General features: G+C 43.6%; 2 protein-coding genes across 2 annotated transcripts; both read right to left on the bottom strand.

Annotated features, from left to right (window-relative positions):
* Positions 1–22,606: 22,606 nt before the first annotated feature.
* LOC141965665 (immunoglobulin delta heavy chain-like) lies at positions 22,607–39,938 on the bottom strand. Its single transcript, XM_074917517.1, has 6 exons — positions 39,893–39,938; positions 36,940–37,309; positions 26,875–26,934; positions 23,957–24,237; positions 23,197–23,259; positions 22,607–22,722 (listed from the first exon to the last, which is right to left on the bottom strand). The coding sequence occupies exons 1-6, from the start codon at positions 39,936–39,938 to the stop codon at positions 22,607–22,609; spliced, it is 936 nt and encodes a 311-aa protein (XP_074773618.1).
* An 11,229-nt stretch (positions 39,939–51,167) lies between these two features.
* Positions 51,168–52,107, bottom strand: LOC141965664 (olfactory receptor 11L1-like). Its single transcript, XM_074917516.1, is given in 3 exon segments — positions 51,168–51,209; positions 51,212–51,261; positions 51,264–52,107. Coding segments are annotated over 3 exon segments (936 nt in total).
* Between the last annotated feature and the right edge of the window lie 19,982 nt (positions 52,108–72,089).

The raw sequence follows: 72,089 nt of genomic DNA, 5'->3' as shown, positions 1-72,089 counted from the left end.
AGATGGAAAATTCTGCGCTATTGTTCCACCTGTCGTCCCATTCAATACAGCCACCTCTGCCTGTGCTTTGCTAGTCTTTAATACCATTTGCTTTTCTGTATCATCCAACAAATTATCTAGAATTACTTGTAAATCACTCCAATCTGGGTTCTGTGTTCTGATTATAGTATCTACCACTCTGCTTACTCTCTCAGGATCCTCTCTATACACTCCTGCTGCCTGCTTCCAAGCCATCAAATCCGTCACTGAAAAAGGTACTTTCACATACACCAGCCCATCATTGCCAACTCCTTGCCTCAGGGGAGCTATTGTTTGTACCTGCTGCCGAGTTCTTCGAGAAACAGGGGTATGAATTATGACTTCAGACGGCCCTTCCTCCGCATCCTCTATTCCACTACTCTCAGATTCCTCTACCTGCTCTCTATGTTCCCGCCTCTGATGCCGTTCTCTCTGTGGAGGGGATATATCTAATTCAGGCCCTTCATCCTTTTCAGCAGAAGAAATTCTTTTTTTTAAACAATCTTTTCCAAGCTCACATGCTGAACAACACTTTTTCACCGTTCTACCGTCCGTAGTCATAGCCATCACTAAATTATCTCTACTGATTAACTTACATTCCTTCTGCCAATCCTTCCTCTGCCTTAAATAAAAGAATAAATCAACATATGGCACCTCACTCCATTTTCCTTCCCTTCTGCAAAATAACATTAACTGAAAAATGGTATTATAATTTAATGTCCCATTCATGGGCCATTTTTCCTGATCATCTAGAGTATACAGAGGCCACCAATGATTACAATATTCAATCATCTGACTTTTTCGCAAATCATCCTGCAAATCTCCCCAATGTGCTAACAAACATCCTAACGGAGAGGTTTTCGGAACTTTGTCATTTGCAGCAAGATTACCCATACTTTTACTTTTAAACAAATGAGTCAGCTTAGATACCATGGTTCGGTTCCTTTGTTAACACAATATACAATTAATCACTCGCTCAAGTCTATCGCTTCGTCCTTCTCCGGCTGCACCCCTCGCGGGATAACAGAACCGCGGATCCGAACTCCACACTCACTTCATGCTCAATTGCACGTCTCACACTTATAAACACACTCACACCTTTTTTACGATTACTATTACAAACAAAGGTATATAACACAATACAACACAGTTATTAATTACTATACAATATTCAATCGACAAAACAACCAATCCCACAATAGAGTGCATAAAAACTTCTAACTCTCCGTCAGAGGCACTACCTTTGAGAACTCTATAGCATATAGGTTCTCTTGTTTCCAAATCCAAATGTCCAACCCTGCAATAGCTTTCGCTTATGTCTTACGGGCAGACGCCTAGGCTTCCAACAAACGAGGATCCTCTAGCCCAACCCTGCGCAGCTTTCGCCGCATCTGACAGGCAGGCTTATACAGTGGGACTCTAACCCACTGTGTGGGACTCTAACCCACTTTCCACGGGTGGGACTCTAACCCACTCCTACTAGTGGGACTCTAACCCACTCCTTCTGGTGGGACTCTAACCCACTTATCCCAATACAAAAGAGAAGTGTCTTACCAAAATCCAGGGGACGTCGCGAAGAGTCTTATGGATCGGGGATCGATGGGTATCCCCGAGAAATCCTCGGTGCCGGCTGGAACCGATCAGGTCCCCGACTCCTCCGGTCTCTCTCAGCGAGGTCCCATCTGGGTCGCCAGAAACTGTCACCGAAATCCGGGATAAAAATAACTTATCGACACCAATTTGATGTAGATAAGCAGACACTCCTTTATTGTCGGCCAGACGTGTAGGGGAGTATCCTCACCAACAACACGTACCAGGCACCAAGATCATACATCTTATATAGAACTTACTCATACATATTCATTAAGTATACATACATAATTATACAATTTCTAAGTAACCATTAACATATTCTCCTCCCACTTCCGATTCTGCGTAGTAAAGGTTAGAAATGTCCAGAAATGGGTCTGGGGTGTAATGTGAGTAGGTGGCCCATGAGTCGGTGGTTGCGATCTCCCCCTGCCAGAATTACCTTTTGCTTAAGGACACGGTTTTCTTGGCAGGTACCTGCAAGCTGTTACGGTCACTTCCCTCAGTTCCCATTAATCCTAGACCTTGACAACTACTTGCATTCTTCCAGTCCTATGTATGTATTATAAATCAGCTTACAAATCATCTTGTGTTTTGGTTACCTATGTTTTAAGTGTTTCTACTAGATAATTGTGGCCAATCCCTTCGGCCTTGGTATGGGGCTGTACAGGGAACATTTAGAGTAGCAGCTGGTTGTAGGTTCAAAATATAATAAATGTAAAATGATTTTTACTAAAATATCTTTTAGTTCCTCACTTATACTAAAATTAAAACACAATCAATCTCAATTTGATCAATTAATAATAAAATCAGTAACACCTGGGGAGCCAAGAAAGAGCCATGCCCCCTGGCCCACCTCACACCCTCGAGGCACAAGCATAGAGTGGAGCAGGACATGATCCCAGGGCTTCTGCAATCATCAGATCTGTCCCTGGCCAGAGCACTATTGTTATAATCACACAAAGCCAATTTTTATAAAAATATATAATTTTATTTGGGTTCAATCAATTTAAGGTGGGAAGCAATAGGCAAAGCAGCGCTGGGTGCATGGAGAGCCGCAGCTCTGCCACACGCACCCCGAGTTCCAAAAAGCAGCGTTTTTTATACTCTTGTGCCATCATCTTTAACCAATCTCCTCCTGTCAGATAGTTGTCCTGCTCTTTTCCATTGGGTCATTTGGGTTGCTGGGGTGCATGTCCGCCTCCTATTGGGTCTTTTGAAAGTCTCGAAGCCTTGGTCTCTTGGCGCGCTTTTCTCCTACTGGATCTTTTAAAAGCCTCATGATTTCATCCTTTTGGCGGGCTTTTCTTCAAAGAGCAGTTACATGTCAGCTCTAGGTGGGGTTTCTGAGACAGGGTTACATTGTTCCAATCCGAATGGCACACTTTACATTTAATTGTTTAACATTTACAGATCATTCAAGTGTACCTACCCACCTTGCCCAGCCTAGCAAATTAGTTACAATAGTTTATTACAGCACCCGCCTTGCTTAACTTAGTAAATTAGTTACCATAATTTATTACAGTCCCCCCCTTTTTTTTTTTTTTTTTTTTTTTAATACCCTAATTTGCTAGTTAAGCTTAAAAATAGCTTCTCTATCAGCCCCTAAAAAGGTGGGTATCTTCTAATTCAGTCTCTAGTCGGTGTTCCTCTTGTCACCGAAATCCGGGATAAAAATAACTTATCGACACCAATTTGATGTAGATAAGCAGACACTTCTTTATTGATGGCCGGACGTGTAGGGGAGTGCTCTCACCAACAACACGTGCCAGGCACCAGAATCATACACCTTATATAGAACTCACTCATACATATTCATTGTCTTCATACATAAACATACAACTTCCAAGAAATCATTAACATATTATCTTCCTACTTCCGATTTTGCGCAGTAGAGGTTAGAAATGTCCAGAAATGGGTCTGGGGTGTAATGTGAGTAGGTGGTCCATGAGTCGGTGGTCGCGATCTCCCCCTGCCAGAATTACCTTCTGCTTAAGGACACGGTTTTCTTGGCAGGTACCTGCAAGCTGTTACAGTTCCTTCCCGCAGTTCCCCTTAATCCTGGACCTTGACAACTACTTGCATTCTTCTAGTCCTATGTATGTATTATAAATCAGCTTACAAATCATCTTGTGTTTTGGTTACCTATGTTTTAACTGTTTCTACTAGACAATTGTGGCCAATCCCTTCGGCCTTGGTATGGGGCTGTACAGGGAATTTTAGAGTAGCAGTTGGTTGCTAGATTCAAAATACAATAAAATTAATTATTTTTACTAAAATATCCCTTAATTCTATACTTATATTAAAATCAAATACAATTTAATTTCACTTGATAATAAAATCAGTAACATTTCCCCCCTTTGAAAGTGTTGAAAATTATTTCAATACTTTCACACTTTTATTCTTTTTCATTTTTGAGGCCAAAGTTTGTCTTGCTAGATGATGGTGGTGGTGGGCTGTAGTCTGGTGGCATAGTGGGTACTTCTCTTATAATTCTACGATGTATTACAAGTTTATTAGTAAACTGTCTTTTAAGGCACGCATACACTAGCATAATCATTAAAAGGACGATCAGTAATAAAAACAGATTCTTGATTAGGGATTTCAGCTAAGAGCTCAAATTCTAACCTAATCCACTAAAAATTTTTCCTAGCCAATCTTCTGATATGTCTTCTCGAATGGTTTCTGTTTCTTTTTCGATTTTGCCTAACAGACCTAAATCATGTTCTAAATCTTGTTTAACATTTGGAATATGAATGCAGCAATGATCCAATCTATCTTTGAGATATCCACATATCCATGTTCCTTTAACAGAAGCATATCTAATGCCATCCTGTTTTGAAGTGTCATTCGGGAAATTGCCTGTAACTGTATGCTTAATTCTTTAAATCCTTTTCTTGTAACATTGGCCAATTTTTTACTTGTCCTGTTAAGTGATAAAGCTATTCTCTATTCCTATAGGACGCTACTGGGTTCAGAAGAGAGTCTAAAGCCTGGCCAGTTTTTACTCCTGTTGATGGTTCATTCCAAGTGTCATCATCTGTTTCAGACCTTTTGATTCGTTGTAATTTAATTTTTCTAGGGATCCCTTGAATGGTGATTTCTTTCAAATTGGACACAATGTTGGCAGGCCTAAAGTAATTTGTTTCACCTTCCCATCTACTGGTAAGTGTGTTGTCCAGGTGCCATCACTTAATGCCCAAACTAAATGCCCTGGACTCTGAATGGTAGATTTCTTACAACTAAAAAAAGTATCTGCTTCGGGGTGTAAAGATGCTAGTCATGGTGAGGTTATCATAAAAACCTCGAAAATAACAACCAAATTTCAAAGCAGCTGCCAAATGAGGAATTCTTCTATTTATTAAGTCTGCATTGCTGCAATCATACACCTTTTTACATTTTTACTATGGTACTACATGTTCCTTTTCTAATCGGGTAGTGCCTTTATCTACATCGAGGGAAGGATTGCAAACACTATTAATCCAGGTACTCTCCTAAGTAAAACACTAAGGGGTTCTGGCCATGTAGTGAAATTGGAAGAATATGGACATAGACCATTACAGAGTCTCACCTTGTCTGGTTTTGGGTACTTTGCCCAGTTTTGTTACACTGCCATTCCATGATGCTCCTGCTCACATTGTTTTTAATTTATTCATCATATGAACACTATCTTAGATTAGGGTTTGGGCCTCCTGGAAGGAGAACTCGAGCCGAAGCACTAGGTTGAGACCCTGTTACAAAGTCATAATTTAGTATTTTTTGCAGTCTGATTTTTTTTCCGGTGATTTCCATCGTTTCTTAATAATCTTCACTTGTGTATACTATTGAATCACTGACCTTTGTTTGCAATAAATAGTCTCATCTTCCTGTTCCAAATTGGTCAAATTCATAGTTAAGATTCCCCAAGGAATAGATTTACCTACTGCTCTTGGAATTGGTAAACAAGCTGTGATCTGGGTGACATTTTGTAAGTTGGCGAATCCTTTAGTCAGTCCTAAGATCAAATCTTTCTTAGGCATTTATTTGGGAATTTGGATTAATTGTTTTGTATCTGATTGCCTTCTGTTCCTTGCCACCAGATCAATCTATGATTCCACCAGTGTCACCTTCCAAGCCAATATAACAATCACGAAGTGATACGAAATATTAAACGTGTTTTAAAGTCTTTGGGTCACAGCTTATAATTTTCCATGGAGCAGGTGCTTTCTTCACTCGGGTATAGTGTATCTAAGCATCTGATTCTGCAATCTTGATGGCTGTGAAGGTTGTTAACAGTATCTGGAAAGGTCCTTTCCAACGCTCCTGTAAAGGTTCAGAAGTCCACGTTTTCACATAGACATAATCTCCTGGTTGAAAGTCATGCACTGGAGTTTCTAGGGATAATGGTCTATTCCACAGCACTGCACTCCGAATTGCAGTCAGTATTTTTCCTAAAGTAAATAGTTATACACATCCTGTTTTCCTTTTACATGCATGTTTGGATTTGGTTCTGGGGACTCATAAGGTTTTCCATGCAGCAATTCATAAGGACTGACTGAGGTTCCACTCTTTGGTTGTACTCTGATTTGTAATAATGCCAATGGAAATGCTTGAGGCCATTTTAAATTGGTCTCTTGACAGATTTTACTTATTTGCCTTTTTAAAGTTTGGTTCATTCTTTCTACTTTTTTTTTACTGGATTGTGGCCTCCATGGAGCATGCAAATCCTAAGTGATACCCAGAATTTTGATGACATTTTGAACTATTTCTGCAACAAAGTGTGGACCTCTGTCAGACGAAATTCCAATAGGAACTCCAAATCTTGGAATTATTTCTCGCAGTAACCACTTTACTACTTCATTGGCTTGTGTGGTGCGACAGGGAAAAGCTTCTGGCCATCCTGTAAAAGTATCAACCCCCACCAGAATATATCGGTACCCATTTTGTCTAGGTAATTCTGAAAAATCTACTTGCCAATAATCTCCAGGCTCTGTACCAGATTTTAATCTACCCATTTGAACTCTTTTCTTGGTTACTGGATGGTTTTTCAAACATACTTCACATTTTGCAGTTATTAATTTAGCCATGTCTATCATCTTGACAGATATAACTTGTTTTTGTAATGAAGTTACTAAAGCTTCTGCTCCCCAATGACATCCTTGATGTTTGGTCTGCATTATTTCTCTCATTAATAAAGGTGGAACTACTACTCGTCCATGAGGAGTTATTCACCATCCCGCTAAATTTTTCTTAGTATTCAAAAATTGACCTAATTTTCATCTTCTACTGAATATTTTGGCCTTTCCCTCGGAAGAGTTACTGTTTGGAGGGAATTAATGCCATTTGGAATGCTTGTTCCTTTGCTATTTTTCTTGCTGTTCAGACAACCAAAATGTTTCCAATAATTTTTTTTTTTTTTTTTATTTCTAATTTGGTGTGATTTACAGTGCATGATTTCTACCTGATTTGGTTTTTGAACTGCTTGTAATAATTGTAAAATTTAATTTTGATGCTTAATACTTGATCCCTGAGAGGACAATAATCCTCTTTTTTTTTCCACAAAGCTCCATGGACTTGTACCACCCCAAGAGCATACTTTGAGTCTGTCCAAATCTTTACTTTCTTCGTTTCACTTAGTTCTAAGGTTCGAATCAAAGTAATGAGTTCTGATTTCTAAGCTGATGTGGTATTCGTCAGTGCCTTTGCTTCTATAACTGTGGTGTCTGTTGTTACCGCATATCCAACATATTAAACTCCTCGCTCCATAAAGCTGCTACCATCTGTATACAATTCCTAGTCTGTTTGCTCCAATGGTGCATCCTTCAAATCTTCTCGACTGGAATAAACATACTCGATAGTAGCCAAGCAGTCCTGCTTCAGTGGCTCTTCTTCCTGTGTGGAACTTAAAAACACTGCAGGATTTACCAGGTTAGTTGTTTTTAGAATCACACCATCTTGTTCAGTCAGTACTACCTGGTACTTCATCATTCAGCTCAGAGATAGCCAATGTCCCCCCTTTTGTTCTAAAACAGTTATCACCATCTGTGGGACATAGACTGTTATTGTGCTTCCCAAAGTTAACTTCCGAGCTTCCTGTGTGAGCATCACTGTTGCAGCCACAGCTCGAAGGCAGTTTGGCCACCCTTTACTCACCGTGTCCAGTTGTTTAGAGAAGTATCCGACAGGTCGTTTCCAGCTTCCCATCTTCTGAGTCAGCACACCCAGTGCCAGGCGTTGTCTTTCGTGAACAAACAGCTGAAAGTCTTTGGTTATGTCCAGAAGTCCTAAGGCAGGCGCAGACATTAAAGCGTTTCAATTCTGCGACAGCCCGTTGTTGCTGTGGGCCCCATGTCAAAGGAGAGTTCTTTGGGCCTCATATAGCAGTTTAGCTGTTAGACCATAACTCATGATCCAGAGGTGGCACCACCCTGTCATTCCTAAGAATACTCAGAGTTCATGAATATTTTTCGGCTTACATGGCTTCTCAGTGTTCTGTTCCTAATTGCCGCTGCCCTTTTGAAATCTTAAAGTCCAAATATATCACAGTCTGACACGCTATTTGGGCGCTTTTTTTTTTCTTCTTTTTTTTTTTTTTTTCTTCTTCTTTTTTTTTTTTTTTTTCCTGGCTACCTTATACCCATTCAGTGCCAGAAAATTAAAAAGATCTATTGTTACCTGTATGTAGGTAAATCTTTCTTCTGTAGCAATCAGTGTGTCATCCACATATTGTAAAAGCAAATGTCCAGGTTTTGGTTTGTCCTGTTTCCGTGTTTCAAGCTCCTTTGCCAGCTGATTTTCAAAAATTATCGGGCTATTTTTAAATCCTTGGGGTAGTCTTGTCCATGTCAGCTGCATCTTTCATCCTGTTTGTGGATTTTTCCATTCAAAGCAAACTATTTTCTGTTTTCCTTCTCCAAGGTATACGAAAGAAAGCATCTTTTAAATCAAGCACTGTAAACCACTGATAAGTCTCCTTTAAAGCTGTTAACAGCGTGTAAGGATTTGCTGCTACAGGATATATACCCTTAACTATTTGATTCACTGCTCTGAAGTCTTGCACTAACTTATATTCACCTGATGGTTTTCTGACTGGTAAAATGAGAGTTTTATATTTAGATTCACACTCCTCCAAGATTTTATACTTCAAAAATTTATCAATCAGTTTCTTTCTTATATCTGGTACCAATTGTCCTATAAAAATCAAAGCCAATTATATCTGAGCTGCCTCAGTTTCTACTTTCAAATCAGTATTTATTTTTCTGGCAGCTTCTTTTAGTCTTTCTAGAAATGCTGAGGGAGATTCATTCTTATCTTGTCCCACCTCATACAATTTAGACCAGTTCAGAAACCTAGGCATGGCATGTTTAACTCCATATAAAATCCATTTCTGATACCGACTCAGTCTTTCTCTGTGTTCCACATTATTTGGATCCCCACTGCGGATCCCCAGATGAAGTATTCTGCTCTAATATTCTAGCTGTTGTCCTACTCAATACAGTCACTTCTGCCTGTGCTTTGCCAGCCTTTAATACCATCTGTTTTTCTGTATCATGTAACACATTAGCTAAAATCACCTGTAAATCACTCCAATCCAGATTCTGTGTTCTGATTATATTATCTACTACTCTGCCTGTTTTCTCAGGATCCTTTTTATAGACTTCTACTGCCTGCTTCTAAGCCATCAAATCCGTCACTGAAAAAGGCACTTTCACATACACTGGCCCATCACTGCCAACTCCCTGCCGCAGGGAAACTATTGTTTGTACCTGCTGCCGAGTTCTTTCGAGATACAGGGGTATGAATTACAACCTCAGACGGCCCTTCATCCACATCTTCTATTCCACTACTCTCAGGTTCCTCTACCTGTTCTCTATATTCTCACCCCTGATGCCATTCTCTCTGCGGAGGGCATATATCTAATTCCGGCCCTTCATCCTTTTCAGTAGAAGCAATTCTTTCCTTCAGTCTTTCTAAGTTCATATGTTGAACAACACTTTTTCACCTTTTTATCATCAGAAATTATAGCCATTACTAAATTATCTTTACTAATCAACTGACATTCTTTCTGCCAATCCTTCCTTTTAAATAAAAAAATAAATCAACATATGGCACTTCATTTCCCTTCTCTTCTACAAAACAGCATTAATTGCAAAATAGTATTATAATTCAGTGTCCCATTCATGAGCCATTTTCCCTGATCATCCAAAGTATACAGAGGCCACCAGTGATTACAATATTCAATCATCTGACTCTTTCGCAAATCATCATGCAAATCTCCCCAATGTGCTAACAAACATCCTAACGGAGAGGTTTTCGGAACTTTGTCATTTGCAGCCAGATTACCCATACTTCTACTTTTAAACAAATGAGTCAGCTTAGATGCCATGGTTTGGTTCCTTTGTTAACACAATATACAATTAATCACTCGCTCAAGTCTATCGCTTCGTCCTTCTCCGGCTGCACCCCTCGCGGGATGACAGAACCCCAGATCCGAACTCCACACTCGCTTCATGCTCAATTGCACGTCTCACACTTACAAACACACTCACACCTTTTTTTACAATTACTATTACAAACAAAGGTATATAACACAATACAACACAGTTATTAATTACTATACAATATTCAATTGACGAAACAACCAATACCACAACTGAGTGCATAAAAAGGTTTAACTTCCAATTAAATGCACTACTTCTGAGAACTCTATAGCATATAGGTTCTCTTATTCACAATTCCACAATTGTCCAACCCTGCAATAGCTTTCGCTTATGTCTTACGGGCAGACGCCTAGGCTTCCAACAAACGAGGATCCTCTAGCCCAACCCTGCGCAGCTTTCGCCGCATCTGACAGGCAGGCTTATACAGTGGGACTCTAACCCACTGTGTGGGACTCTAACCCACTTTCCACGGGTGGGACTCTAACCCACTCCTACTAGTGGGACTCTAACCCACTCCTTCTGGTGGGACTCTAACCCACTTATCCCAATACAAAAGAGAAGTGTCTTACCAAAATCCAGGGGACGTCGCGAAGAGCCTTATGGATCGGGGATCGATGGGTATCCCCGAGAAATCCTCGGTGCCGGCAGGAACCGATCAGGTCCCCGACTCCTCCGGTCTCTCTCAGCGAGGGCCCATCTGGGTCGCCAGAAACTGTCACCGAAATCCGGGATAAAAATAACTTATCGACACCAATTTGATGTAGATAAGCAGACACTTCTTTATTGACGGCCGGACGTGTAGGGGAGTGCTCTCACCAACAACACGTGCCAGGCACCAGAATTGTGCACCTTATATTGAACTCATACATATTCATTAAGTCTTCATACATAAGCATACAACTTCCAAGAAATCATTAACATATTATCTTCCTACTTCCGATTCTGCGCAGTAGAGGTTAGAAATGTCTAGAAATGGGTCTGGGATGTAATGTGAGTAGGTGGTCCATGAGTCGGTGGTCGCGATCTCCCCCTGCCGGAATTACCTTCTGCTTAAGGACACGGTTTTCTTGGCAGGTAACCTGCAAGCTGTTACGGTTACTTCCCTCAGTTCCCATTAATCCTGGACCTTGACAACTACTTGCATTCTTCTAGTCCTATGTATGTATTATAAATCAGCTTACAAATCATCTTGTGTTTTGGTTACCTATGTTTTAACTGTTTCTACTAGACAATTGTGGCCAATCCCTTCGGCCTTGGTACGGGGCTGTACAGGGAATTTTAGAGTAGCAGTTGGTTGCTAGATTCAAAATACAATAAAATTAAGTATTTTTACTAAAATATCCCTTAATTCTATACTTATATTAAAATCAAATACAATTTAATTTCAGTTGATAATAAAATCAGTAACACTCTTGTTGGGTTAAATCAGTATATTGTTGCCTTAACATCCCGAGTTGGACAGCTTCAATCCTGTTCTTAACAAGGTTAATTAATTTGTTCAAGATACAAAGTGCAAAAGTGAGAATTAATAACAAAATAATCAGGGATCCAATTAAGGTTGTTTTTATCTCCTAAAGGACTGAAAACTTCATTCAAAATTATCATTTATCTGTATATTGCAATACCAGGATCCCATATCATTTTTCCATACACAGGTTTGATTATAAAAGCTGTTTCCATATAATTTAGCATATTCAGTTTTATTTTTATCTGACTAAAATCCTTTGAACCATTTGCTATGTCCCTGTTCATTAAGCCATAACCATACATAAATACCTCTATCTTTGTTGATCGATTTATGTGTAAGTGTCCACTGGCATTTACTCTCCCCTACATCAGTTCCTCCTTTCTGAGTTCAGTTCACACAAAATCTGCCCTGATTTGGAAACTGGATTGGCCATGTTCCGTTTTCTTCCCAGGTAGTGTTGTTAATATCACTGTAATTACTCACAATCTGCGATGGAGTAAGGGGTACAGAGACCCACGGCCAGCTGAACAGTCCTACAGGTCCTCCACAGACCCAACAGTGGCTTAGATTGAAAGTTCTGCTTATTGTCTTGGCTAATAAAACAAATTTATTATCTTCAAGGGGACCATATGGAGTACTTCGACTTTCTGTATTCATTACAGGGCTGATACATATAATTAGGAGAAAAAGGAAACCACTATAGTGAGGTCCGGTATGGCACATTTTTCTGTTTGTCCCTAGACCCATGGGGTTGCTGCCAACGGTCAGGTGTTTTGTCTTCTTAACAGCAAAAATGGAGGACAACCCAGTCTTGCCCTCACTTTGAATTTATTTTTAGTCTTCTTCTCCTTTTTGTAACTCTTATTCAATTTCTTGTTCAACTATATACAGCGGCTTATACACTTATTTATAAAGCAGACACCACAACTTATTATAACAAACATTCAGGATTTTACAAAACTTCATAACAAATACCTTAATTTTTCTTGTTACCAATATAGAGTCCTTCTAATTATTCAGTTAGTCTTAATGAGTCCATCCCTTTGTTGATTCCACTGCATTTGAAGCTTTAGGTCTCCCGGCGTTGATTCAATCTTCTACTGAGGCTTTTCTGTAACCGGTCCTTTTACCCTGAAACTTGAGTCCACCCTCTCTCAGCAGTTCTTACAGCAGTTTTTGTGGTTAACAGTACTCGGAATGGTCCTTCTTATCCATGAGATAAGCTTTCCTCCTTCCAGGTTTTAATCATTACTTCACGTCCAGGTTGTATTTTGTGTACTGCAAATCCTAAAGGAGGTGTCTGGGCTAATATGATCCGAATTAAATGCTCTTAGAATTCCAAATCGTGGTAGAATTTGTTCCAGTACTATTTTAGTTACTGACTGAGCAGTCGCTCTGGTGGTAGGAAAGGCTTCTACCCAGTGAGTTAATTGATCTACCATTACCAGCAAATATTTATATCTCCCAGCTTCTAGTGGTTCTGTGAGATCTATCTGGACCCTCTCAAAAGGTTGATAAGCTGTTTTCCTTCCACCAGCTGCGGTCTGTCTCATAGTTCTTTTATTAATCTTTTAACATGTTAAACAACCGTATGTAGTTTGTTTTGCAATTTCATATATTCCAATGCAGCCAAAATATCTCAAGAAATGATCACTCAAAGCCCTAGTGCCCCAAGGACTTCATTTTCTACAATTCGTAATTTAGATTTTGAAACCTTTAATTTTTTATTTTTTATTTTTTTTTTTACAAAGTTCAGCAGTTCTATAGTCCCCATCCTGACATCATTCTCAGTTTGTCCAGCTATTAATAAATCATCTACATATTGTAAAAGCTTTATTTTTGAGGATGGCTTGAATGTCTGCAGTACCTTTTTTTTAATGCCTGCCCAAAAAGGTTAGGCGATTCTGTAAACCCTTGGGGAAGCACTGTCCATCTGAGTTGTTGTTTTCTATTATTAGATGGATCTTCCCATTCAAATGCAAAATAGTCTCTGTTCCCCTTGTCCAGGGGGGCAGGACCAAAATGCATCCTTTAAGTCAGCTACACTGTACCAAATATAGTTAGGGGTGGTTGATTAAGCAGCATATAGGGGTTTGCTACCACAGGGAAACGAGCCACAGTTCGCTGATTCACAGCCCTTAAATCTTGCACCAATCTGTAAGATCCATCTGATTTTAAAACCGGTAAAATAGGTGTATTATATGGAGACACACAAGGTTCCAATGTACCTTTACTTAATAATTCGCCTGTAATTGGTTTCAGCCCCTCTCGACCCTTCAGGGGAATGGGGTATTGTTTTATCTGAATTGGTGTCTCCGGATCAATTATATCAATTTTAATAGGCTTTATTTTAAGCTTTCCAATCTCTCCTTTTGTATACCAGACTTTAGGATTTATCTTTTGCTCGTCTTTTCCCATTAATGTATATTTTTTTTATTTTTCTTGTACTATTATTTTTTAAATTTCAGCTTCTGGTAGCAATAATAAATCCCCTCAGAATATTTTTTACAGTTGATTTTTTTCCGCACCCCTATTTGCTAAAAATCCAAACTCTTCTCTCTGGAGCTTCATTTTATTTTTATCAAGCACTCCTTTGAAGTCTTTGTCCCCAGAAAACAGAGCTCCGACTCAGTTATTCTTCTTTAAACATCCTTTTATCCTGCTCCTGTTTTCTGTTCTGCTGTAAATGTCCCTTCTTTCCACAGTAATAGCATGCTAATTCGTTTCCTCTGATTATTGCCCCTTTCTTTTCACCACCCAAAGCTGCAGGTAAATCCATTAGAATGAGATCTCAGAGGTTTCTCTGACTGCTGCAAATATTTTCGCCTTTGCTTTCTGCCTTTACACTTTCTGTGTTTCTTTTAATAGCTCCTGCAGACTCCGGTCTTGCCAATTGTATACTTTTTCTAACTTTTTCCTGATGGCACCTCACGAACTGGCTACGAATTGAGTGGGGGTTTTTTGTTCGTTTTGGGTTTTTTGTGTTTTTTTTTTTAATAAAGCCTCTCCCACGGGGCGTGTCGGCTCTACCCCCGAATACATTTGTAAATTCTTTCTTAATCTTTCCAGCCAATCAGTGGGTGGTTCATCTCTCCCTTGATGTTTGCTAAAGACTTTATTAATGTTTTGCCCCCGAGGAACTGCTTCTCTAATGCCGGCCACTATTAAATTTCTAAGGTCCCTCATATTCTGTCGGCCCTGTTCTTGATGACCCCAGTTAGGGCGGACACTGGGCCAGTTCTGATCCGCCGGCGGCCCTGCTTGGTTTTTGCAGTCCCCACAAACACATTCTGGCTGGTCTAATAAAATGCTTAAAATGGACTGTACTTCTTCCCAGGTGTAAGTATTGGGACCTAAAAATTGATCTAACCTCTCAGCTGCTCCGAGAGGATCATCTAATAGAGTCCCCATTTTTTATTTTTTATTTTTTATTTTTTATTTTTTTAATTTGGTACATCGGAGGTGTTTAACGGGACTGCCACAAATCCGATGCCTCCTTGATTCCCTCTGAGGGGCACCTCCCGTAAGGGATATAAAGAAGCTCCCTCAGTTACGGCAGTTTTACTTCTTGTACATGCAGCCGGAGGTAGAAGGGGAACTGCCGGGGCAGTTAAAGCCGCCGGAGCAGTTAAGGCCTCCGGGGCCGGGGCCAGCAAAGCTGCCGGAGCTGTTAAAGCCGCTGGGGCAGTTAAAGCAGCCGGAGTTAAGGCCGCCTGGGCCGTGGCTGTTAAAGGCGCCGGGGCAGTCAAAGCTGCTGGGGCCGGATAATTAAAGTATGGAGGCAGCCAGTTATCTAGCGGTTCCCATTCATCATCTTTCTCTATCCCTTCCTTGTTCTTATCCCCTTTTTCTTCAGATTTCTCATTCTTTTTTAGTGTAAATATTGAAGCTGGATAGGGACGTGAAGTCCTGATCCACAATTTTGCATAATCGCTTTCTTCTCGACTAAAAGGTCTTTTTGAGTAAACATATGTACTTAAAGCCTGGCAAATCCAGTCTTCAAAAGATCCAAAAGTAGGCCAGAAGACATATGGTTTTATAGGTTTCTTTGGCCATTCAACCATACAGTATTGGACTAATTTTAATTTACTTTTTCCTTTTCTAGGACCATTTTCATTCCAATTTCTAATCATTATGCCTAACTGGCTATCTGATGGTATATCTGGTAATTTACTCATTTTTTTCTGGTCCCGGTTTTTTGATTCTCTTTGACCCATCTAGGGGTTTTACTGTGGCAGTTTCTCTCACCCTTGTAGGGGGTTAGATCCAGGGAGCTGAATATCTTACCCACCCACGTACCTCCTGGGAGTTTTCTATGGCAGTTCCTTTTGCCTTGGGAATTTTCTACGGCAATTCCTCTCGCCTTGGGAATTTTCTACGGCAATTCCTCTCGCCCTTGGTTACCGGTGAGAGTGTCCTGCGGGGGGGCTGAACCCTTTACCCACCCGCGTACCCCTAGAACCCGTGCTCCCACCCACGAATCCTATAGGATCCGCTTCGGTCCTTCACCAGCCAAATCCCTCGCGTGAGTTTGGAACCGTGGTTAGAAGACCTCCACACTCGATTCGGAACTCAAATCCTGGCTCCAAAACTACTTTTGTTTCCAGAATGAGGTTCTGTCTCAATCACACTCTCACACACAAGCAACCGAATCCCACCCAACCGAACGGTATGCCTTATACTCACGACTCCGTCGTCTGCGTTCGGATCTTCGTGCACCAGAATTACGGGTATTTTATACTGCAGTCTTTCCTTTGGAGCTCCAATTCTTTTGACTATTGCTTCTCTTTTGTCCGTTGATCTCTGGAGACTGACCCAGACTGCTACTTTCGAGCCACAATCTGTGGGGCGCCCCTCGAGAAGCCACAGTCCTGAAAGCACACTGAGATCACGTCGGGGTCACCAAATTGTTATAATCAGACAAAGCCAATTTTTATAAAAATATATAATTTTATTTGGGTTCAATCAATTTAGGGTGGGAAGCAATAGGCAAAGCAGCGCTGGGTGCATGGAGAGCCGCAGCTCTGCCACACGCACCCCGAGTTCCAAAAAGCAGCGTTTTTTATACTCTTGTGCCATCATCTTTAACCAATCTCCTCCTGTCAGATAGTTGTCCTGCTCTTTTCCATTGGGTCATTTGGGTTGCTGGGGTGCATGTCCGCCTCCTATTGGGTCTTTTGAAAGTCTCGAAGCCTTGGTCTCTTGGCGCGCTTTTCTCCTACTGGATCTTTTAAAAGCCTCATGATTTCATCCTTTTGGCGGGCTTTTCTTCAAACAGCAGTTACATGTCAGCTCTAGGTGGGGTTTCTGAGACAGGGTTACATTGTTCCAATCTGAATGGCACACTTTACATTTAATTGTTTAACATTTACAGATCATTCAAGTGTACCTACCCGCCTTGCCCAGCCTAGCAAATTAGTTACAATAGTTTATTACAGCACCTTGCTTAACTTAGCAAATTAGTTACCATAATTTATTACACTATAAAGCAGTGAACAAAGCCCTGAAGTGCCTGGCCATGAGGTTCTTACCATGTAGCTGTCGCGGATGAAAGTATTGACAATGATTTACAAAAATAATATAGATTTATTAATAACTAACAACTATTTTTCAATACAAAATAACTCAGACAGAAAAGCGACTTATTCAGGTTCTAAAATGACAATATTCACTCTAACTTACTTAACGGTACCTTAATTTATACACATATGTACATGCGCATACACAAACCAGACATATACATACAGAAACAAAGGGGTTTGGATTTGGTAAAATGAACCCAAAAGGGACAAGCACACAGGAACAAGGGTAAGGGTACGTACCCACACACACACCCCCACCAATAAACAGGTGAAATAGAAGCTATCTCAAAGAAAATTTCGCTCTCGAGTTTAGAGCAAATACTCCCAATGCCTTGGCATTCCTCAACGGGCGATAATTGAGACTCGAGCGGGGGGACTTCGCCCTGGCCTTCCGTCTGGAGCAGACGACACCTTAAGGGTTTTGGTGCCTGAGAGGCGTCCCAGCTCAGGGGAGATGCTGGTCACAGGCCGCTGCGATCCAGGAGAGCTCAAAGGGCCTCTCTGGTGGTCGCAGTTTATAGGATCCAAGATAATTAACTTTTGTCAAATACTATCTGGTGCCTTCCTGCAGTTGCACAAGAATTTGAATAACATGCAACCCTGTTATTGTTCCATCTGATCACATCCCAGGCACAGGGGTGTCAGGCCATCAGGAGATGATGGGCCAGTATAACCCTTTCCAAGTAATTGGGAGGGGCAGGAGCCAGACTCCTCAAGGTTATTCAGTCTTTATCTCCATAGATTGGTGTATGGCTTGGGGGAATGTGGATGGAATCACACCTGGCACCAAGCAGCCCAACAATGAGGGCAGGGAGGGGTAAGAATTGCACCACCACAGTAGCACTACAGAACTGGTCCAGCAGGTGATGGGGATCCAAGGGTCTGTTCCAAAAAAACAGCAAGGCCCGGAACTGCAGAAGTTTTATGATCCTTGCCCAAGCTGAGTTTTCCTTTTGACAGGTAACTCTGTATCTGCCCTCCCTATTTTCTTCCCCACTGGGCTCCCCCTCCCCCTTGCCTGCAGGACTAAGTATCTCAGAGGGGCTGGGCAGGGGACCAGCTGCACCTGGAGATGTAAACACATTGTCTGTGACAGACTAGTTTAATAGGATTCACTCCAAAATCCCTGGAAATTGTCTTTGGAAGAGGAGGTGAACTGGCCAAAACAGAAATGTTTAGTGAATGATGATTTCCCAGACAATACACATGGATGACCCCAGGAGAAATGTGCTTTGTGCTGAAGAAGAAATGCTGCTCTGATAGCAGGTTTCATGCCCACAGATGACTCAGTTCACCTCCACACACTGTCCCTCTGCCCTTTCCAGCTTTGTCCTCTCTCCAGCTCCAGTAGAAATCACAAAAAGTTCTCCACTTGCCTGAGGGCCAGAGTTCTCTGTCCTATTCTGCCTTTGCCATTTGCTGCTGAAGGCTCATGATTTCCCCAGGGAGCAGGTAGGATCAGCTGCAGGTCCTGCTACTTGTCCTAAACTGGAGTTAGCTGAAGCTCAGCCTTTTCTTACCTGCCAGCCCTGAGTGAAAATGCACAGGCAAACTGTGTTCTCTGGACCACAGCAGCTGCTGAGCCTCAACTATCAAATAGCAAATGAGTAGAAGTAACTCCTCCTGAGCAAGAACTCACTACTAACACATGTCCAAATACTTCCCTCCCAGCCCAACTACTCCTGTCCTCATCAAAGTGTTACTGATTTTATTATTAACGGATCAAATTGTGTTTGATTGTGTTTTGATTTTAGTATAAGTGTGGAACTAAAAGATATTTTAGTAAAAATCATTTTACATTTATTGTATTTTGAACCTAACAACCAGCTGCTACTCTAAATGTTCCCTGTACAGCCCCGTACCAAGGCCGAAGGGATTGGCCACAATTGTCTAGTAGAAACACTTAAAACATAGGTAACCAAAACACAAGATGATTTGTAAGCTGATTTATAATACATGTATAGGACTAGCAGAATGCAAGCAGTTGTCAAGGTCTAGGATTAATGGGAACTGAGGGAAGTAACCGTAACAGCTTGCAGGTTACCTGCCAAGAAAACCGTGTCCTTAAGCAGAAGGTAATTCCGGCAGGGGGAGATCGCGACCACCGACTCATGGACCACCTACTCACATTACACCCCAGACCCATTTCTGGACATTTCTAACCTCTACTGCGCAGAATTGGAAATAGGAGGAGAATATGTTAATGATTTCTTGGAAGTTGTATGCTTATGTATGAAGACTTAATGAATATGTATGAGTGAGTTCTATATAAGGTGTATGATTCTGGTGCCTGGCACGTGTTGTTGGTGAGAGCACTCCCCTACACGGCCGGCCGTCAATAAAGGAGTGTCTGCTTATCTGCATCAAATTGGTGTCGATAAGTTCTTTTATCCCAGATTTCGGTGACAAAGGTATTACTGGAGCCCTGTTCTCTTAAATATCTTGATATTTTACCCTGTGACGTGCCTTTACCTCACTCCTTTCTCCCAGGTCTCAAGAGTTACTGCACAGGCATGGGTCAGTCTCAGGGTCACAGGCCAATTCCAGAAGCTGCTCTGCTGTTCCTCCATTCGCTTGAGAAATGTCTGGTCCATGGAGGTTGAGAGGAAAGTAAACAAGTTGGGAGTTGTCTCTGAGCTCTGATGTTTGGTAGCTATAGAAACTGGAAAAATCAGTTTCTGAAGGTCTTGCAAGGAGGCCAGTGCCAAGGTCAAGCTGAATTTCTAGCCTAGCCACCTTTTTGAGCTGGGGCAAAGGCTAGTATTGCTCTGTGTAAGTTTTGTTACTAATTATGTTTCCTCAACTGGCATATTATTGGACCTATAGATTGTTTTCCTCTTGGACTAACAGGAGGAGTGGATATATGTTATGCGTTGAAATCTTATGTCTTTCCTTCCATATTCAGAAGGAAAGATCTGTTAAAGCAAATAAATGCCAACAGGAAGCTTGGAAGCAATTGCCCCTTTGGTAATACTGCCTACTGCTCAAAGGCAGCTTCTATGGGCAGGTGCTTTTATCTGCATCTTGCAGCCCACAATCTTCTGAGTGTGCACCCACCCTACAGATGCAAAAAAGGATCAGTTTTTGCCCTTGTGAGAAAGTGCCATGAAGGAGAATACTGCCACAAATGATGTGGTACGTAACATCCTCACCATGCAACGACCCTGCTCCAGAGTTCCTGGGGCTCTAGTGACAATGCAGGGATGCTGCAGGGCAGCTCTCTCCTGCAGGTTCTATGTCACATGGACCAGTTTGGTCTGGGGCTACCCCACTTGCAGGAGGATGTTAAAGAGCTACTGGGGACACCACCATGCTTGAGGATGGAAGGAGACCAGAGTGCCAGGCACTGCCTACAGGAATATTAACCCAGGGTCAGCAGCCAGAATGCAAGGGAAGTAGTAGAAACTGGATGCTGGGAGAGCAGTCTACCCTGGTCTGATTGTGTGGCTGAGTCAGACTGCACAAGTGGAGTATGGCCTGCCTAACTGGGTCAGGAAGGAAGCTGTTTCAAGAAACATTTACAGTCTAGGTGGCTCAACATGTCCATCTGGCCCTTAGGATACCTAGGAAACAAAGGCATGATCATCATGGTTTTTGACACTAAAAGTGTGCTTCTGGGACCCAGCCTCAGAGCTGCAGGTCCTAGAGACAGTGGTTTCACCAATAGAAATGTCACATCTACTGTACAGGAGTGAGGGTTTGAACAACAACTAAATGTGCTAAGGTTAGTTAAATAAATTTTGCCATGCACCCTTCCAGCAACCATTTTGGAGCTGGCAGTTCAGTCAGCATCTGAAAAACATTGAGGGCCCTGCTCCCCAGGAAGTGGTTAACATGTTTTTAAAAGGAAGGTGCAATTTGTCTTGCATAGCATGATTAGTCATGTGTTTTAACCACAGTTTCCTGCTTCAAGCAGGCAGCAGCTTGCAGTGTGTGAGACAAAAGTAATTGTTGGGCTTTTCTAACTGCCAACTAAACAGCTATGTTATCTATCAAAACATCCTGTTGGGCCCTTCCTAGTGTTGGTGAGCGGAAGATCAGCAGCCTGTTCACTCACCTTCTGAGGTCTGCACATTAATGCTCATATTGCTCCCCATCTTTACTGTTTTCTCTTTAGATCCATCTCTCTTTTTGTTATGATCCACAATTTAGAGCCTGAGTAATTTGAAACGGACACGAATTATTAAAATTCCTTTAAACGCAGGGTTTCATAGCCCTCCTTGAAGTCTCTTAAATGTGCCAAGGAGTGTCTCTTTCCCTGTGGAAAGCCCAAGATAGACAAATTTAATGAAAATGAATTCTAGGCTGTAATAGGTGGTTTTCTAGTTCTCAGTGGTCACTTCATAGGACAGTAGAATTTCCAGTTTCCATCCAGCTTTCAAAAGAAAGGGCATAGGGCAAACCAAGAATAAAAAAACTTTATTTTGGTGTATATTAAGAAAACCTAAAATGCAGGTACCATATACATAACAAAAGAGAAAAATATTCTAAAGAAGAGATGGAAATGAAAATACTGCTGTATTAGTGAATTCCTTCAGGTCCAGTGAAGTTACCTGCACTAGAAAATTACCACTAATAAAAGCTTCTAAAAATTCAAACTATACAATGCTCCCTCTGTGCATGGGATCCCTAACCAGAAAAGCATTACTTCTGTACACAATAATGTGATATGACTAGAGATGGTATTTTTAAAGCATAGCAAGTATAAATTTCAACTTTCAGTTTTAAAAACTGTATAAGCAATTTTAATGTTTCAGTGCAATGGATACAGGAGTAGGAGAGCTAAGTATTCCTGCTTAGCAGAGGGATGAGGTAAATTTCTTATGGAAATAAGAAATAACAAAAAATGTTCTAACAGTTAATGAAACTAAACTAGGCACGTGTTGCGCAGTATTAGCTGTCTAAGAAAGCTTCCAGATGATATTAACTGAAGAGCACCTTGGAGAAGTAAAGGGACTCATAAACCTACAGGAACTGGGGTGTTTGTTGATTTTTCAGATGTTTATTGGTAGCAAAGCTGACCCGTGGTGTTTAAAATATCCATCTGTGTTCTTTTCTGCTCTTCTTCAGCCCATTGCTGGCTCACTTATCCAGTACCTGAAAGAGCAAACAATGTTTGGTTTAAATTCTTATTCACATTTATTGTAGTGGTGCCGAGTTTCTGTTAATCTGCAATGGATTGGAATGGGGGTTTTTGTCATTCTGCCTCCTCCTTTTCCAGTCCCACTTTTCCAATTTGTTGGCTTTTGGGATTCTGCCTTTACAGTTCTTGCTGATCTGAACATTTATCCACACTTTGTTCTCTGCCACTTGAAACAACCAAGACAAGATTTCTGATAGAAACTGAGATGCTCTGGACTAGTCTGGTGCAAAGGCAATTTGGGGATGAGGTTTTGGGGATTATCCAATGGAAACTAGAACAGCTGAACTGATGTCACTCCTTGTGGGGTTACAGGATGTAAAGCCAAGTGGCCACTCCTTGCACATGCCTCCTGTGTTCTCAGGGACTGAATTATGTATTTCCTACCTCAGAAGAGAAACAGCTTGACGCTCATGATTGTATTGAAGGCGATGCTTTTTGCCAGCAGGACTCTCAAAAACAAAACAGATATGAACAGCATATTCACTTTCTCCATTTTGACATCTGCTTTAAAAAGAAGAAAAGGGAAGAGACTGTGATCTTGATATTATCCCCATGCCCTACACCGACCCCCCTCCCAAAAAAGAAGGAAAATCCACACATCATAGGTTGATGAGGGAAGCAGGAATGAAGGAAAAGGTGACAGATGAATGTATAAACTGCAGGGAACACAGGAGATGTCTGCCCAGTGAGGAATTTATTTCTCATTAATGTTTAATCCCATGGAAATGTCAGTTATGTAGTCTGTTTAACCTGGAAGAGCAGGTTATTTGTCTCTATATATTTTAAATTCTGACATTTCTGCACCAGAGAAAGCAATTTTTCATGTCTTAATGTTGAGTCCACAAAAAGTACAGCTTATTGCTTAAGAATTATCTACAGTTCAGACATTTCTGTACTAAAGACAATGCATTCTCATACATTGTTACTAAATCCTCAATAAAGAACCATGCTCAGTTTTTCCTTTAGACAACTAACCTTTTGTAGAGGCATCTGTAACATTGCAAGCATTAGCTGTTTCAAACTCTTCAGTTTTTTCATCTGCTGAATAATTGAGAGACACTATAAATTGTATCCAAGCTATATAAAACAAAAATTACACAAAACATACCTATGGTTCTTTTCACAGAAATAGATAAAAGGTATTGGAGAATCAGATGGCAGGTCATTAATTCTGAGATTAATTTGAAGATAAAAATTAGCTTTCTACATGTCATTGCAGAAAAAAAAAAATACAGGACTGTTGAGCCTTATTTTCTCTCTTCTCTGAAATGAATTTTACTATACGAAAAGAACAATTTTAAAAATGATCAAAAAGTAACCAAAAGATTTTTGGGGAATAAAAAAAAAAAAAAATCACCTTTTTTATTTTGTGTTTTCATAAAAGTTATTTTCAACTTTCTTTTACCATGAATGTATAGTCAAGTCCCTTGAATTAGTTTGCCTTAGATAAAGGTAGAGTAGCAAATATTAGAGGTTTGGAGGGGTTTCGTTGGTGGGATGGTAGGGTGTTTGTTTGTTTGGGATTTTTTTTTATTTTGGGAAGAAAACTCCAAGTGCTTAAGTAGTTGAATTAAGGTCATGTATGCTCGGTACTTTTGAATTTTGGCCTCACCTAAGAACCTAAATATCTTTTTGACTGTCCTTACTTGTTTCTGCTAGGTTCTCAAAAGGCAAGAAAAAATCTTGGAAGATGCATCTCCCAGAATTACATTGCATTTGGACCACAACACTGTACCTGGCAGAATTATGCTGGCTGTAGTCTTGTTGCCCTTGTGTATAGCCTTGCAGGTCACCTTTGCATCTGGTTCCACTCGAGTTACCTTCATAGTACTATACAACCCCTCAGATGTGACAACAGGTGCCTTCAGATCATATGAAATGTCACTCTCGGGCACATCAAGGCTGATGCTCTTAGGGTAGAAAGTCCTTGCCAAACAAGCCATGTTCAGTTTGTTGTCATACTGTTTGGGTTCCTTTGATTTAAGTACAATGACTTCTGGAGAAGCTTCTTCTTGACTCTCTGAAAAAGAAGTACCAGACTTTATTTTCTGCATACTTTCTGAGAGCTAAATCATTTACAGTTCAGATATAGTCCAGCCATGTTTGCACCCTGACAACTGAGTGTCTTTCTGTGTTTATTTCTTCCTCCTGCTTTCCAAAGAGCAGATCAAAGACAGAAAGGATATATAAGGGTGGCATTTTCATTAGAGCTTCTAGTCCCTTGGCATCCTAAGCTTGTTTTTGCCAGAATATATATAATTGAATTCCTTTAACTGAGCAATCTTGAAATGAGGAAGAGAACCTGTAAGAATACAGAACAAATATTATTATCATATTATTCAATATTATTATATATTATAATCATATCGTATTATATAATAACATGATATCATATAATATAATGATCTATAATATAATGATATAATCATATCATATAACCAATATTATTATCATATTATTTTTTAATTCATAACAATTTAGACACTAAGAAGAACATTTGCTTCAAGGGTAGCCTTATATACTTTTAACGTGATACATACTAAAAGATCCTTCTTTTTATTACCTAAAAATCCTTTACCTGATGAGGCTAAAAGGCTTAACCATAGCATATAGGGAGAGAAGCTAGTTACTCCACTCTACAGTGCTATTCCAAGGAGTGGGATTACTTGCAGATATAAAATAATGTTGCTAAAATGGAAGATAAGGTTAAATCTTTCACTAACAAATATTCAGTCTCAAGGAGGTTTTCTTTTCAAATTCCATTATTTGAAAGTTTCTGTAATATTTCTATTTGGAGCTTGACCCAGGCATATAAACCTCTTTTAAAAAGTGAATAGTGTTATCTGAACTCTGGAGAGGTTTCCAAGTCATGAGACTCTCTCATTGCATAATGCTGAGCCATCCTAAAGAGTAACAGAGAAGTTTAGTGCCATTCCAAATACACCATTTATTCTGTCTTCTTTCTGGCTGTCCCTTCTGAAAGAAACAGATGTCTTGTAGATCCTTAGGACATCTTTTTACTTTTGGGTGGAGTGGGGGGTGAGCAGTTCTATTTGTATTGCACACAAAAACCAATTAATAAACTTACGCAAATAATTGTTCTTTTTCCCCCCTCTTAATCTTACAAAATCACAGAATTGGATATATATTCCATCCTCTTGAGGACCTTGGCTTACTCCCATGAGAAGTATACAGGAAAGGAACCAAGTAATCTCTAAGCCATTCTATTACTGAATTCTCAGGATGAGATACCTCAAAAAACTGTGTAGAGATTAAAGAATGTTTTCTTTGTCTTTTGTTCTTGTTGATTTTCAGGAGGCCCGGCTACTGCAGTGTTCTTAGTGGTTTTAAAGTCCTTTTGAATATCTTCCACATAAATGAAAAAAAAAAAAAAAAACAAAAACAAAAACAAAAACAAAAAACCCCAACCCAACCAAATAACCAACCAAACAAAAAAAAACACCGAAAGAGTCAGAATAGCAGCTTTATAGAAACATGGAAAATCTATTTTTGTCTTTGGAGGAATCAACAGTTTCTAAAGCTTACTGTTTTCAGATAGACTTTTTTCCCTCTTTCCTGAAGAACAGGAGTCATGACACAGCCAATTACTGATTACCAGTTACCAAATAGTGATTACCAATACTGATAGCCAATTACTCTGTTTTAAAAGACATGCAAGATACTTCCTGTGTAGAAACTGAACCTCACATTAGGGTTGACGTGTTTGTCTGAAAAGGCAATACCATTATTTAGACTTTCACCCAACAACAACTTTTGTTGATTGTTCATGGTAGAATATCTTCTGGCAAGTTTAAATTACTGTAGATTGAAGCTGGACTGATAGAAGCTGCTTGTACCTTGCTGTCCTACTCTTGAAAATGATGTTTTCAAAATAGTATCTTTGGATTCCCTACTCCTACAGGACTTAAAGCTGCATTTATCTGCCCCAAAATAGGCATGTAAGATGCCCTAAAGATTTCAAGGCAGCTGTATATCCATATGGGGTTGACAGATGCGAGCTACCACCTAAGAGAATCCCATGCCTGTCTGGCATGTGTTCAGTCACATACATGAGTGTGTGTGTTCAGGTGGTGGTATGCAACTGAATGTTTTAGGACAATAAAAATCAACCCAACAAACTCATCCATTGCTCCCACTTTCACAGTCACACAAAAGCTGAAGAAGATAGTCCATCCTTATGAAGAACAGGTTCAGACGAGTGCCATTTCAAGCAATTCCTGCAAAAAATAATATCCCCTCTTTCCATAGGAACTACTTTCTCCTGAAACTTTTTACATGTCCTTTTTTTCCTTTCCATACACCTTAGTGTTTACACAAAAGAAAGCAAGCAACGACTTTCACCTTATACTGAAGCTGGGCTAAGACACCACTGGGTATAAATAGTCTTAAATTTAGCAGTGCAGCTACAGGAGAGAGGATCTGTTGAGTAATGTTGATACACATAGCTAGAAAACTATCTTTGTTGTTCCTGAAAAGCTTTGTTAACATGAACTGAAGACTCACCGGTTGGACAGCACATGTTCAAGAGATCTGAGGCAGCAGAAATTTCTCATTATGCTGTCACATCACACAATTCCTTTGTCCACCCCACCACAAACTTAAGAAATACATTAGTAGTAAAAAAAGTGGAACTTACTTGGCTCAACTGAAAAAGTGATCCCAGTTCCGAATACAAGCTTGTCTGTTGCCACACTGATTGCATGTAGTCAGATAAACCCACTTTCTTCACCACCCTCCAAAAGTGGAATAAATGCCTGCAGTTCATCCAAAGGATCCATCAATGGACTGCCATAAAAGTGCTCCAAAGTCATCACTGTTTCCAAAATCATGAGGGGAGAAAACAATTATTTCATAGTAGAGTGACTTGAAACAACCTGATCCAGGCTAAAGCTTTTATACTCTTTTATTTTCTATTAGCTCAGTAAAGCAATACACTTCCAGAACAAATGCTCATATGAATTCTTCAGTTTTCATCTTCAACACATTTCCTTTTTCCTTTCTTCCTCAAAAATGTATTGTTCCTTTTGCAGTCTCAGGTTTTTGTATGAGACCTTACAGTGTTTGTGTCACTGTGCTACTCCAAGTTCTCAACACTGTGATACACTTAGTTTCAAAAAGTGCCTCTTCCTTCCCTTTTACTGTACAGTATTTTGTAAGAGACAGGTAGTCATATACCCTGTATACCACATGAAGAAATCACATAGATTTTAAAACAAGGACATGAAGCTGGGCTAAAAGAGGGGATTTGTACCTGCTTGTGACTTGTAGGATTACAACGAAGGTTTATACTGTTGCTCTAGGAAGGTTCAGGTTTTAGTCTAACGAAAAAGTAAAAGCTGTTTGAGTATTATTCTACAGCAATTAGTGAAACCCTCCAAAGTTGCAGAAGTGTTCTGGTTTGTTTTTTCACTTTGAACTGCTTTTTGTTGCCCAGAAAGAAGAGTAATATACTAAATCTGGGGCTTTAGAGTTGTTCTCTTTCTGAATGGGCCAGTGCTGAGGGTCATTTGGTGCCTCAGGAAGTCTTTACCATGTTTTTAGTATCTTTAAAAGTGAAAAAGAAATGATTATTCTTTATTAGGTAGAGATATATTGTTCTGTGGGAGGAGCTATTAAATAAGGGTTTTGCTCTGGATGGTGCAAAGCAGAATAATCAAATCCTGCATGATGGACAATTCTGCATAATTTGTGCCACCTGTGTCACCAAAATGGGATAAAAGATCTTACTGACACCAATGGGATGTAGATAACAGACATTCCTTTATTAATGGCCGGGTGCGCTGGGGAGTCGGCTCACCAACAGTGCACACCTAACTCGTGTAACATTCTGATTATATTGGATACAGTCATATATATTAACCAAGTTCTCATACATAAATATGCTTATTCCCGTAAGTAATTTTCATATTCACACCTCATTCTAGTCATGTGCAGCTGAGACCTGAAATGAGTCGGGGGCTGCTTTTGCGACCACCATGGACTGCTGACCTAAAAGAAAGACCCTCCAGTGCCCTTGTCTCAAGGACTTTGTCTCACATTGTAATTTTGACATGCTTTGAAGCCCTTTCACAATACAGCTTTTAAAACACCTGGTCTGCAGGGTTATAAATCATCCTCACCAAACAGTCTAACAATGGAACCTCCTCTATCAGTGTAACTGGTTGTATGGTTACTTTAAACTAAATACTGCATCTCTGTGACTACTTAAAACATTACACCACTATCTTTTATTAAAAAAACCCCTGATATTTCTGTGAGATTCCATTTAATTGATTAGTCCTAATCATTCTTTATCAAAATCGCCAAAAATCATCAACTCAAATGAATAACAAATCAGTAACAATCTGTAACACCTGCACCTGAAGACTCGTGTGAAGCTTAATATGCCAGTGAAGATAAATTTTGTTTGAATACATTCCTCATGTGTAGGATGGACATCAAAACAGCTGTCACTTCAGTGATTACTAAGGAAGAAAAGCTGTAGTGTCTGGATACTATCTGGCTCTTACTGAAGATGCTATAAAAGATAACCTTGCTATGCAAGGATGTAAGCACAGCCATATGATACAAGCCTTTAATTGAAACTTTAATCACTTGGTTTGTGTATGTGTATATGTAATCACTAGGGTATCTGTATGAGTACTTCCCCCACCACAGAGAGTGTTTGAACAGAGCAATACTTGAAAATGGACATGCCATGGTTTTCTTACACTGAAGTAGTAACCTTAAGCTAATCTCACATTAACAGCATTATATGGAAAAAAAACGACCTGGGTACAGATGGGCGCAGGTAGTGTACCAAGGAAATATGATTTAATACTGCTCTCTAACTGTTGTCAAGCTAGAAGAGGGCAAGAAGGAAGATAAATTTATTAACATCCTAAAAAAACTTACATGTGCAGGAAGATGATAAGGCAATTGTCATTTAGGATTGATTTACCCAAGTGAAAGGGACAGCAAGGAGAAAGGGTGCAAAACTTTTAGTCTGATCATCTACCAAAGTGCTATTGAAAGATGGCAGTGAGGGTTAACAAACATACACAAAAAAGAAGGTGGGAGGGTGACCGCTAGCTGCTGACCATGGCATAAAGAGGCCACTGCTGGAAGAGGCCTGAGAAAGGATTGGCCCTGCTCTCTTCCCTGAAGTTATTAGTTGCCTGGGTCGTTTCAGGAAAGCTCTAAGGCCTCCTTAGAGTTTAGCAGCAGTGGAGACGCTGCAGCTCCCATCTCCTATAGCAATCTAATAGCCCATGAAGATGTTAGATTTCCTATCACTGTGAGGTAATCTGGTATTATCAGAAACTCAGAAAATGTTCCTTGAAGTGGTCTTTGAGGAGAAAATCAATGGGAATAAACTGCAGCTCTTAGGGTCAAAGACAAGCAGATCATGACCTGGTCCATGGAGAAAAATATTAATCATGAAGTTCAAGATGGAATTAATGCATGATCCCTTAAATCATTGAGCTGAAGAAGCAGAACATGTGGAAAAATTGTGAAGTGGGGAAGAATTATAGTATCAGACTGAGGTGGTGGTTAGAGGATCATTGTTTACTGTGAGTTGAGATGAAGATAGAGGGGCCCATTTCAATGGTGATACTTAGTAGTAGAGTGTAGGGTCACGATCTGTGTGGCTCATCACAGAAAACTGCAGCTGTCTTCCAGCCACATGGTGTTAGAGTCTTATCACTTAGCTTCCAGGGGTTGCATTTGAGGTAGTCACCTGAATGCTGTAGAAATTCATACCACAAAGTGCAAATGATTGAGTTATTTAATCTATCTAAAATACCTTGGGAAGTGGCAAGTTTCTTTTTGTGTCTCTGTAATAGATATAAAACAGACACAATGAGTAACTTGGATGGAAACTTCTAAACTGTGGCAGGTAAACTGTGCTGAACTGGTGTTGATAGCTATATGTTCAAAATTAAATGGTCTTGAACCCTATAGCCATATTTGAGTGTAAGAAAAACTGATACAGCATGTAGTGATAACCCTATAGCTTCACAATCAGCATCAAACGTATTCTTCAGGATGCAGTTTTCTGTGGGTTGATGCGGTTGTGAGGAAGTGGAGTATGTTTCATCTTTTTTCTGTTTTTCAGGAAGTCAGTTTGTGTTGGGTGGTTCAGTCCCCTTCAACCACCGTGTTACCTAGCCCACACAATGATGAATAGTCATGCAAAAATATTTGTGTTTTCGTTTCAGTGTCAGGTGACACCCCTTCTTTGATGTCTTACAAATGATGCATTTTGTCTTCCTCTGCTCTTCTATTGTTGGATAAATAAACCACAGGGAAATTGCCAGAAATTAAAAATAGCATTGCCAGAATCACTTTTATTGTAGATTAAGCTCATAATACAACTCTCTTACTGAAACGTTGACCATTCTTGGTGACACTGAATATGTATTGATTTGGATTGAAACAGCCCTTTCAACTCAAATTACTTTATTCCAGATATATTTTTAATAAGCTTCTAGAGATTTTAAGGTAGGACATTTTCTTAAGAATGCCAAGAGCCGGCTGTCCTACATTAACTGTCAGTTTAATGTTTTCTTACATATCAGAACCATGAATTATGTAAAATTATTTATATCTCTGGTATTTTCATACTCTAGCAAAATGAGCCTGTGATACCCAAATTCTTCAGAGATTATTTTTACTTGGTATCATTGTCACTTTTTCTGTGAGAATGGAAGGGATGTTAGAAGATTGTCAAGTCCCAACCCCCTGCTTTAACCATGGTCAGTGTTAAAGGAATTCAGAAGACTGTCGGTATCTCTAGGCTGCTTTATTAACAACTCAGAGTTTGGCCATCACCTCAGGGAGTGGCAACAGCTGACAAAAAGCACCCTCTATATATATGATATAACATACAATGCAAAGAGTCTTTGGTGATTTTCCAGGAACTTTCAGCTCTCAACTCATCACCAATTTCAAAAGTCCATTGTATTCCACAGTTTCAGCGAGATCTTATCCTGCCTTTTGCCAAGAAATGTTTCTATGTCAGTAGCAAAAGAAAGTCCAGGGAGAGTCTCCATCCCCTGCTAGATGCAGGAGGAAATTTGGTAACAGGTGATGAGGAGAAGGCTGGGGTGCTTAATGCCTTCTTTGCCTCAGTCTTTAATAACAAGGTTAGTTGTACTGAGGGAATCCAGCCTCCACAGCCAGAAGACAGAGACTGGGAGAACGACCCCCCTGCAATCCAGGAGACAGTCAGTGACCTGCTGCATCCACAAGTCTGTGGGACCAGACAGGATACACCCGAGGGTGCTGAAGGAGCTGGCTGGGGTGTTCGCCAGGCCGCTTTCTATCATTTACCAGAGTCTTGGCTGACCGGGGAGGTCCCGACTGATTGGAAATTGGCCAATGTGACGCCCATCTATAAGAAGGGTTGGAAGGATGATCCGGGAAATTACAATCATCTAATGATTTGCTGGTTTCACTTAATAATTGAACACATTTATGATTATCTTTTTCTCCATTGGAGGGTAAAGGCATTAAGCTGGCAGGGTTTAATGTCTTGCACCTTTCCAAATTGAAATTATCAGCTGATAATAGAAATTTCTCATATCTATGCGCCCTTTGAGGAGATAAATTTTCTTTGCATATTGTTTTAATAATATCTCTACTTCATGGGGTACACAAACACCCCCTCCCTCTTCCCTTCTCAATCCTTGTTAAGACACCTTATTATAAAGTGCTCTAAGGCAATTGTGAGAATATGCAGGAGAAATGCTAAGGAAAGAGAAAAAGATGGCTAAAAGGAGGGATCACTGTGCTTTAGGGAGAGAAAAATGTGGAGAAACAGGGAAAAGGGGATAAAAAGGACCTGTTGATGCACTGGGGGCTGGTCAGTTAATTTGTCTGGCCATGCCCTGCATGTGATTCCCACAGTCTGTCCTATCTTCTTATTAAAATTAGTTTCTAACTGTATTCCTAGGTGAGGGGGCTATCTATTCTGTGTGTATGTGCGTGTATGGAGATCTAAGTGCCAGTAACTGCAAAATACACTGTGGGTCATAAATACCTGGTTCAAGGTGGTACCAGAAATTGGAGGGGGAACCATGGGTCAAAAGAACACCTGTGTCTGAAGTACCAGCAACTGTGAAGTGCATATTGTGTGTGTGTGTACGTCAATGCGTGCAATCACTATTGAATATGTAGCCAGACTAGCCAATGTGTAGGATAAGAGGCTTGGGAGCTGGAAGCTGAAGCAGGCATAAGTCTGGGCCAGGTACTGGAGAAAAGAGGGAATCCAAGATTTGGCTACAGGGAGGAGGGGGCAGGAGATTCAAACCAAGTACCAGAGCACAGGACAGAGGTCCAAGCCTCTAGTCAGCTACTGGTAAGGCCAGAGGTCTGGACCAGCTAGCAGAGAGACCCTTTACATGTGAGGCAACTGGGACACCAGGGGATCCAGGGACAGCTACTGCATGGATTTGATTTCTATAGTCAGTTACTGGGAGAGGGGGCATAGAATGTGTCTGTTTGTGGGTGGGTGCGTAAGTCTCAGAACAAACAACTGGAGCGAGACTGTAGGTCTCAGAGCTGTGGACAACTACTGGAGAGTAGGGTTCGTAGGACCGGGATGGAGGTATCCACAGTGTATATATTTGAATATATGCATGTATGTACGTGTTTTCAATTAATGGCCTTTCATCCTGATCAGCCACAGAAGGAAACAATATCAAGCTGTTTGTGCTGTTCATATTTGCATGAGTGCTGTGTTCTCTGTGTTTCTTGATCTGTGTGGCCAGCCATGTATATACTGTGTACTGTGTGAGTGTGCCTGTCAGGAATGCATGCTCAGCCTCACTGCAGGCCTGACCTGGAAACTATAGAAGCCACCTTAGAATCACAGAATCAGAGAATGGCTGAGGTTGAAAGGGACCTCTGGAAGTCATCTGGTCCAACCATCCCTGCTCAAGCAGGACCACCTAGAGCCAGTTGCCAAGGACCATGTCCAGATGGCTTTTGAGTATTGCCAAGGAGAAAGACTCCACTACCTCTCTGGGCAACCTGTGCCAGTGCTTTGTCACTCTCACAGTAAAAAAGTGTTTCCTTAAGTACAGAGGGAACCTCCTGTGTTTTTATTTGTGCCCACCGCCTCTTGTCCTGTCAGTAGGCAACACTGGAAAGAGCCTGGCTCTGTCCTCCCTTTACACCCACCCTACCCTTCAGGTATTCATTAAGATCCCCTCTGAGCCTTCTCTTCTTCAGGCTGAACAGTCGCAGCTCTCTCAGCCTTTCCTCACAAGAGAGGTGCTGCCATCCCTTAATCATCTTTGTGTCCCTTTGCTGGACTGTCTCCAGTATGTCCATGTCTCTTTGTACTGGGGAGCCCAGCACTGGACACAGCTCTCCAGGTGAGGCCTCATCAATCCTGAGTAGAGGGGAAGGATCCCCTTCCTTGATCTGCTGGCCATGCTTAGCCTAATTCAGCCCAGGATACCATTTGCCTTTTCCTCCCTCTTCTCCTTCACCACATAGGTGCCCTCAGAGGCACCTCCCTCTCTCCTCATAGTCTCTTGCTTGCAGGATCCTCTCACCCAAAAAGCCCCATCAACCAAAAAGCTTTTCCCCTTGTGCAGCAATATTTCACACATGCTGCTGCAGTGTGACACTGCTCAAGCTCCATGTCAGGTCCCGGATGTAACAAAGCATACATCCACTTTTCCGTGCCCAGAGCTGTGCGGCTACCTACCCTCTGTCACGTCCCGCTCAGACAAGGGGGACAAGTGACTCAGATTCGCAAATCCCCAATTGGAGCGGACAACAAGTCTCCAAGTTCAAGCATTTATTAACTACCTACAATGTACTAATTGAACACATGATAATTGGCTAAGTACAGAGAAAGTTGTGGCGAGCAATATAATATGCTTTGCATTTTTTAATAGAAAAAGGAAAAGAGGGAGATAGAGGGAATGGGGAAATACAGATCACTGGTCTGGGTTCCTGCGCTGATCCCACCAGCAAGGGTTCCAGGAGATGGCCGTCTTTTTTTTTTTGCTGGCATCCATCTTCTTCGCTTCACTGCTCTCTCCAGATGGCCGGGGGGCAGGGAAAGGGGGGCAGAGAGAGAGAGAGAGAGCCCTTTCTTCTCCCCTTTGATTTATACCCACTTTCCTTGGGTCTGTCCCCTAGGTCGACCCACAGACCTACGTATCCCATGTACGGGGAGGGGTAAGGTGTTCCATGGGATGATGTCATTAGCATGATCATGACAGCCCTCGTTAGCATATTGAGGGGTGTCAACTTTAATATGCATTTTGTGGATAATGAAGCAAAGTTCATTCACCGGACACATGGCCCTTGAAATTTGCCCAGGTGCCCCAGGGCAGAGCCGTCCTGTCTCCACAGGGCTCTCTCCCCCAGCTACATCGGGCAGCGTTATCAGCTTCAGCCTCCACAGCATGCACCCTGTGACTCAGAGTTTTGTCTTGCGAGTGTTTGAGGCATTTCTTCAATCAGCCTCAATGTCGGGGTAGGCAGCGGGTCTGCTGAACGCCTGGCAGAGCAGAAGGAATTTGACCTCGGCCAGATCATCCTGTACCCGTGAGAAGTCTGCATGCGGGAGAGCATACCACAGATAACGAGCAAGGATAGTGAACATCTGCAACAAGAAACGTGAAACTGTTGAACATAGATAAGGAACTGCATGAATCATGTTCAGAAGTAAAAACTTTAAGAAAGCTATCTAATCATGTACCGTTGCTATGGGTGTACCGTTGCTATGGGCTTAGCCAATTATGTTAGAGCTTGCAGTAGTTGTAGAAGATATAAAAAAGGATGTAAAAGAGCAATAAACGATTCCACTTCTTTTGCTTCTTAATTAATTGTCAATTGTCGCATGACCGTCTCGACTGCGACAATTGGTGACCCCGACGTGATATGATACAAGTGGAACATAGGGGATTTTTTATGAGCTGCAGGGCGAGGTGCAGCGGAGACGGAGACCGGTGAAGCTGAGAGCAGAGGAGATTCTGCCTGGTCCGGACCTGACATTTTGACACCTTCGTACAAGGTGAGCCACCGGGGAAAACTTATTAAGATATAATATGGGGCAGCAATTAACTAAAGAGGAGGAGACAATTTTGTCTGCCTGGAAAACCCTTTTAAAAAGAAAAGGGGTTAAAACCCCAGAACAAAGCCTGAAGAAAATGTTGATATGGAGTAAGACGCAAGGCTTTGAAGCTAACGTAACCACTGCATTTAGTGTGACTGTGTGGCAGAGAATAGGCGAAAAGCTGTGGGATGAAGTTTCAAAAGGACAGAAAGAGGCGTGTGAGCTAGCAACTACATGGCGCGTGCTAACTGAGACGCTGAAGGAGTGGAAAAAGGAACATGATGCTGAAGGAAAGAAAGAATCCACTCCTGCCTCTAGTTCATTTGGTCCTGGTCTCAGTTATGGTGATCCCACACTGTCTGCAGTAGCGGGTCGAAAACCATTGACAGGAAAAAGCAGGGGGCATTCTCGTCCACCTCCCCCTGTGCCGATACAGGAAGACCCTGGAGGGGCTTCCCCCTCGCAGGATTCTGATACGATAAACGTGACACCATCAGCTCCCCCGGAGGAGCCAGCAGTATGTAGTGAGTCTGACAGAGACTCTGAGGGTGATGAATCTGGCACTAAAGAACTTACTGACAGTTTGCGAGCGTTGAATCTGACTGATAAACAGACAGAACAAAAAGCTTCGCCATGGACACTTCCTCCAGCCACTGTGACCGTCCTTCCTAGATCCCCAGAGCAGTTTTGGGAGGGTGTTCGTAAATATGCAGCTGAGAGTGGTAACTGGGACTTAGTAGAGCGAATCACTCCTGGTTCTTCCCTCCTGTCCTCCTCCTGTTCAGTCCAACTACAAACGCAGGCTTTCCCTGTTTTTAAAGCTGCTCCTGGTACTAATCAGCATGATGATCATAACCCGATTAGTTGGAAAGTCGTGCAAGATCTCCAAAATAAGGCACAGAAATTTGGAATAAATTCACCAGAGGTGATGCAACTGATCCGTATAATCAGCACGGATTTGCTATGTCCTTATGATATTACCCATCTGGCACAAGTACTATTTCAGCCTGTTCAACTGCAGGTATTTTTTCATAATTGGAGGCAGCTGGCCAGAACCACTGCAATGGCTAACCAGCGCCTGCCACAAGCAGACCCGCTGCCTACCCCGACACCTCAACTTTTGCTTTCCCAGGCTGTTTGTCTTAGTTTCTCACAGGCCTGGTTTCTCGTCTCTCACACCCTCCAAGGGTACAACACCTTCTTTACAGGAGAGGGTTGGACAGACATGTTTGGGCAGATTTGGGCTGCCCAGAGAAGGAGCCATGTGCCCTCCTGTGGTGCCTAAACTGGCTCCACAGCATCCCTGCCCAGAGAGATGCCCTAATGTGGTCCCTTTGTTCTTTAATTCCTGGGATTACGGAAGCATCAGGGTAGCTGTGAGGAAGAGGCAGTGATTGTTGCTTGTGCTGAAGTCTGTGAATAGAGTCAGTGCTGTGTGAAGGGTTTGGGGATTGGCCTGCCCATGGGACTTATTCACACATGAAATTTTATTTCTAGCTTCCATTATAAATTTTACTGCGCATTCAGTTGCCCGTGGATAGACTGGGAGTTCCAACATTTATTAGCCTCAACTGTCACTGATATTTCCCAGACCAAGTACAGGCAACCATCATTTTGAGCAAGGGCCCTCCCACCACAGCAGTATTCTCCCTTTTTGTGCCGCCTCTCCCTCCACTGGCATCACTGTGTTCTGCCTGGCACAGAAATAGGTGGCTGTGTCTAAGGCTGTAAGGTCATGCAGCTGCAGGGAGATCTTGTTTTTGTCTTTATCTGCAGAGATGGTGACTCGGCCTTGGAAAGGTGGGGCATAGCCTGTGTTATTTCCAAAAGGATAGATCCAGCCTAGAAATTGCAGCTCCCCTCCTGGGGCCTGACGGACAGAATTCCAGTCATATCGAGGGCTATCCAGAGGTGTTCCCGTTACAGTACAGGTGAGTGGAAGTGATCCAGAAACTTTCCCCTCCTTGGGACCAGATGCCACCATCTTTATTGGGGAATGGGAACCTGAAAAGACACAGGGCAGATGTGAGATCTGAGTGTCTATGAGAAAACTTATGGGTACAGTAGTCCATCCTGGGGTTGTAGGGTGCACAAAACAAGAATTTTGGCCTTTAGTTCCAGGAGGAGGAGAGGCTCACCCAGACACCACAGACCGATATTTCTTCGTACTGGTCAAAGGACTGCTGAGGCAGGAGACCCATAAGAATCTAGATAGCTGCTCTTAAACATGCCATAGCTTTAAATATGATTCCAGAAGCTTGGCAGAAGGAGAGCATGGAATCCCCAGCCCTGCCCAGTCTTTCTGTTCCCTTCACCAGCTATGCCTGATCCCTGTGCACAGAGATTGCAGAGACCAGGGCACAGACACATGGGAAATTGGTTTGCCAGTTGCACATGAACCCCAGAGGGACAGGAAGCATGAGGCTTTTAAATCTGCCCAGGAAATGACCTGCCCCTAGAAAATCCAAAGGCTGCTCAAAGTGAGACTCTGCACAGCTCCTTGGGGCAATTATTGGCTTTGTCTTGGAATGTCTTCCCCTTACTCCATGCTCAGAAAAATCTCTGAAAACTCCCCTCGTCTGCACTGCACCAGCATCCCACCCCACCTAAAAATGGAAGATGATGTCTGTACATGGATTCATCTTATGCAATTAGAGTTGAGCAGTAGCAGGCAGAGGTGTGCAGGCCTGGGGCAACCCAGACCTACTCAGTCCCAGTCTCTATCCGCTTCCTTCATGGTTCTCATCTCCCAGCAGTGCTGTTCAGAGGGCAAGGTCAGGAGCCGAGGACCCATCCTCTATGGGATCATGTCCATCTGTTTTGGGGCAGGGAGAAGAGGAACTAATTCCCAAAGGAACACAGAGAGGAGCAGAGCCCAACTCTTCACTCCCAGAAGGGAGAGTCAAGACCTGGGTTGGGCTGATGGAACCTGTTGACCCTTCTGGACCTATCACCACCTCCCAGCAGCAGTGGGAACATGAGCCCAGGGGACAAACCAGTTCAAGTCACTGCATGGGTAGAGGTGGCGTGAGCATGCTGTGTTCACCTTTGGTGCTCACCTACACCCTTTGTGGGACCATGGTCCAAATGTACCCTGCAGTCCTGCAGAAGTATGTGTCAGAGCTGTGATCCTCCTTGGCTCTGCTAGGTTCTTCCAGCCCTGACTCAGCAGAAGGAGAGGCATCCCCTGCTCCACTCCCTCTTCCCTAACAGTAGTTCTCCTCTTCTTCCTCTTGCATTCACAGGAGTGTCTAGCTCTCTTTCTATCCTCTTTCCTGTAGTGCTTCACACTGGCCCTTTTGTAGCAGTGCCCTGGCATGGAAACTGGAAGGGCTGGAGGTATAGGACAGGCAGGAGCTCACTGGAACTCACTGGTCACAGGGTGAGCAGACACACAGGATTTTGACTTGTTCTTGACTGGCTCCTGAAAGCTGTGCTAAGTCACCACATGCAAAATTAGTTTGTAGGGTCCTGAGGATGCAGGGTGAAGAAGACCAGAAATGTTTTCTGGGAGCTACTCCTAGAGACGGTGGTTTGCCTGTCCACAGCAGCCCCATGTTGCAATGTGGAAGAACTGTGGTAGATGTAGGAGACAAACTTGACACACACTAGGCATCTGTTGGTATAAGTGAAACCCAGAGTTCAAAGGTTTGGATGCAAGAGAGATGCATTAAACCCTGGGTGCTATCAGCCCCTCTCCACTCACCACCAGCCACATCTCAGAGCTCATATCTTCCACGACACATGGCCACAGTCACAGCAACAAGAGGATAGGTGCAGGGTGCCCAAAGGCCCCCCGTTACTTTCACCTGTTATCCCCCTCACTCAGGGTTGCTCCCCACCACTGACAGACTGTCCATTCAGCTGAGGCAGTGTCTGGTAGGGGAGAAGGAGAATGCTGGGGGGCTACAATCCCTTCCTCTCCCTTTTACAGAGAAGTTATATCTCCAAAGAACTTCCCATTCCCCTACACCACCATTCTCTTTCCATGAGTTGGATACGCCAATATGTGGATAAATTAAATGTGACAGAGCAGGAATGCATGGGATAGGAATTACAGTGGGGCATGGAAATACCTGGGCACAGAAATAGCCCTGTGTTCCTGGGACCTCTCTTGGGACCTCCCTTACCTCCTGCAGTATCTGCTAAAAGGAGACGACAGCATCAGGACCATCCTACCCATGCTCCTTCTCCAGCCAGAGCTAAGCCCAGAGTTGAACTGGCTCCCCCCTCCCACCCACATCAGGACAGTGCAGGGCTGAACAATGCTCTGGAGATCTGGAGAGAGGGGTCAAGATACCACGGGATGACAGAGCTAAGATCTTCCTAGGTCAGGAAGAGCTAGCTTGGGCTCCCATCCCTTCTACCCCTCAGTCTGGTGAACATCTCTTCTATGCCTGGCAGTGAGGTACTGCAGGGCTATGTCAGATCTCCATCTTCTATTTGTCCCTCAACCTCCACATATCCTGTGGAAGGGCAGGAAAGGGCAAAGTATTTTTGGAATGATACAGGTTACAGGCAGAGGGAAATACAAAAACAACCCATCACCATGTCCTCTTCCCAGGAAAAGGGGTGGGGGGCTCTCACCTTTAAGGGCTGCAGCAAAGGTGATGACCAGCATCCAGAGGAGCATTGCAGGCTTCCCCAGAGGAATTTGCATGGTGCAATATGAAGTAGGAAAGTAAAACTGTGGTGCTGAAAAGGACTTAGACCTTCCTCTATCCGAGTCAACAGAGAAATGCCCTGTCCTCCCAGCACTGAAGGCTCAGACCTCCTTGGAACCTCAGGCAGATTTTCAACCTTTTCTGAGCAACCCCTTTGCAGTTGCAGATGTTTCATACACTGAGGAGTTGGAAAATTTGTCACTGCTGGCCTGGGTGGGGACAGAAAACCACATTTCCTTTTTTGTACTGCTTAGCCTGCACAGGAAACACAGAGACCTCTCTTGTCTCCCCAGGGCCCCTCATACTAGTATCTCTAAATCAAAGCCTGTTGCCCTGTAGATGGCTGTGGTCGTGTAGGTGGCTGGGAAGGGACAAGTAAGGTAATGTGGAGAGGGTCTTCTCCCTGGGAGTGATATCTTCCGTCCGTCCAGTCCTCCCTCCATCCCTCCCTCTGCATGGCCCAAACCTGTTACCCCACCCCCAGACAAGAGTCACATCTACCAGATCTGGGGGAGCAGGAGGATTTTCACTTCTGGCTCCTCTGTGTCCATATAACTGTGAGCTGTGCCCAAAACACTGAAAAAGAGCAGTTAGTCTTCCTGTTCTTGTGTGGTGAAGAGCAGGAGGAACATCTGCCCTGGACAAAATGGGCCATGTGTCCATAAAGTATCCTGTTGACCACCACATATTGTGAGGGCCGATAGGGATGCTCCAGTACCAGTGCTGATAAACAGGAGAGGCATCAGAGCTAGAAGTCCATAAGCGAGTTTCCTGGTCCCCTGATCTTTGCTCATGCTGCTCAATGTGCAGACTCACTCAAATTTCATTTGGAAACAAAGCAGGGCTCTCTCTACTGCTTCACTCTACCCAGCACAGAGAGGCTGCCTGGGGTGCAAGAGGAACAGGGAGAGTGACTCCAAGTGGTTTAAACACCCAAAGTGATTTAGAGGCAGCAAGGGCTGTTAGAGGGGCTGGAGGCACGCTCTTTCCTGGACTAGCACAGAGCACTTAGAGCTCTTTAGGGGACATGAAAAATGTTGAAGATCCCCCTCAGGATTAAATCCTGTTCTTTGGCCCCAGTGTAGAAATGAGGCAAAGCCAGGAAGGATTCAGTTGCTGCAGGGGATCTCTACATACACACCCCCCACCCCCCCACCCCCCCCCAAAGATCTAGTTGCAGGATGTCAGGAGTTTATACAGGCTGAAGAAGTAATAGAAGGGGCTAACTGAGCATGTCCATAGGTGCAGAGAGAGAAGGGAAGTGAAAAATAAATTATCTGTGACTCTGTCTCAGTAATAGAATAATCTCCAGCCACACTCATGTGTGATATAAACCAGGATGAACCAGCATGCCTATTATATATATAAATTATAATATAATATCAATTTCACACATTAAAATGCGAAGTTGATTTTCTGCATACTCCTCCCACATTCTTGTGTAATCAGAGCAAGTTCTACACAAAACAATGATGAGTCTTATAGCTGTTAGTTGAAATAGCAACCATCAGTGTAGGACTATGTTAATCTTCAGCCAGAGACACTCTGGCCTTCAATTAGGATTAAAATGTTTCTAGAAAATTAAGTGGGCTTTTCAAAAAGGCTTGCTGGGCAGGGCTCCCTTGACATGCATTGACTTGTTTTTCCTTTCCTTTCTCTATTCTTTCTTTGGTTCTGTTGGCATGCTTGGTCTGTGTGGCTGTATTTCTTTGTGAGCAACCAGAGAAAATGACTTTCCAGCTTTTCTCTAAAACCAAAGCCATGAAATAGGAGAACTATATTAAGATGTAAGTACTTTTTTTTTTTCTACTTTAACTAGTAGATTAACAGATTAATCTTTCATTCTGCTGTAGTTGGGAAGGCAGAGAAAGAAATACCAGGATAGGCTAAACCAGGGTTTATAACTGACAATGAAAACTGTAGGTTATATTTTTGCATGCTTCATAGTTTACAGGGTTTGCAGGTTTACTGTCTTTGTGCAGTGCACTATGAATGCACAGAGGAAGCTCCTCCATATTTTTCCTGTCTTCTTAGGGTGACACTTGGTTGGCAAAGAGGGAGAATATTCCTCCTTTGCTTTCCAGGAGGAGCAGAGCAAGGGGAATGATATGGATTGCAACAGAGAAAAGTAATGCTACTTCATTGTAAGTAATTTTCATATTCCCACCTCTTTCCAGTCATGTGCAGCTGAGACCTGAAATGAGTCAGGGGGCTGTTTTTGCATCCACCATGGACTGCTGACCTTAAAGAAAGACCTCCTCAACGTCCTTGACTCAAGGACTTTGGCTCACACTGCAATTTTAACATGCTCTGAGGCTCTTTCACAATGCAACTTTTAAAACACCTGGTCTGCAAGGCAATAAATCATCCTTACCAAAAAGTCTAACAATGGTACCTCCTCTATCAGTGTAAATAGTTGTATGGTTACTTAAAACTAAATACATCTTTATGACTACTTTAGAACACTACACCACTATCTTTTATAAAAAACCCACGACATTTCTGTGAGATTCCATTTAATTGATTAGTCCTAATCATTCCTTATCAAAATCACCAAACTCAAGTTAACAAATCAGTAACAATCAATAACACTTCGAGTATAATATTGTGCTAGAGACCTTCTGAGGTGCCTTTCAACCTGAACTATCCTGTTAAAAAATGTGTAATATAAAAATTACCTTTATATATTGATTCAAGGAGAAAAGACCTATCACTGCTCCTCTTCACTTTTAATAATAAAAAACTGGTTTGGGTATATGGCATCTGACCTTGTTTGTGTCTTAATCTTGCTCTTGGGATCATATTGAAACCTCCCCTGACATTGGATCGGGACAAAGAGTCATTCAGGCTCTGTGTGACATTTCTGTTTCTCAGATATAATACTTCTGCTGTGCACTCATTTTTCATTAAAAATGCCTAAAATAGAGTGAATGGTAGACTGTAGCCCTTCAAAGTACTATTTTTATATATAAACTGATGCTGAGTATCGTTCCCAAAGCTATGGCAGGGGGTTGTGTGCAGGTGTTGGAGGGCAAAGGATTGATGAAGTAGTGGTGGAAGACTTGTTTATAGTGAAAAGAGTAAAATTTGTCCTGGTCTCACCCAATCTGCTAACTCAGAATTAGTTCTTTAAGTGAGCTATTTGTAGAATCACAGCCTGATTTCATTTCAGAGCACTGAAATATTTCATTCCTCCTGTCAAATAGGACAAGCAAGAAGGAACTAGCATTTGTGTGATTTGAATGACTACAATCCAATAACCTCAGAGAAACCTCAGGGTTAAGCTGTTTACCAGTGTAGGCATACCTAAAGTCTAAGCCTGCAATCTAGATTCCTTTCTATAAAATCACCTCCTGAAAGCAATTAATCCTTTATTAGTCATTCCTTGTCAGATGGATTACTTTCAGTTTTGGAGTTAGTTGTAGTTAGTGAAAGAGGAAGGTGGAGCCTGTCTTAGAGATGGGTTTCTATGTTGTAAATACATAGATGAGATGACTTCTCAACCAGCTGCTATATTGGGGTAGCAAAATAACACTTGCCATTATATAGTGCAGATGTCACTATATTTTTCTTCTACTGAAAAGTCCTGAAAAGTATTATTATCATAGTGCTTAAAAGGAAAGGAAAAATGCAAGATCTCTCTGGCTATTGGAGACAAACACTATGTCCTGGTTCAGCTAGGATAGGGTTAAGTTTCCCCAACAGAGAGAGGGGGAAGGGATCTCCAGCCGGGTTATTCATACCATGCTGGCGTCAGGTCCAGGGGCGGAACCTTTTCACCTTGCTTTTTGGCAGGCTCGGTGGCGGGAACCCTTTGTCCGTAAACCAGCTACCGGTATTTCTCTGTATATCGTTCGTCTTGTTCACTGTTATTGCTGTTTATTATTATTATCATTGCTCCTGTTGTTGTTCAGATTGTTCTATCAATCTGTTGTATTAAATTTCTTGTTATTTTAGCCCGGGTCTGTGCCTAAATCCAGTCCGACCGGCTGCGGGTGGGGGAGGGGCAACGGCAACGTGCTCTCCGTTCCAAGCAGGCTTAAAACCTGCACATCAAAAATTGGTGCACCAAAGTGTGGCAGACCCTGACCAGAGTGTGATAGAGCAATCTGTTGGGGGTAATCTTTCTGTTTGTATTTGTGTTTATTTGATAAGAAAATATTTGCAATGCTGGCCCACTTGCTTGCGTGGTGGGGCTGGATTAATCCTTATATCCAGTGTATGATCCCAGTGGTGTCGTTTGTTATCGGTGGAAAATGTATAAAGGGTCTTATGTTGTTATACTGGCTATTGAATGCTTATAATGCCTTTGTATCGCTGTGGGGGGGGTGGGCTGGTACCTGTTTGCCGTTTGGGCTTTTGTTAGGGGTATCACCCCCTCTATGGGTGAGCCAGGGGAAGAGATCCTCTCGGCTTTGGGGAGTTTCAGTTATCCTTGGAGCCTGCAGGCCAGTGTGATTGTGGCACAATGCTTTCTGAATGTCTGCCTGATTTCGGTTTTGGCCATGCAGCACTTCTCTAACAATAGCAGTGCCCGGAAACCTGCCCTGAGGTCAGATAATAGTGAGTGGCAACGGGTGTGGGAAAAGATGGGCAAAGGCCTGAGTGGGTGGGCACCCCCAATGCTTTGGAACTTCACTCCTGAGCAAATGCAGAGCCCTGAGAAGCTGATGGAGTGCTTAGAAAGGGTGTGTTACCAAACTGGCAAAACCCAGGAGAAACAAATCGCTGCAATGTGTTGGGGACTTGCCCATGCATACCGTATCCTCTTTAATACCGCCCGCTGCTCTCCAGGGGAAGAAAAGGCCACACAAGCAATATCTGAACCGAGGGCACAGGCAGAGCCAGTCTCAGTCGCCTCCACCAGCACAGCGACTGAGCCAGAGAGCCAGGCAGTGCCAGTGTCAGTCGCCCCGATACAAAAAACAAAATATACCAGAAAGTCAGTTCTCAGAGTGAGGGATGAGGATGAGCCAGGCCCATCAGGGGAACAGGAGGAAGGACCAGAGGTGACTGTCCGATCTCTGTCCCCAACTGAGCTGCGAGATATGCGGAGAGATTTCGGCCGCCTGGGAGGCGAGCACATTTGCACCCGGCTGCTCCGATGCTGGGACAATGGAGCCAGTGCTTTTGAGATGGAGGGGAGAGAGGCCAAGCAACTGGGATCTTTGGCCAAGGACGCTGGCATTGATAGGGAAATAGGGAAACAGACTCAAATCCTCAGCCTTTGGAAGCGACTCCTGCTCAGTGTAAGGGAGAGGCACCCCTACAAGGATGATATCCTATGTCAGCTAAGCAAATGGACCAGCATTGAGAAAGGCATCCAGAACCTCAGGGAGCTGGCTGTGTTTGAGATGATCTATGGCGATCTGAATAATGAGCGGTCACCCATGGACCCAGATCAGGCCCCTCGCACACACCTGATGTGGCGAAAGTTCCTGAAGAGCACACCAGAAGCGCACTCAAAAGCATTGGCAATAGTGTCCTGGTGGACAGACACCCAGACTCTAACAGCGGGTGGAGTGGTTGGCAAGCTCCGGCAATATGAGGGAAATCTCCCTTCATCTCACCATTCCCTGGTCTCAGCTGTGGAGGAACTGTCTCAGAGGGTCCAGAAAATGGAAGAGGACATGTCCTACGTTCCACCTCCACGGACTGATGTCTCAGCCATTAGAAGTAAACGTTTCCTGACCCAAGAGAAAGGCAGCAGAAGGCACACACCACGAGGCACCCTGTGGTTTTTCCTCCTCGACCATGGAGAAAACATGAGGAGGTGGGATGGACAGCCCACTGCTGCCCTAGCTTCACAAGTAGAGCAGCTGAAAGGGAAGACCATCACAAAAGGGGAGTCCTACAAGAAGAGTGCAGCTCCAGTGTCCAGTCAGAAATCCCCCAGACAGAATAGAATGGCCAACGTTATGTGTGACCCTCTTGAGGGGACCAGTGAATCATTCTTGCAAGAAGTGAGAGATGATGAGCAGGATTAGAGGGGCCCTGCCTCCAGCCAGGTGGAGGAAAGGGATAATGGGATTTACTGGACAGTGTGGATCCGATGGCCTGGCACGTCAGACCCACAAGAGTATAAGGCTTTGGTGGACACTGGTGCACAGTGTCCCCTGATGTCGTTGAGCTACAGTGGGGTTGAATCCATTTGCATCTCCAGAGTGACAGGGGGATCCCAACAGCTGACCCTACTGGAAGCTGAAGTGAGCCTGACTGGGAAGGACTGGCATAAGCACCCCATTGTGACTGGCCCAGATGCCGCGTGCATCCTGGGCATAGACTACCTCAGGAGAGGGTACTTCAAAGACCCAAAAGGGTACAGGTGGGCTTTTGGTGTAGCCGCCCTGGAGGAGGTTGAACAGTTGTCCACCTTACCCGGCCTCTGAGAGGATCCCTGAGTGGTGGGGTGGCTTAAGGTTGAGGAGCAGCGAGTGCCGATTGCTACCAGGACGGTGCACCGGCGGCAGTACCGCACCAACCGAGATTCCCTGGTCCCCATCCATCAGCTGATCCGCCAACTAGAAAGCCACAAGGTGATCAGCAAAACTCACTCACCCTTCAACAGCCCTATATGGCCAGTGAGAAATCCCAATGGCGAATGGAGGCTAACTGTGGACTACCGTGGCCTGAATGAAGTTACGCCAGCAATGAGTGCTGCAGTGCCGGACATGCTGGAGCTCCAGTATGAACTGGAGTCAAAGGCAGCCAAGTGGTACGCCACAACTGACATTGCTAACGCGTTCTTCTCCATTCCGATAGCGCCAGAGTGCAGGCCACAGTTTGCGTTCACTTGGAGAGGCATCCAGTCCACCTGGAATCGATTGCCCCAGGGGTGGAACCACAGCTCGACCATTTGCCATGGACCGGTCCATACTGCACTGGAGAAAGGTGGGGCCCGAGAACACCTGCAGTACATTGATGACATCATTGTATGGGGGAACACAGCAGGGAACTCTTTGAGAAAGGGAAGAAGATAATTGAAATCCTCCTGAAGGCCGGCTTTGTCATTCAGCAAAAGAAAGTTAAGGGGCCTGCAAGGGAAATTTAGTTCCTATGAATAAAATGGCAAGATGGGCGTGGCCACATCCCAATGGAGGTGATAAACAAGATAACAGCCATGGCCCCACCAACCTCTAAAAAGGAGACTCAGTCTTTCCTGGGCGCTGTGGGGTTCTGGAGGATGCACATCTCAAACTACAGCCTGATTGTGAGTCCTCTCTACCATGTAACACGTAAGAAGAACGATTCTGAATGGGGCCCTGAGCAACAACAATCCTTTGAAGAAATTATGTGGGAGATTGCCCGAGGAGGAGCCCTCGGGCCAGTCCAGGATGGGCAAGAGCTTAAGAACATGCTCGATACTGCAGCTGGGGAGAATGACCCTACCTGGAGCCTCTGGCAGAGAGCATCTGGGGAAACCCGAGGCCGACCTCTAGGCTTTTGGAGCCGGGGATACAAAGGCTCTGAAGCTAATTATACACCAACTGAGAAGGAGATACTAGCAGAGTACGAAGGAGTTCAGGCTGCCTCAGAAGTGGTCAGCACTGAAACACAGCTCCTCCTGGCACCCTGACTGCAAGTGCTGGGGTATGTTCAAAGGAAAGGCCTCCTCCACGCATCATGCAACCGATGCCACGTGGAGTAAATGGGTTGCATTGATAACACAGGGGGCTTGAATAGGGAACCCCAGCCGCCCAGGGATACTAGAGGTGATTACGAACTGGCCAGAGAGCAAAGATTCCGGGATGTCACCAGAACAGGAGGTGACACATGCTAAGGAGGCCCCACCATATAACGAGCTGCCGGATGAGGAGAAGCGATATGCCCTCTTCACTGATGGGTCGTGTCGCATTGTGGGAAAACATCGACCATGGAAGGCTGCTGTATGCAGTCCCACACGACGGGTCACTGAAGCTGCTGAGGGACAGGGGGAATCGAGCCAGTTTGCAGAGGTGAAATCCGTCCAGCTTGCTTTGGATACTGCTGAGCGGGAAAAGTGGCCAAGGCTCTACCGCTACACCGACTTGTGGGCAGTGGCGAAAACCCTGTGGAAATGGTTGCAGCAATGGAAGCAGAACAACTGGCAATGTAAGGGTGAAACCATCTGGGCTGCTGAAGTATGGCAGGACTTTGCAGCCCCTGTGGAAAACCTCATTGTGAAGGTGCGCCATGTGGATGCCCATGTACCCAAGAGTCGGGCCACTGATGAACATCGACACAACCAGCAGGCAGACCGAGCTGCTAAGATCAGAGTGGCTCAGGTGGACTTGGACTGGCAGCGCAAAGGTGTACCGTTCATAGCCCAGTGGGCCCACGAGACCTCGGGCCACCAAGGTAGGGATGCAACATACAGGTGGGCTCGAGATCGAGGGGTGGACCTTACTATTGACACCATTGCAGAGATCATCCACGGATGTGAGACATGTGCTACAATCAAACATGCCAAGCGGGTGAAGCCCCAGCGAAACGGAGAGCAATGGCTGAAATATAGATATGGAGAGGCCTGGCAGATCGACTACATCACACTGCCACCGACCCGCCACAGGAAGCGCCACGTGCTCACAATGGTGGAATTAACCACTGGATGGCTGGAAGCTTACCCGGCACCCCACGCCACCGCCTGAAACACCATCCTGGGCCTTGAGACCCAAGTTCTGTGGCGACACGGCACCCCAGAGAGAACTGAGTGAGACAACGGGACCCACTTCTGAAACAACCCCATAAATGCCTGGGCAGAAGAACACGGCATCGAGTGGGTCTACCATATCCCCTACCACGCACCAGCCTCTGGGAAGATTGAGCGCTACAATGGACTGTTAAAAACCACATTGAAAGCGTTGGGAGGTGGGACCTTCAAAGACTGGGACATGCATCTAGCAAAGGCCACCTGGCTAGTCAACTCAAGAGGGTCTGCCAATCGAGCTGGCCCGGCTCAGTCAAAACCTCCACGTGCTGTAGATGGGGATAAAGTCCCTGTGGTGCGCATGAGGAATGTATTGGGAAAATTGGTCTGGTTTAGTCCTGCGCCAGGCAAAGGTAAAGGCAAACGCATCCACGGGATTGCTTTTACTCAAGGACCTGGGTGCACCTGGTGGGTGATGCAGGACAAAGGAGAGGTCCGATGTGTACCACAGGGGGACGTGATTCTGGGTGAGAACATGCCATAAAATATGCTGTGCCTTTGTAAATTATTACTTTGTTATTGTTGACTGCTAAATGGCAGCTGGATATGACGCAGATGGTATAGAATAAAGGGGTGGATTATGTCCTGGTTCAGCTAGGATAGGGTTAAGTTTCCCCAACAGAGAGAGAGGGGGAAGGGATCTCCAGCCGGGTTATTCATACCATGCTGGCGTCAGGTCCAGGGGCGGAACCTTTTCACCTTGCTTTTTGGCAGGCTCGGTGGCGGGAACCCTTTGTCCGTAAACCAGCTACCGGTATTTCTCTGTATATCGTTCATCTTGTTCACTGTTATTGCTGTTTATTATTATTATCATTGCTCCTGTTGTTTTTCAGATTGTTCTATCAATCTGTTGTATTAAATTTCTTGTTATTTTAGCCCGGGTCTGTGCCTAACTTCCAGCCCGACCGGCCGCGGGTGGGGGAGGGGCAACGGCAACATGCTCTCCGTCCCCGGCAGTCTTAAAACCTGCACACACTACCATTCATAAACTCTGTATAGTGAAGAGGTTTACCTGTAGTTACAGGTAATGTAAGGGTATGTGGAAGGTGAGTGTCTACTTCATTATGGATATCCACTGAAGGACCTTTTTTATGCCAAAAGGGATAAGTAAAGGGAGAAACCGGAATGAACGGAGACACAAAGATGATAGACAACAGGTAAAGGAGACAACGCCAAAGACAGAAAGTGTCCAGTTAATAATTGATGGGCCATTTATAAACTCCAGACAAAGCTTCAGAGAGGACTACATGTGCTTTCAAACAAATAGGAAGGAGGAAACAAGAGGAACATCAGGATTTGGGGTCTTTAAGGGGTGTGGGTGGAGCTACAAAAACAGGTGAAGGAATGTGCAGGGATTATACATCAGGATGAGGGACAAACTTGTGAGGAAAAAAGCAGAAAGTATCAATAGGGCCTTAATGTGTAAACAATTGCTGGTCAGTATGCTTGTCTGACCAAATCCTGTGCCTGATCACCATGCTTTGTCTTATCTCTTATTAAATCCTTTCTTAACTTTGTCTCTGTGGAAACACTGTCTGTCCCAGGTGTGTGTGAGTAGCTGTAAGGACTGTTAGCTACTAGGCAGACAGGCATGGGGGGATATGGGAGGAGCAACTGGCATCAGAATGAGAGTGTTGATGCCCCTTGCCCATGGTATCAGCTACTGGAGTGAGTGGGGTCTCAGAGTCAGTAGCTGGAGGAGCCGTAGCTCTTGGGACCAACAGTATTCATGTCCCACAGACTTTGTGTCCAGAATACCAACTACTTGGGGGAACAGAGACGAGTGGAGCAAGTGAGATCTCAGCACCAGCAGCTAGAGTGAGACCACTGGGTCAGCCTGCATGCCTGATGCCAGCTGCTAGGGGAGAGAGCAGAGGGTTCGTATCTTCCTCAAACCTCATGTGTGTCTAAATATGTGTGTGTGTATGATTCGTAAGCAAACTTCAACCTGGACTAGTTGTGGAGAGGGAGGTCTTGGGTCCGAGTTTGCATAGGACTCTGGGTATGGCCAGCAAAAACTGGGAAAGCTACAGGTGAACTATCTCTCTAGAATGACACTGTTATGCATAAGAAAAAGAGGTACTTCAAGAGTGTGATTCATTTTATCTAAAACAATGCAGACTCATGGTGTTCTGAAAGTTTCTAAACATCATCACTTCTCTGACATTTATTATGAACCTTTCAGTGAAACAAAGCAAATGTGTTTGTTTATTGTCACTACCTGAATTCAGACAAATGCATATAATTTTCTTACTCATCTCTCATCATAGAATAGTCATGTGCAAATCAGATTTCTTCCACTGCGTTGCCCAACGTATCTCTAAGAGTGGTAATATTCTGTGAATAATAGAAAGATAACAGGGACTAGTCATGTTCTTATGTTATTCTGAGGGAGGCAACAACTGTTGCTGTTACTCACGCTCATGATAATAACCTGTTCAATAGTCAGAATACAACAGAGTCTGAATATCAACAAGTCAGTCAAAAGAGTCAGTCTTTAAGTGTTTTCAGCTTAGAAAGAACGAAGACTATGGTGTCTGATAACTATTTTTTTTCCAAGTCTTTCTTGAATGTCTTGTTTCTCAATCTGTAGGTTACTGAGTTAGAAGGGGTGTGACCACTGTGTAGAGAACAGATACAGCCTTATTGAGCTCTGAGGACAGGTTGTAGGTGGGACAGATGTACATGGAAATCACTGTACCATAGTATATAGTCACTACCATGAGGTGTGAGCTGCAGGTGGAGAAGGTAATTCTTTTTCCAGAAGCAGAGGGTATCTTCAGGATACTGTGAATTATAAGTAGGTATGAGACAAGAGTCGACAGAAAGCAGCTGGAAAGGACCAGGAGAGACAGGATGAAGATGACAGCTTCTGTGACAGTGGTGTCTGAGCATGACAGCTTCAACAGTGGGGAGATATCACAGAAGAAGTGGTCAATGAGGTTATAACTGCAGAAATGCAATCTGGAGACCATTAGACAGGGCAGAAAACCAGAGAAAACACCAGTGACCCAGGAGCCCACAGTGAGATGGATATAAGACTCAGCAGTCATGGCCACACCATAGTGCAGGGGTTCACAGACTGCAAGGAATTGGTCATATGCCATTACTGCCAAGAGGTAGCACTCAATGGCTCCCAGGGAAATTAAGTAGTAAAGTTATACTATGTTTCCTGAGAAAGAGATGCTCTTCCTCTTTGCCAGTAGATTGGCCAGCATCTTGGGTACAGTTGTAGTGGTGTGACAGGCCTCTAGGAAAGACAGATTCTTGAGAAATGTGTACATGGGTGAATGAAGTTGTGGTTCCAGTGTCACCACTGAAATAATAATGACATTTCCTAGGATGGTGAGAATGTAAATAACCAAAACCACTGTGAATAGCAGGATCTGGCTGTGTGGTTTGCTACTGAAGCCCAGTAGCCTGAATTCCAGTACTGCTGTAATATTTGACATCTCTTAAAAAGAGGTAGGATTTGTCTGCTAAGGAAGTAATATCAGAATATGTTAACTTTCAGTGGTGAGAGCACTATCTATAAAGATTATGATTGTCAAATAAACCTTAGGGAACAGTCTGTCCTCTCTCCTTCCCCTCCCTCCCCTCCTTCTCTCTCTCCTTCCTGAAATATGTTTTAACATGTATTTAATGAACTTCACATAGAAAATTATAGAATGAATTGCAAAAAGTCCAGTAGACAGCTACTCTCCACACTTGCACACAAGGATATGTATAAGGACATATATATATATCTCTCTATATACATATAGAGATATATATATATATCAGCTATACTAATCCATAGTAAAAAGGTACACATAAACTTACACATATACAACACATGAACTCAGACACACACACACAAGATCTGCTTTTCATTGCAAGAAACATAAACCCATCAATTATTTGCATGGTCCTGAACATACATATACAAGAGCACACATAACAACTCTCAAAATGCTGTCATGGAGGAGTACAAACTTGCACACAGATTCACCATCAATCTTACAATTTCTTGTTAAATACTGTGAGCAAACATAGAATTTCTACCTCAAGAGTGGGATCCATAGAGAATAATCTGTTACTAGAAGCTGATTAAGAGCAATGTAGTACGTAAGAATAAACTCAATCTCCCATATCCATAAGGCTGATGCACAGAGCAGTGGTATCTACTTACCTATGAATCAACATGCATAATATTGAGTATGTGTCCAATTTTTACAGAGTTATTTTCCAAGCTGTGAACACATTAGGTAGTGCTATATTTCAATCTGCATTCAGGTCCTTGTCTCAGACTGGATACATCAGTAACTTACATATTTCAGGTTGAGGCACAATTAATGACAGTATCAGAAAAATATTTACCTGGTATTTAACCATCCTTTTACTCTGTAGTTTGAGTTTTATCACTAAACCCTTACATTAACTACAACATCATATTTGATAGAAACCATTTTAGACTGAACTACCTCCTGGTCAGTTTGACTTTCATAAATATAGATAGACACAGATAAAGGCAGAACTGTACAAAACATTGATTTCAGTCATTGTTGAGGATCTCTGGGGAGTAATTTCATGGGTGGAGACACTTTATAGGGCACCCCAGCTACAATGGACTGATAACACATCTGAAAGAAAGAGCTTGTTAGTAAAACTGTATCCAAAATTCACCAGAAATAGTATAGATCTTTCAGCTAACCAAACTGTTTTCTGGGAAAAAATCATATGTAACAGATCAAATCATTTTAATGTCAAATTCTATGTTGAAAAATAAAAGTTTTTTAAAGCACACAAAAATACATTAAGGATTTCAGTCTGGAACACTTTTACAGTATATTTCACTCAGGCTATATCTTTCCACTACATGTTATGAGTAACGCTTTGGGAAAGTTGTCTAGGCAAAGCATGTTGCTGCTTGTTCACCAGGGATGTGCTTTCAAGGGTACTTTTCATAATGTCTGACTACCTTCACAAACATTACAGGAATAAAGTAAGAAAAAAAATGGGGAAAAAACCTTTTGCTACTTATTTCTTGTTTTTTTTGGGGTTTTTTTCCAATCTGTGATCTAGAAAGAGTAAAATATAGAAGCCTATCTTCCTAACTATGATTTTATTTTTCTGAAAAACAGAAAGCTTACTGATGAGGAAAACTGTAAAGAAAAAATTCTCATGATATTTCATGATATTTCTGTTTCCAAGTAGATTTAAAAATACAAAAGAGAGTCAGTGGAAAGCTGCCATAAGGTCCCCCTAAAGCCACCTCTTCTCCAAGCTGATAAAGACCAGCTCTCTCAGCCTCTCTTCACAGGGAAAGTGCTCTAGCTCCTTGGCCATCCCATAGCCCTCCACCGAACTCATTCCGGCTTGCTGATACTTCACTTGTCTTTACTGAGAGGTCTAAATACTGGAAGCAGTATATAGATGTGGTTTAACTAGTTCTGAATAAATTAGGGGAATAATATTTTCTCTTGATCTACTGGCTATGCTCCTTTTAATGTACTCCAGATCCTTTTGATCTTCTTTTCTATCAGGGCACACTTCTGGCTCATGTTCAGCTTGCTGTCTGAGAAGACCACTGCAAGTCTTTTTGAGCAGAGCCAATCCCCAGTCACACAGTCCACAGTCCATGCTGTTGCAAGGGGGGATCTACCTTCCCAGGACCAGGATTTAGCAACTGTTCTTGTTGAATTTAGTAAGGTTTCTCTTGGCCCATCCCTCCAGTCTGTCTGTGTCTCTTTAGATGGCAGTTCTGCATTTGAACATGCCAACTAGTCACCCTAATACGGTGTCATCTGCTACCTTGAATAAACTTCTTTGCTTCCTCTAAGTTATTCAGAAACACATTAAACAAGATGAAGAACAGATTATATACCCCTATGGTACTTCCCTTATTATTTGCTTTCAGACACAGTACTACCCACTAACCACCACCCTCTGAGATGTATTGATGGGAAAGCAAAGAAAAGGGGAGAAAAGTGTCCAGTTGTGCATAAGCAGACTACTGGTAAGTACACTTATTTGAACAAGCCCCATGTCTGGTCACTGCAATCTGCTCTATCTTCTGACTTTATTCATAATTATTTTCTCGATGTGCAGTACAGTAAATTAATAATAGGTATCACTTCGGCTGATGATGAATGATCTTTAATTTTATGTACACCCTTGGACACTGGCCTTGGACAGCACTTAGTAACTCAGTGTCCATATGTTTTTCTGTAGACCGCTGCAAAATCCATGTCTGAAAGAATTCTGTAGAAATGTCTTGTGGATTAGTGATACAGAAGAAATTTTCTGAAACTGTAAAGCTGACAACATGGATTGATAATTCAAGCCAATTCAGTCATCAACATGTGTTCACATACAGAGTCTACCAGTATTGTCGTGTTCAGATTCCCCTTCCAGAGCCCAGTGAAGTAATAGACATCAGTGGTGTATCTGTCTAGACCCAGGCAAGGTTGTTAAACGCTAGCTGCCTAGGCTTAGGGAATTGAGTCCCATGTTAGAGGCATAAAGCATACAAGAGCAAGCACTAAGTTAGGCCACCGATATCACTTTCTAGCTCTTTTTTTTTTTTTTTTTTTTTTTTTTTTTTTTGGCACTGGCTCCATCTCCAGGAGCTGTTGTAGAAGCTGAGAGACCTGGTTCCCATGTATAAGCTACATACAGCTCTGCAATCTGATCTTGGACCAAGGCCTGCTAGGCTTTGACTTGGCAGAGATAGGAGTGTGAGGTCTTATACCTATTAAATGTGTGGGACCTGTGTTGCTTGGCTTTATTAAGGTTTTTTCAAACTTCAGTGTAAATTGCATAGTTGATCTTCCTAAATTTTATTAACATCAGTTATTATTTTTCCAGATTGATCTGTATACGTAGAACAACTAACATTTAAAATAGTACATACTCCTCCTTGTGAAGATAAAATCACATCCAATGCCATTTTATTCTGAAAGGTTATTTTTGAAAGTTCTGTCACCTCCTTTTGCAGGGTAAGTAATCCACAAGCAGTAGAATTTGCTAATTTTTTAATCTCCCCAGAAACATTTAAAATTGCCTTCTCCAATTCACTAACTCCTAAAGAGGGGATAAGCCATCTCACAAATGAATGGTTGGTCTTTCAATCAGGGGATTGCTTGTACATCGAGTTTGAATTAAGAAGGTTCTATGCCATGTTGAACCTGTAATAGTTTTTGGATGAATTTCTAAATCAGTAGACATCATTTCTAAAGTGAAATACCTCCCCAATTCAGTGACAAGCCTTTATAGGCCTTGTTTCCACATAGCCAAAATATCCCCAGATCTTCTGGTGCTCACCAACTTAAATACAATCCCGTGGAAATAGAAGTAGTATTTGGCCTTGAGTCCAATTTCCTACAAAGGAATGATTTTTACACAAACAGTGGTTATCAACACTTGGGGAATAGTATCTCTGTACACAATGGGCTTGTGAGTAATCTCACGAGTCAGATAAACCTATTTCCCAAATTTGTTCCTCATACGTCTCAGAGAAAGTGGTGTTATACCAATATTTCTTCCAATTTGCATTCCTGGGAATTGGAATTCTGTGGAATGGCTGGGAAACAATGGACATGTTATGAGCGATCTAGACTGAGTGGCCCCACTGTAATCAGGCTGTAGCTGTTGTGAAGAACACCTGCAAGGCCAAGGGGTTGAGAAACTGCGTGGGTTGCAAAATGATAAGGAAGCTGGAATGTGGAAAAAAAAGATGTTTGCCTAACAGAAGAACTGTGCATGGACACCACAATGGGACCAATCATAGAGGGCATAAGGGCACATGGACAAGTAGTTTTAGCCTATTAGCAATCAAGTAGCTGCGTGTGTGCTTTATGGTAGTCTATAAATTGCTGTGTATCCTTTAATAAAGTGGCATTAACTTGATCACATTGATCATATAAGTTGTGTCCAGAACTTCTGCGCCGGCAGGTGGCGCCCGAACAGGGATCCTCCCCTTGGTGCTCGCCCGAGCAAGAGAAGATGGCCTACAGGGGATGGAAGACAGCTGAAACGCGGGCACTGCCCTGGCACCCAGGAAGATGCGCGCGTGCAGGTTGGATAACTCGCCCTGATCAGGTGAGCAGCTGGGGAGGAGATGGAGTCCATGCCGAGCAAAGAAGAAGCAGCAGTGGTTAAACTCGTCCAACATATGGTCTCTGTGAGAGGATTATTTTATGATGAGGGGAACCTGAGGAAGTTGCTGTCATGGGCTGGACAGCACAGGCTAATCCCCACATCAAGTGCAGCCTTTGAAGTAGTTACATGGGAAAAAATCGGTGCGGCACTGTGGGATGACATTAGATCAGGTTCCAAAGACTGTGAGAAACACTCCACCGTGTGGAGATTGATCCTAGAGACTCTGAAAGACATGAAAGCAGGAAGGTAGACCACCACTTCTGCTTTCGCTGCCTTGCTAGCAGAAGCAGAAGGCACTGGCTCTGAAGATTTCACTACTGCTATGACGTTCGCGGGATCCCTGTTCCCCAAGGCAGCTCCTAAAAGGAGGGGTGGGGACGCCTTACATGCAGCGCCCAGGGACGTTTCGCTCACCCCACCCGTGCGGCAGAAAATTCAAGAGCAAAAATCAACAGATTTGCTGCCGCCGCTGCGCAAATCTCCCCTTTCAAGCTCAAGGGAACAATCACCGGAGCACACCACCGCCCCACCTCCCTCCCACTGCCTCCTGCCCAAGTCCGTGCGCGCTACCACTGCTGAGCCCTAGCCCATGCTCCCTACTGCCACCGCTGCTGAGCCTGCGCACGCCACCGCTGCCGCCTAGTTAGAGGAAGGCGACTACCCCCCTGCCCCCGTCCTCACCTCTGTCACCCCGATTGGTGAACGAACAATATAGTTATGGCTTACAAGATGATCAGTTGTGAGAACTAACGAGAGAACTAGTAGAACAACTTGACTTACAAATATAGGAATCAGCTCAGCTTATTCTGACCACACAGCTGCCACCCCCACTTGCTATTAACCCCTTCTTTGATGACGCTGGGGGGGGGGGGGGGGGGGGGTGTCTTGGCCGGCTGAAACAGCAGCAATCGAGCCGCTGCCACTGTCGGCTCTATGGAGGGGGGGAGGCCACTGGAAGGCACGAATAGTAGTGTTAATCCAACTCGTCAATGGCGTGGAGTTATTCGCGATGCAATAATAGAGGGGCAGTTTAACCAGTTTGAACCAATGGCATTTCCAGTGACTGTAACCCCACAAGGCCATGAGTGGGAGCCCTTAGATTGGAAAGTAATTAAGGAGGCAAAATCGGCAATAACACAATATGGTTTAAAACCATCATATACTAATTCGATAATCCAACACATTTTTACAGCAGATTTATTAACTCCCTATGACATGTGCATGGTTATAAAGTCTTTACTAACCCCTTCCCAACAATTGCAATTTTTTCAACGTTGGCAAGCAGCCTGTGAGGCTGCGGCAGCTGAACCCTGGCAGCAAGGAGATCTTCTACATGGAGTGAAAGCTCAAATGCTGATAGGTACTGGTCACTTTTCCAACCTGCATGTGCAAGTGGAGCTTCAACGAGAAGTGTTACATGTAACCCGAGATTTAGCCCCAGCAATTTTAGCCATGCATGATGAAAAAACGGGGCCAGCATTTTCAGGAATAAAACAAAGGCCCATAGAGCCCTATTCAAAATTTATTGATAGATTACATGCTTCTATTAGTAGTCATCCTGATTTAAATGAGGAAATGAAGGCTAAATTTTTTTATATGATTTCCTATGAGAATGTTAATGAGAAAACTAAGAAAGCCTCAAGTCTCTTACTGTGAGGATCCACTGCTGGTCAGCTGCTGGAGGCAACTGAGCAAATGCTTGACCAGTAAAAAGCTGCCTTTATGGCTTCTATTGTGCACAACAAAAACAGAAAAGACAAACAAGATAAGAAGTTTTTACTTGTGGAAAATTGGGTCATTTTAGTTCAGATTGTCGTAAAAAATGTCAGCACTGTCAAAGACATAGCTATCACGCTTGTCCATCTTACAAGCAGGGAAACGGGAGGCGGAGCGTGCCCCACCCTCACGTGATGACACAAGTCCAGGGTGCTTGGACCACTGTTCCGCAGCCACCGCTGGAAGTGCAGGGGTGGACCTGGCAACAGCAGTATACATTACCCTTACAGATATTACTGTACAGCTGGTTGATTCAAATTTGGTGGGACCTCTGGGATATGGTTTAAGTGCCTTATTAATCGGACATTCTTCAGCATCTAGGAAAGGTATTTTTGTTGTTCCAGGACTTATTGATGCTGATTTTGAGGGAATAATTAAAATTGTGGTATATACACTTACTCCCCCCTTGACTATCATGGAGGGATGGAAAATTGCTCAGTTAATCCCATTTCAATCAGAGATACTCAATGCAGAACAAAGAAGGAGGGGATCGAATGGGTTTGGGTACACCGGACAACCAGATGTTTTATTAGCTATGGGTATCAGTCGGGAAAAAACAGAGGAGCAAATGGAGATGAAACACCCTAGTGGACAAACAAGCAAATGGCAGGTGATTATAGATCCTGGGGCAGATGTCACGATCGTACCCTTTCATAAGTGGCCTACACAATGGCCCTTAGTGCCAGCAGCTACAGGAATATGAGGAGTTGGAGGGACTCAAGTCACATCTATCAGTAGAAATGTAATAACATTTACATTTCCTGATGGCAAGATAGTAACCACACGTCCCTGTGTGGTCCACTTACCTATGGCGCTGGTAGGGAGAGATCTGCTCAGTCAGGTGGGAGCTCGACTGATTACTTTGCCTTTTTAGGCGCGGCCATGGTGCAGCAGCCAATCCTAAAGTTAACTTGGAAAACTGATGAACCCATATGGATTGACCAGTGGCCGCTAAAACTGGACTGGCTGCAAATTATTAATGATTTGGTATTAGATGCCAGACATATCGTGCCTTCAACTAGCCCATGGAACACTCTAATTTTTATAATTCAGAAAAAATCTGGGAAGTGGCATCTGTTACATGATTTACGAGCAATTAATTCAGTTATGTGTGACATGGTGTCCTGGTTCAGCTAGGATAGGGTTAAGTTTCCCCAGCAGAGAAAGGGGAAGGGATCTCCAGCTGGGTTATTCATACCATGCTGAATTCAGGTCCGGGCGCTGGAGCATGGGAACTTTTTTTCCTTTGTAGCTTTGGTCTCGGGAAGCACACGGCGGGTTTGTTCTGTAACCATTGTGGTATTTCTCTGTATATCTTTTGTCTTGTTCACTGTTATTGCTGTTTATTGTTGTCATCATTGCTACTGTTGTTGTTCAGATTGTTTATCACACTGTTGTATTACATTTCCTCTTATTTTAACCTGGGGTTTGTGCCTCACCTCCAGCCTGAACAGCTGTGGGTGGGGGAGGGGCAACGGCAACGTGGTCTCCAGTCCTGGCAGGGCTTAAACCACCACACATGGGCACTTTACAACCTGGTTTACCTTCCCCAGTAATGTTGCCAGAAGGTCGAGACCTGGTTGTTATTGATTTAAAAGACTGTTTCTTTACAATCCCCTTACATCCAGAGGATGCTGAAAAGTTTGCCTTTACTGTACCATCAGTAAATAAAGCCAAACCAGCAAAAAGGTATCACTGAGTGGTGTTACCACAAGGCATGAAAAATTCACCCACGATGTGTCAGTCATTTGTTGCGTGGGCTTTAGAACCCATCCGGAAACAGTGTCCTCATTTACTTATTTATCACTATATGGATGATATCCTGGTATCAGGAAAACAGCTGGACTATGAGACAATTTTGGGTCAGCTACAATACAGTCTCAAACATAGGGGATTACAGATAGCACCAGAGAAAGAGGGACCATGGCTTTATCTGGGTTGGATTATTACAAATGGAATGATTCGTCCTCAAAAGATTAACACAGCAAATGTGCAGAAATTAATAGGGGATATCCAATGGGTTCGTAGTATTTGTGGAATTACGAATGATGATCTGAAGTCATTGATGCCCCTCCTGGGAACTTCTGTACTAGCTCAGGAGTGCCGTCAACTGGATGAGGATCAGCAACAAGCATTACAGGTAATAGACGATAAAATAAGGACAACTTATACCCACAGGTGACTGGATGATAAAGCTCTTTCTCTTATGTTAGTCAACTCTGGGGGTGAATGTGAACACCCATTAGGGCTTATTGTTCAGTTGAGTGAAACAACACCAAATTTACGAATTTTAGAATGGATTTTTCTCTCCTTCCAGCCCAGAAAAACAGTTGTGACACGCCCTGAATTATTTTCACAGTGTATTATTAAAGGAAGGCAACGAGTTTTAGACATTTCAGGCATCTAACCAGCAGTCATCTGTATACCTGTATCTCAGTTATATTTAGATTGGTTACTAAGTACTTCAACAGCTTTTCAAATAGCAATTGCTGATTTTTTAGGTATTATCACTAATAGTTACCCTTCGGACAAGTTCCTTATTATGCCATCATCGGTTTGAACAAATACCTGTACGATCAGAGGTGCCTGTAAATGGGATAACTGTCTGCACTGATGCTGGACACAAATCTCAAAGAGCTGCAGACACTTGGAAAGAAGGGGACACCTGGGAACATAAAGTACTCCCTGGGGGGCTTGGAGACTCCTTAAAGACTTTAGAACTTCGAGCTGTTATCTGGACCTTTCAACATTGGTCTCAAGACCCTCTCAATGTAGTATCAGACTCATTGTATGTTGTGGGTACGGTACAACATCTAGAACATAGCATGGTGAAACCTGTATTAAATCCTGCATTACATACTTTGTTGTTACAATTGCTGATGCTTTTGAACTCACATCAAAACGAATATTTTATTGTGTGTATTCGCAGCCATCAACAATGCGGAGGTCTGGCGTTGGGAAACGCCCAGGCTGACCAGCTTGTCGCTCCAGCCTGGACTGGTCCTGCTGTTAAAACCTTTGAACAAGCCAGGCTGCTGCATGAGTTCTTTCACCAGTCAGCAAAAATGTTAGCCAGACAATTTCACACTCCTGTAGCTCATGTTAGTGGAATTGTGCAATCCTGTCCCGACTGCCAGAGGGTAGGACTTGGCCTCGGTTTGGGAGTTAACCCTTGAGGACTTCGACCTCTACAACTTTGGCAGATGGATGTGACACATATCCCAGAATTTGGCAGGCTTAAATATGTGCATGTCTCAATTGATACCTTTTCTTTAGTGCTTTGGTCGACAACACATGCAGGAGAAACAGCATGGCATGTAATTAAACATATGCATGCTGCAATTATGGCATTGGGTGTGCCTGCACAGAGCAAAACTGATAATGGTCTGGTCTACACTTCTTGAGAATTCACTCATTTTTGTCAACTCTGGGGTATACGTCATATCACAGCCATACCACATTCCCCCACGGGACAAGCCATCATGGAAAGAACACACCAAAACTTAAAAGCACTTTTTCAAAAACAAAAAGGGGGAGAGGTCTTGGCTCCTTCACAGTGACTTGCAGAAGCGGTGTATGTGTTAAATTATTTATGGCTTACAGGTGATAGAGATGAACCACCGGTGTTAATACATGGTTTGGGTTTGAAATCTGATATAAACCAATGTGATAACAGTGTTTTTGTTCAATACAGGGATGTCGTTACAGGAGAATGGAGAGGACCTGCAGAGCTAAGAATAACTGGTCGTGGATATGCTTGTGTTGTTACAGATACTGGTGTCAGATGGGTTCCAAGTCAATGGGTGTGGCCCTGGAAAGGAGAAGTCAGGAAGAATGATGCTGAACACTAGGCTTACTCACAGGTCCTGGGCAGGGGTTTATGCCTGTATTTCTACAGGTAACCATTCATCTACATAGATTCCTGCGAAGTGGATGAAGCCATAGACAGCAAACAATGATGATAACAACCCTGTGTCTTGAAGCATTTCAGAGACACCAACATCAACTGAACTTGGCTCTGACCCTGTTGCTGACAGCACTACATCCAGCAAACAGTGAAGCCTTTTGTCTTTTACTGAAATTGTAGTCGTTTTATGCAGCTGTTCGAATATAATCGCTCACTACAGATTAGATCAAGGGACATGACATAGCCTGTAGAGGGTATTAGCAGAAATTAGTTTAGACTTCTGAAAGCACTTAACTTTGCAGTGTGTTAATTAGAATAATAAGATAGTAGATAAGAGCTGTGGTGTTGGGATAAAATGTTCCTTGAAGTTAACAGGTATACTGGGATGACTGAAAGTAAGAAGTAAAAATAATGACAACACATAGAACGGAGACAACCTGGACCACATATATTCTCACTTGTTTTATTTTAGGTAGTGAAGGGATTTTCAACATTTTAGCTAGAGCAAACATTTGGGTAATGTGGGCAAATACATCTGGGATAAAGGATTTTTGCCGGAGTATGCAACAAGTAAATAACCCTTTTCAAACCTTCTTAATTGGTATTCTGTTGCAGGAGAATGAAACTAGCTTTGATGGATACAGTGGAGAGTGGACTTGACTAGCAGTCAGGTGCTTGCAACGGATGTTGAATGGTTTAACTGAGTAAATGGTTAAGTAAAGAGAAGTCTGGATCGCTCAAAAACAAAAAAGGGGATTTGTGGAATGGCTGGGAAACAACGGACGTGTTATGAGCGATCCAAAGTGAGTGGCCCCACTGTAATCAGGCTGTAGCTGTTAAGAACACCTGCAAGGCCAAGGGGCTGAGAAACTGTGTGAGTTGCAAAATTATAAGGAAGCTGGAATGTGGAAAAAAAGATGTTTGCCTAACAGAAGAACTGTGCATGGACACCACAATGGGACCAATCATAGAGGGCATGAGGGCGCATGGACAAGTAGTTTTAGCCTATTAGCAATCAAGTAGCTTTATGGTAGTCTATAAATTGCTGTGTATCCTTTAATAAAGTGGCATTAACTTGATCACATTGATCGTATAAGTTGTGTCCAGAACTTCCACGCCAGCAGAATTCCTACCAGTTGAAACCCTTGATCTACTGTTTTAAGTAAGGCTACACAAATCTAGCCTTCACTTAGATTAAAATTGTTAATAAAAGAACTCATTAAAGACGCATTCATGTTTTCTTCCCACATATTCATTGGATTGACTTGGTTAAGATCCCTAGGTTTCTGAATAAGTCTGTTGTTTCAATATAAATTTAAATGAGGGTCTGGATGATTGTCCTGGTTCAACTAGGATAGGGATGAGTTTCCCCAGCAGAGAGAGAGGGGGAAGGGATCTCCAGCCAGGTTATTCATACCACGCTGACGTCAGGTCCAGGGGCGGAACCTCTTTTTACTTTCTCTTTTGGTTTTGGGGTTGCGGCACACACACGCGGAGGGCTTGTTCCCTGACCATTTTGTGGTATTTCTTGGTATATCTATTGTCTTGTTCACTGTTATTGCTGTTTATTGTTGTTTTCATTGCCACTGTTGTTTTTCAGATTGTTCATCACACTGTTGTATTAAATTTCTTCTTATTTTAGCCTGTGGTCTGTGCTTAACCTCCAGCCTGTCCGGCTGAGGGTGGGGGAGGGGCAACAGCACCGTGCTCTCCGGTCCCAGTAGGGCTTAAACCAACACAGTCTTAATAACAGCAACGTGCTTTCCGGTCCTGGCAGGGTTTAAAAAAGCACAGCCTTAATTGGCACCCAACATGTGGCTCGAGAGCTGAAGTAAGAATAAAAAGGGACAGACCCTGACCAGAGTGTGATAGAGCAATCTGTTGGGTGTAATCTTTCTGTTTGTATTTGTATTTGTTTGATAAGAAAATGTTTGCAATGCTGGCCCACTTGCTTGCGTGGTGGGGCTGGATTAATCCTTATATCCAGTGTATGATGCCAGTGGTGGCGTTTGTTATCAGTGGAAAATGTATAAAGGGTCTTATGTTGTTATACGGGCTATTGAATGCTTATAATGCCTTTGTATCGCTGGGGGGGGGGGGGGGTGGGCTGGTACCTGTTTGCCGTTTGGGCTTTTGTTAGGGGTATCACCCCCTCTATGGGTGAGCCAGGGGAAGAGATCCTCTCAGCTTTGGGGAGTTTCAGTTATCCTTGGAGCCTGCAGGCCAGTGTGATTGTGGCACAATGCTTTCTGAATGTCTGCCTGATTTCGGTTTTGGCCATGCGGCACTTCTCTAACAATAGCAGTGCCCGGAAACCTGCCCTGAGGTCAGATAATAGTGAGTGGCAACGGGTGTGGGAAAAGATGGGCAAAGGCCTGAGTGGGTGGGCACCCCCAATGCTTTGGAACTTCACTCCTGAGCAAATGCAGAGCCCTGAGAAGCTGATGGAGTGCTTAGAAAGGGTGTGTTACCAAACTGGCAAAACCCAGGAGAAACAAATCGCTGCAATGTGTTGGGGATTTGCCCATGCATACCGTGTCCTCTTTAATACTGCCCGCCGCTCTCCAGGGGAAGAAAAGGCTACAGAACCTGATAGTGAACTCACTGAAACTGCCTGTCTCCCCGGTCCAGATACTGAGCCAGTCTCAGTCGCCTCCACCAGCACAGCGACTGAGCCAGAAAGCCAGCCAGTGCCGGTATCAGTCACCTCGATACAGAAGACAAAATATACCAGAAAGTCAGTTCTCAGAGTGAGGGATGGGGAAGAGCCAGGCCCATCACAGGAAGAGGAGGAAGGACCAAAGTTGATTATCTCATCTCTATCCCCGACTGAGCTGCGAGATATGCGGAGAGATTTCGGCTGCCTTGGAGACGAGCAGATTTGCACCTGGCTGCTCCGATGCTGGGACAATGGAGCCAGTGCTTTTGAAATGGAGGGGAGAGAGGCCAGGCAACTGGGATCTTTGGCCAAGGATGCTGGCATTGATAGAGAAATAGGGAAACAGACTCAAACCCTCAGCCTTTGGAAGCGACTCCTGTTCAGTGTAAGGGAGAGGCACCCCTACAAGGATGATATCTTATGTCAGCTAAGCAAATGGACCAGCATTGAGAAAGGCATCCAGAACCTCAGGGAGCTGGCTGTGTTTGAGATGATCTATGGTGATCTGAATAATGAGCGGTCACCCATGGACCCAGATCAGGCCCCCTGCACACACCTGATGTGGCGACAGTTCCTGAAGAGCACACCAGAAGCACACTCGAAAGCATTGGCAAGAGTGTCCTGGTGGACAGACACCCAGACTCTAACAGCGGGTGGAGTGGTTGGCAAGCTCCGGCAATATGAGGGAAATCTCCCTTCATCTCAGCATTCCTGTGTCTCAGCTGTGGAGGAACTGTCTCAGAGGGTCCAGAAAATGGAAGAGGACATGTCCTACGTTCCACCTCCACGGGCTGATGTCTCAGCCGTTAGAAGTAAACGATTCCTGACCCAAGAGAAAGGCAGCAGAAGGCACACAACACAAGGCATCCTGTGGTTTTTCTCCGTGACCATGGAGAAAACATGAGGAGGTGTGATGGACAGCCCACTGCTGCCCTAGTTGCACGAGTACAGCAACTGAAATGAAAGACGATCACAAAAGGGGAGTCCTACAAGAAGAGTGCAGCTCCAGTGTCCAGTCAGAAATCCCCCAGACAGAATAGAATGGCCAACGTTATGCCTGACCCTCTTGATGGGACCAGTAAATCATTCTTACAAGAAGTGAGAGATGATGAGCAGGATTAGAGGGGCCCTGCCTCCAGCCAGGTGGAGGAAAGGGATAATAGGATTTACTGGACAGTGTGGATCCGATGGCCTGGCACGTCAGACCCACAAGAGTATAAAGCTTTGGTGGACACTGGCGCTCAGTGCACCCTGATGCCTTCGAGCTACAGTGGGGTTGAATCCATTTGCATCTCCGGAGTGACAGGGGGATCCCAACAGCTGACCCTACAGGAAGCTGAAGTGAGCCTGACTGGGAAGGACTGGCATAAGCACCCCATTGTGACTGGCCCAGATGCCGCGTGCATCCTGGGCATAGACTATCTCAGGAGAGGGTACTTCAAAGACCCGAAAGGTAACCGGTGGGCTTTTGGTGTAGCCGCCCTGGAGGAGGTTGAACAGTTGTCCACCTTACCCCGCCTCTGAGAGGATCCCTCAGTGGTGGGACGGCTTAAGGTTGAGGAGCAGCGAGTGCCGATTGCTACCAGGACAGTGCACCGGCGGCAGTACCGCACCAACCGAGATTCCCTGGTCCCCATCCATCAGCTGATCCGCCAACTAGAAAGCCAGAAGGTGATCAGCAAAACTCACTCACCCTTCAACAGCCCTATATGGCCAGTGAGAAAGCCCAATGGCGAATGGAGGCTAACTGTGGACTACCGTGGCCTGAATGAAGTTACGCCAGCAATGAGTGCTGCAGTGCCGGACATGCTAGAGCTCCAGTATGAACTGGAGTCAAAGGCAGCCAAGCGGTACGCCACGACTGACATTGCTAACGCATTCTTCTCCATTCCGATAGAGCCAGAGTGCAGGCCACAGTTTGCGTTCACTTGGAGAGGCATCCAGTCCACCTGGAATCGATTGCCCCAGGGGTGGAACCACAGCTTCACCATTTGCCATGGACTGGTCCATACTGCACTGGAGAAAGGTGGGGCCCCAGAACACCTACAGTATATTAATGACATCATTATATGGGGGGACACAGCCAAGGAAGTCTTTGAGAAAGGGAAGAAGATAATTGAAATCCTCTTGAAGGCCAGCTTTGCCATTCAGCAAAAGAAATTTAAGGGGCCTGCAAGGGAAATTCAATTCCTAGGAATAAAATGGCAAGACGGGCGTGGCCACATCCCAAAGGAGGTAATAAACATGATAATAGCCATGGCCCCACCAGCCTCTAAAAAGGAGACTCGGTCTTTCCTGGGCACTGTGGGGTTCTGGAGGATGCACATCCCAAACTACAGCCTGATTGTGAGCCCTCTCTACCGTGTAACCCATAAGAAGAACGATTTTGAATGGGGCCCTGAGCAACAACAATCCTTTGAACAAATTAAGCGGGAGATTGCCCAAGCAGTAGCTCTCGGGCCAGTCCAGGAAGGGCAGGAGGTTAAGAACATGCTCTAACCGCAGCTGGGGAGAATGGCCCTACCTGGAGCCCCTGGCAGTGAGCATCTGGGGAAACCCGAGGCTGACCTCTAGGCTTTTGGAGCCGGGGATACAAAGGCTCTGAAGGTAATTATACACCAACCGAGAGGGAGACACTATCAGCGTACGAAGGAGTTCAGGCTGCCTCAGAAGTGGTTGGCACTGAAACACAGCTCCTCCTGGCACCCCGACTGCCGGTGCTGGGGTGGATGTTCAAAGGAAAGGCCTCCTCCACGCATCATGCAAACGATGCCACGTGGAGTAAATGGGTTGCTTTGATAACACAGGGGGCTTGAATAGGGAACCCCAGCCGCCCAGGGATACTAGAGGTGATTACGAACTGGCCAGAGAGCAAAGATTCCGGGATGTCACCAGAACAGGAGGTGACACGTGCTAAGGAGGCCCCACCATATAACGAGCTGCCGGATGAGGAGAAGTGATATGCCCTGTTCACTGATGGGTCTTGTTGCATTGTGGGAAAACATCGACTATGGAACGCTGCTGTATGCAGTCCCACACGACGGGTCACTGGAGCTGCCTGGGGACAGGGGGAATCGAGCCAGTTTGCAGAGGTGAAATCCGTCCAGCTTGCTTTGGATATTGCTGAGCAGGAAAAGTGGCCAAGACTCTACCTCTACACCGACTCGTGGGCAGTGGCGAAAACCCTGTGGAAATGGCTGCAGCAATGGAAGCAGAACACCTGGCAACGTAAGGGTAAAACCGTCTGGGCTGCTGAAGTATGGCAGGACATTGCAGCCCGCGTGGAAAACCTCATTGTGAAGGTGCGCCATGTGGATGCCCATGTACCCAAGAGTCGGGCCACTGATGAACATCGACACAACCAGCAGGCAGACCAAGCTGCCAAGGTCAGAGTGGCTCAGGTGGACTTGGACTGGCAGCGCAAAGGTGAACTGTTCATAGCCCGGTGGGCCCATGAGACCTCGGGCCACCAAGGTAGAGATGCAACATATAAGTGGGGTCGAGATCCAGAGGGGGACCTCACCATTGACCCCATTGCAGAGATCATCCACGGATGTGAGACACGTGCTGCAATCAAACATGCCAAGCGGGTGAAACCCCAGCAAAATGGAGAGCAATGACTGAAATATAGATATGGAGAGGCCTGGCAGATCGACTACATCACACTGCCACAGAGCTGCCACAGGAAGCGCCACGTGCTCACAATGGTGGAAGTAACCACTGGATGGCTGGAAGCTTACCCAGCGCCCCATGCCACCGCCCAGAACACCATCCTGGGCCTTGAAACCCAAGTCGTGTGGCGACACTGCACCCCAGAGAGAATTGAGTCAGACAACGGGACCCACTTCCGAAACAACCTCATAAATGCCTGGGCAGAAGAACACGGCATCGAGTGGGTCTACCATATCCCCTACCACGCACCAGCCTCTGGGAAGATCGAGCTCTGCAATGGACTGTTAAAAAACACATTGAAAGCACTGGGAGGCGGGACCTTCAAAGACTGGGACATGCATCTAGCAAAGGCCACCTGGCTAGTCAACACAAAAGGATCTGCCAGTCGAGCTGGCCCGGCTCAGTCAAAATCTCCATGTGCTGTAGATGGGGATAAAGTCCCTGTGGTGCGCATGAGGAATATATTGGGAAAAATGATCTGGTTTAGTCCTGCGCCAGGCAAAGGTAAAGGCAAACCCATCCACGGGATTGCTTTTGCCCAAGGACCTGGGTGCACCTGGTGGGTGATGCAGGACAAAGGAGAGGTCCGATGTGTACCACAGGGGGACGTGATTCTCGGTGAGAACATGCCGTAAATTATGCTGTGCCTTTTTAAATTATTACTTTGTTATTGTTAACTGCTAAATGGCAGCTGGACATGACGCAGATGGTATAGAATAAAGGGGTGGATTATGTCCTGGTTCAGCTAGGATAGGGATGAGTTTCCCCAGCAGAGAGAGAGGGGGAAGGGATCTCCAGCTGGGTTATTCATACCACGCTGACGTCAGGTCCAGGGCGGAACCTCTTTTTATTTTCTCTTTTGGTTTTGGGGTTGCGGCACACACACGCAGCGGGCTCGTTCCCTGACCGTTTGCGGTATTTCTCGGTATATCTATTGTCTTTTTCACTGTTTCTGCTGTTTATTGTTGTTTTCATTGCCACTGTTGTTTTTTAGATTGTTCGTCACACTGTTGTATTAAATTTCTTCTTATTTTAGCCTGTGGTATGTGCTTAACCTCCAGCCTGTCTGGCTGAGGGTGGGGGAGGGGCAACAGCAACGTGCTCTCTGGTCCCGGCAGGGCTGAAACCAACACAGTCTTAATAACAGCAACGTGCTCTCTGGTTCCAGCAGGGTTCAAACCAGCTCAATAATTTACATGAGCTATGGCATGTCTAGACTCATTAGTTCAAAGAGAATTTAATTGTGGTCTCCACTTCACGTTGTAAATCATAATCCTAAATTTAAATGTAAAATGATTGCTTGATATATTAAATCCATAACAGCACTAATTCCCATTGTCCTAAATACCCCACATTTGATGATTACAGTACCATGTCCCAACTCCCCACATTGGTTCCTGCTGAATGTGATATGTAAAGACAAATTCTGAATAGCCCAACCGTTTAGTCCTGACATAGCCATTGGTCCAAGTATTCTACAGATTGTCAAATCTGTATATTACATTTGCACTGATTTCAAGGAAATTATTAGATGGATAAATAGGGTCTATCTAGCTGGTCTTCAGATAACTAGACGAAAAAAAGATTTTTCCAGTCTCTGTCTGACGACCTGTAAACTGACCCATAAATTCGCAAGAATAATCCCTGTATACAATAAATCAGATTGGTGTAACATCCCCATAGCACAAGATAAACTTTGTCCACAAGGTGTCGCACCAGGAAAAGATAAGTACAGTCAAAAATAATTCTGTATAACAGTCCGTCATGCTTCAGATTCTTTGAGGACATGAGAAGGATGAATCCAAGTCTCTTTCCCAGGTACCTTAACAGCATAAAAAGAAGTTAACAAGACAGTATAAGGCCCTTCCCATTTTGGTTCAAATCTGTTCTTCCTTTTAAAAATTTTTATATAAACCTTGTTGCCTGGTTGGATGTTATGAACTTGAATTTCACGAGTAACTCCCTGATACCAATAAGCATGATGACACATTTGGAAAAAAAAGAATTTTACATATATAAAAGATATCGTGTAACCTGTTCATCTCCATCCAAAAGACTGATGTTTGCTGGGATGTATGTACCAGGCACAGCAGGTATTCTTCCAAATAAAATTTTAGCTGGGGAAATCCCAATTGCCTGTCTTGGGGTATTCCTTATATCCCATAACACTAAATTTAAAGCATCAGGCCACTTTAGGCCAGCCTGTTTACAAACCTTGACTAATTTTTCTTTTAAGGTTCTGCTCGTTTGTTCTACTTGACCAGATGATGCGCGGTGATGTGGAATATGAAATAGACTAAAAACTCCTAAGGAATTATAAATTTGAATTAAAATTGCAGCTGTGAAATGACCCCCTGGATCAGAATCAATAACTTCAGGAACTCCATATCTCAGAATGATTTCTTTTAGTAAAATTTTTGCTACTGTTTTTGCGTCATATTTTCTAGTAGGAAAAGCTTCTATCCATCCTGTTAACTGATCAACTATCACTAACAGGTAAGAGTACCCCACTGGTTTTGGCATTTCAGCATAATCAGCTTGGAGCTTTTAAAAAGGAAAGCTGGCTGGAGGTCTTTTTCTTCTGGGAGGCTTAATTCATACAGAAGCATATTGTTTACAAAGTTTACATCCTTAAGATTCTTTTGGCTTCTGCATAAATTCCTGGGGCAGCCCGAAGTCTTTGAATACAGAGCACTAAGCTCTCTGGCCCTCCATCAATTTTTTCATGATGCCATCACATAATCGGTAATATCTTTTTGGAAGAAGAGGCTTGTTATTGAGCATCCATTGTTCTCCTTGCTGCTGGGCTCCAGGCAGGATCTGTCACGGTAGAGACAGACACGACAACTTTTTTGCAGCAGAATACCCATCTTTATTGCTCACCCCATATCTTATATACTTTATCCTTTCATCCATGCACCATTCTCATTGGTTACATGGGTGTTTGTCTATTCTTTATTGGCTACTTTTCTTAAAATCCCCCACTGTTTGGGTATCTGACAAACACGGTATTTTTCTTCTTTCTCCTTATCTTCAGTTCCTTTCTCAGGCTGACTCAGCACTCCTCCAAGACTTTTCCAGCTGCTCAGGGGTACACAACAAGCTGGTCAAGGTCAAACTGTTCTCTCTCTGTCAAACATTTGGCAGGCCCTCTGCATCCCCCAACAATTCCCCCTTTTTGTATTTGTGCTAAGAATATTGCATTGGCAGTCTTCTGCAGGGCCTTTTGTAGGAGACTAATGAGACATGGCAACATTAAAAGCACAGTTATTATGATC

Source organism: Athene noctua, chromosome 13 (assembly GCF_965140245.1).
Source record: "Athene noctua chromosome 13, bAthNoc1.hap1.1, whole genome shotgun sequence".
Taxonomy (NCBI): domain Eukaryota; kingdom Metazoa; phylum Chordata; class Aves; order Strigiformes; family Strigidae; genus Athene; species Athene noctua.
Note: the sequence above shows the minus strand (reverse complement) of the source record. Positions and strands in the feature narration are given on the sequence as shown.

What these genes read in the sequence shown, in the direction of transcription:
- LOC141965665 (XM_074917517.1), bottom strand. Translation starts at nt 39,938, where the DNA reads ATGCTCCTCTGGATGCTGGTCATCACCTTTGCTGCAGCCCTTAAAG. An exon ending in TTTTCAGTTGAGCCAAGTAA is followed by an intron (nt 24,238 to 26,874) that starts GTTCCACTTTTT and finishes TTTTTCAGAGAG; the next exon opens with TCAAGAAGAAGCTTCTCCAG. An exon ending in AGCCAGCATAATTCTGCCAG is followed by an intron (nt 23,260 to 23,956) that starts GTACAGTGTTGT and finishes ATTATTCAGCAG; the next exon opens with ATGAAAAAACTGAAGAGTTT.